The 72,089-nt window shown below is 33.3% G+C and overlaps 4 protein-coding genes, 1 non-coding gene and 2 pseudogenes across 5 annotated transcripts; 4 read left to right on the plus strand and 3 right to left on the minus strand.

The window, feature by feature from the left end:
- LOC143396961 (olfactory receptor 6C75-like) overlaps positions 1–90 on the plus strand; it is a 936-nt pseudogene extending 846 nt beyond the window's left edge.
- Positions 91–13,578: 13,488 nt separating this feature from the next.
- LOC143396962 (olfactory receptor 6C74-like) lies at positions 13,579–14,514 on the minus strand. The gene has a single exon (XM_076852966.1). It carries the CDS (start codon positions 14,512–14,514, stop codon positions 13,579–13,581), a length of 936 nt encoding a protein of 311 aa, XP_076709081.1.
- Positions 14,515–20,568: 6,054 nt separating this feature from the next.
- Positions 20,569–21,390, plus strand: LOC143398474 (olfactory receptor 6C76-like). The gene has a single exon (XM_076855386.1). The coding sequence runs from the start codon at positions 20,599–20,601 to the stop codon at positions 21,388–21,390; it is 792 nt and encodes a 263-aa protein (XP_076711501.1). The 5' UTR covers positions 20,569–20,598.
- Positions 21,391–29,832: 8,442 nt separating this feature from the next.
- On the plus strand, positions 29,833–30,768 carry LOC143396963 (olfactory receptor 6C76-like). The gene has a single exon (XM_076852967.1). It carries the CDS (start codon positions 29,833–29,835, stop codon positions 30,766–30,768), a length of 936 nt encoding a protein of 311 aa, XP_076709082.1.
- A 6,172-nt stretch (positions 30,769–36,940) lies between these two features.
- LOC143398673 (U6 spliceosomal RNA) lies at positions 36,941–37,045 on the minus strand. Its single transcript, XR_013091283.1, has one exon. It is a non-coding gene; the product is annotated as a U6 spliceosomal RNA (small nuclear RNA).
- Positions 37,046–49,383: 12,338 nt separating this feature from the next.
- Positions 49,384–50,325, plus strand: LOC143396964 (olfactory receptor 6C2-like; annotated as a pseudogene).
- Positions 50,326–55,124: 4,799 nt separating this feature from the next.
- LOC143396965 (olfactory receptor 6C70-like) lies at positions 55,125–56,066 on the minus strand. Its single transcript, XM_076852968.1, has one exon. It carries the CDS (start codon positions 56,061–56,063, stop codon positions 55,125–55,127), a length of 939 nt encoding a protein of 312 aa, XP_076709083.1. The 5' UTR covers positions 56,064–56,066.
- Between the last annotated feature and the right edge of the window lie 16,023 nt (positions 56,067–72,089).

Here is a 72,089-nt window from a genome sequence, read left to right on the forward strand (position 1 = left end):
CTGAAATCCTTCATATATACACTAAGAAATCAGCAAGTAAAGCAGGTCTTCAAGAGCATGGTCCAGAGGATGGTATTTTCTGCAAGTTAATGAATGTGATTATGTGGGAAAATGGACCTCTTGAGGCAAAACTGAATGAAAAATTACCTATAAATTCTTTCTGAACATCTCATTTTGCTTCTTTGCTTAGACATATTTATATATCACCAACACCTCTTGTCCCAGTTATCCTAAAAACAGAGTCTTAACTATTTAAGGTAATAGAGTACTTGATCTTGCACCTGTGTAATTAAATTTTAGGTAAATCAATAATCCCTATTGTTTCTCATATCAAATCAAGATAGATTGAGAATTTATTCATAAAATCATTTTCTTATGAGCAGTTTGTGTTGACTGTTCATGTCCTCAGTAAGGCCTCCAATTAGCAACAGGCTATCAATAACTAATCTTTCGAGAGTCAATGTTAAACATTAGTTTTAAACTGGGCAGGGATTCATCAACCCTAATCCCAGAATTGTTCAAAGGTCAGTGAAATATTATTCTAAAGTATTGTAAAACAATAAAATTCTGATTGCTGAGGTTTTATGAAAAATACATCAGACAAACATTGGTGGTCATTTTTATAGACTTTCAATAAATTATTTATAATAATTTTTATTATTTACACTGTAATATTTCATTAAAAAGACTTACTTCAAGCATACAAAAATTGTAGGTATGTAGCATTCACTGTCTCATACTGGTTTTGTAATCATGGGACAATGTCACATTATTGTTTGCATGATTTAAAAACACATACATAGTCAATTGATTTTCATTAGTGAATAATTATCTTGGAAGTTGATTCTAGCAAAGTTAAACAGTTGCTAAGGATGAAAATTTCTTAACATTATCTCACACTGGAACTTCCTTAATTCACATTTCCATGAAACATTGCTGATGTTCAAGTAATAAAAATACTCAACAAAGCAACATTCATCCACTGAACATTGAATCACTTGAAATTACAACAGGTGGTGATTGGCTAAAACAAAATTATAATATTAAGATCTGTCACTAGGGATCTCACTAGTAGAGTACTTGCCTAGCATGCCTGAGGACCTGGGTTTAATCACTCTTACTGCAAGAAAAAAAGTGAGAGAAAGATACAGAGAAAAAAACAAGAGATTATCACCCATGACATCTAAGTAAGAATTATACAACCAGACAATTTTGGAAGAGTTTTAGTTGTATGTGTGTCTGTATATGTACACTTACTTGGAAAGGTGAAACAAATATAGAGATAATTTAATTAGAATAGAAAAAGAGGATAGGAGTTATTTTAACCTTGCATGACATTTTCTGTCTTGTTTTCTACTTAATTAAATTCCTCTAAGTTAAGAATAAATGACTTAATGTTTTTCTTTCTTTTTTTTTTTCATTATTGCTTTACTGATACCAGGGATGAAACCCAAGGGCACTTAACCACTGAGCCACATCTCCAGTCCTTTTTATTTTTTATTTTGAGAAGGGTCTCACTAAGATTCTGAGTCTGACTGTGAACTTGTGATCCTCCTACTGCTGGGATTATAGGCCTGTGCCACCACAGCCATCAATATTTTTCTAAAATAATCTACTTATTTATGTGTCTATAAAAGTAAACCACATTTGTTGCCGTCGTCATTGTCATCGTCTTCTTCTTCATCTTCTTTTTCTTATTCTTTTAGAAGCAGCTTGATAACTCAGGAATGGTGGTGGTATTTTCCAGTTCTGTGTATCTACTTTCTATATTATATTTATGCTTTCATAAAAATTATTTTTCTTTATCTCTAATCCACACAATGATAAGGGAACTGTTTAGGTGCAGTCATTTAATAATGCTATCTTCAACATCTTTCAAAGTTAAAATAATTAACACCATTCAGTCTTTGAGGAGAGTGGCAGAAACGTGTGAATAATTGTAAAGACACTCAAAGAAAGGAGACACAGAGACAAAATGCAGGGCAGGGGAGGTGGCAGTGTGGCCCTTTGTCAGAGCAGCCACATTTTTTCATAACAATAGGTTACATTAGGTCATTTGTACCATAACCACATTATTGTTTAGAATATCAGTAAGGTTGCTTATTCTGCACTTACATTTCATAGTTACAATATGTAATGTTAAGAGGTTTGTGCAGTTTTCAACAAGGCCCATTGTCTGAAGTTACTTTTAGGCGGGCAGCTCCAGGAGAACCAGAGCATGGAAAAGCATTGTAGTTATCAAGCAAGCAAGTTCCTTTATTCCCAGGAGTTATGTACCTAAGATTAAGGTTGAAGCTGATAAGAATCTAGCATGGAGGGCATTACCATAGAAACTGGGCATCCTATGCCTTTGCACAGAAACTTTCCAAGGCACCAAGCATGCTACAGCCATCAGGGACCTCAATCTCAAAGACAGAACCCCTATGGCTCCCCTTTCTTGCTTTTGTTTATTTTTTAAGGACTTTTGGATGAATAATGTGTGTTTCCTTCTTAATGTTGGTGGAGGCAAAAAAAAAATAGGGTAGATATTGACAACATCAAGTACAACATAACAATTCCAGTATTAGTAAACATCCAGCTATGAATAAGTGCTTGACCTAAGCAAAGTTAGCCAATCCAATAAGTCGAAAACTTCATCACCTTGTTGGATCTTATCAATGATATCATTAAAGTAATTTAACTCCTTTGAAATAGAATTACCATTATCACTTAAGTTAAAGCAACACATATTATTAAACTCTTGATATCCCTTATGATGTAATAATAACAAATAATCAATTGCAGCCCAATTGTCAAATATGGTTTGATGATGTCATTTTTGTTCTTCATGAATCATATTAATAGCCATAGAGGTATAATTAATATTATTTGCCATAGCACAGCCCAGTTTTATGCTGGTTTTGAAATCCCCAACAGCTAGTCCAGGGATACCCACTAAGGACAATGTCAAAGTGTCAAATTTTGTCTTAGAGAGAAGGCTTACTGAATCATCACAGTTTTTATCAAGGGGAATAGCCCTTTTATGAATCCATTATGCAGGATGGTGGCCTGTTAAATCCTGTAGGGATGGTAAGAACTCAGTTAGCCTGTTAAGACAACAATGGGTACCATGAGGCATTTTTGTAGTTATATAACAATTTTAGCCAAGTGAACCCAGATAGTATAATGGGTTTTAAAAGTCAAGGAGTCTGACTGTACTGAATTTCCATAGCTGGGATACAACAACTGAACAACATTATTGTTAAGACCAAACCATTTACAAACTTCTGTGTGAGTTTAGCAGTCAAAGCAGTAACTAAGTTTTCTGGAGGACATTTTAATCCCATTTGAGCCAACAGCTGTTGAGCTGATGTTATTAATGATTTTGTATTTTCCCAAATCACTGAAAGTCTAGTAGCTCAGGATCCACTTTCAATGTATCTTCTTTTTAGATGATCTTTGTCCTTTTGTTTGGTGATATTCTCTTTATCTACAATCAAACAAAACTTGGGGATCAGATTGTGCAGTCCCTTATGTCCATTTATAATTGATGTCTCATGCATCTTGCTGAATCCAAACTGGACACCTTGGCATAGACGTGGCAATCTATTCTTTTCTCCATGTGATCAGAGGCATAGGGTCTTGTCCTCTTGAGTCTGGTGAAAAATTATAAATTATATAAACTTTTGGTAATGACTGGTGGGAATAAAATATCTATCCAAAGCAGATAACCAATTGTGAGTATAAAGTTTGTATTGTATGTTGAGTGTATTAACTGAAAATAAAACAATATTTAAAGCATTATTAATATGAGGGAGGCTAGATGCCCATGTGGATGTGTAACCGATGTGATTCTACAATCTGTATTGGGGGTAAAAATGGGAGTTCATAATCCACTTGAATCTATTATATGTAATATAAGATGTCAAGAGCTTTGTAATATTTTGAACAACCAATAAAACAAAAAACAAAAACAAAAACAAAAAAAGGCAAGTTTTAAGAGTATGATGTATTTGTTTAACCAAAGCATGTCCAGCAGGATATGAGAAATTTTATGATTTAAATATATATTTTATTGATTACAAAGTTGTGTAAAAGCATGAGATATATATGTAGGGGTATATCCATTTTTAAATGACTAGCTTGCTCATGGTGGCCAAACAATGAGAAATGTAAGTAGATACCTTATTAGACCTTTGGGTACTAGCCCAAACGAACTTAGAATGATTTATCAATAAGAAACATGAAGAAAGGAGTAAGGATGAAAAGAAGGGAAATGGGTAACCTCCATTTGTCAAAGTGTATTAGAAAGTGTAACTTGTGGATTTACAGATTTTTACATAGGGTCCTGAAAGGTAAGAACTGTTGTTGACTATAGCATGAGCCTGTTGAGAAGAGATGGAAAACAGCTCAGTTGGTAGAGCATGGCACCCTTAATCCCAGGGTCATGGGTTCATGCCCCATGTTGGGTGTCAGTTGTAAACAATCTCAAAGAAAGGAGACACAGAGACAAGGTGCAAGGGCAGGGAAGGTGGCAGAGTGGCCCTTTTGTCCAAGCAGCCCTATAACAATAGGTTACATTAGGTCATGAGTACCATAACCACATTATTGTTTAGAGTGTCAGTAAGGTTGCTTATTCTGCAGTCACATTTTGTAGTTAAAATATGCAATGTTAGGAGGTTTGTGCAGTTCTCAAGAAGGCCCATTGTCTGAAGTTACTGTTAAGTGGGCAGCTCCAGGAGAACCAGGGCTTGGTGAAACATTGTAGTTATCAAGCAAGCAAGTGTCTTTATTCCCAGGAGTTATGTGCCTAAGATTAAGGTCAAAGCTGATAAGACTCTAATATAGAGGGCATTACCATAGCAACCAGGCCACCTATGCCTTTGCACAGAAACTTTCCCAGGCATCACGCATGCCACAGCCATAATGTCATCAGTGACCCCAATCTCAAACACAGAATCCCTACAAATAACAAGGAGGGATTGCGGGGAAGCACAGAAAATACATCAATTTCTCTATGAACAAGGTTTATTGTTGGACAATAAATGAAACTAATTGCCTGTTAAAGTACTATTTATAGAACTAGACAAAGCATTGTCTGTTTATTAGACTTTAAGTGGCCAAAAATACTAATAAAAAAAGCTCTGTAAGAAAAGGATTACTATTAGGAACTATGCATAAGTTAGAAACTGTGTGAGTACATTTAATGGCATATTTAATTCCTTAAACTTTTCTCCTGTTATTTTACTCAGGATATTATTAAAAAGCATTACATGTATTTTTAAAGAAATTATTGTTTATAAAGTCCTCTGGTGTGTTGATTAAGTTTCTAATATTAAGTACTTTGCAATGAGTCATGTTTAGTCCAAATGAAGTAAAACTTTATATCATTAACCTGTGTGTGCCCACAGTCCACAAATTTAATGAAATATTTTTTATTCAATAAGGAAGTAGTTGGATGAATGAATGAAGGCTCAGAAAGCTGCTGTCTTTAGAAACAGTAAATACAGGCCATCCTCAGCACCAAGTCTTTCTTTACAGATGCCCATGTTATGCTGCTAACTGTTATTTGCTCTTAGTTTTCATCTTCCAGAACATAGAGATCCACAAGAGTATGTGTGTATGCCCTCTAAAGTTTCATGTGGCATGAAATGTGCATCCTCAATATTTAATAGTTGAAAGAAACAATGTACCAAGGCAAATTTCAAAATACCAATATTCTTATGACCATTAATCAATAAAGAAGGAGAAAAGAAAAAAAATCAAATTCTTCAGAGTTTCCAGACATAGACATACACTAGTTACAAACATAACATACACATCTATGCATTTGAATATATATAAATATGTGAATATTTGCATATAAGTATACACAATGATATTTATATATAAATACACATATACATATAAAATCTTAAACACAATAAACTCTAATTTAATCCTTTTATTTGTAATTTTTTATTTTTTTAAAAAAATATTTTACTGGTGAATTGCAATCACACATAATAGTAGTCCTCACTGTGATATATTTGTACATACAGTAAAATTTAGTCTATTTTATTCCCTCATGTATTCTCCAATCCTTCCTCTCCTTCTTCCCCCTAATCTTCCTCCTCTATACTACTGATCTCCCTTCTATTCTCATGAGATCCTTTTTCTCCTTTTTTCTCTCTAGCTTGCACATGTAAGAGAACATGGAACCCTTGACCTTCTGAATCTGGCTTATTTCAGATAAACATGATGTTCTTCAGTTCCATTCATTTTCTACAAATGACATAATTTTATTTTCTTTTATGGCTGAGTAAAACTCCATTGTGTATATATGACACATTTTCTCTAGGTAAAAGTTTGGGAGCAGCAAAAATATGTGCACACATTTTTTTAGATGAATGGAAGGTTTCAGTACAGTTTGTCTTTAGCTTGTGAAGGGAACAACTCATAGATATATTCTGTGAGTCCTACACTGGCATTACTAAATAACTACACAAATGCTATTCTCACCTCCATGCTAAAATCTAACACTAAAAATTGTTATTTTTTATTTAGAAATAATTGCTAAAATCACTTCTGAACACCAACTTTTGTTGTTTTTATTGTAATGAGCAGTCATTGACGTATGCTAAGCAGATAGAAAAAAATAACTCTAGTGGCAACGCACAGGACAATTAATAAAAGATCAGGGTTTTGCAATGATTCAAACAAGACCAGTAAGGTCCAGAACTAAGATAGTATGCAAGATGGAAAAACACCAAAATAAGAAATTATTTTCAAGACACTTGAATCTTCCTTGAGGTAATATTGGAATCAAATATAAGAGTCTGTGGTGGGATCCAGGAGATTTCAAGGACATGAAGGGATCTGACATAAGAGACGTAATTCTTCATGGGCTTCTGAATGGAGATAGGAGATGTCAGCAGAGGAGAAAATAAGTAGAACAGATAAGCAGTGAAAAAGGCCAATTTGTCACACTCCACTTTAGAATTAGTGACAAGAAATCTAAGGATCTCCTAAGCATTTTGAAAAATGACTTCAGGTGAGAAATATTGAGGAATAAATTTAAATACATAAAATTAATACTTCAAATACTGGCTCTTAGCCATAATAAAAGTTAAATTTATTATTCTCTAAAAACTAAGTTCCATGCTGCAATCTCTGCACATTTGGGGAATTCACTATATTCACATTTTTATTGACCTAAAAAAGAATGCTTTATATTAACATATGACTTGGTTCAAATGGCATGGGTATTTCAAAATTAATGGGGTTCAGTGGGTGTGGGAGACCGTCTTGCATGTGACTGAGTCCACTCCTCTGCTGAGCATGATGGCGTCCTGCATCGGCCACGCTACTAGGTAGCCCCAGTCTTCTAGGGTTCTAGTGTCTGTATTTTTTTGCATGGGCATGCCTTCCTACATTCCCATGGGTGGAGCTATGCTCACCTGTTCCTTTGTAATATTACCCCTTGCCCTGTTTAGGATAGAATGTTCCATGGAAATGCCTTTTGTGTGTCCCCTTCTCTTACTGTGCCCTTGGGTGTGGCCTACCTAGATGTCAGTCAACCTACTGACAGCAGACATCATGAAGCTAGACTCAGCCCCTTGAAACCTGACCCCTTGCCTCATTTGAATATCTTCTCCTCAATAAAAGGGGTCAGCACTTTCTCTTTCTGGGGACCCGTAAGGTCAGAGGAGCCATCACAGCACCCCGAAAGAAAAAAGTATTTCTGTCTCTTGTATGTTTATTTCACGCAGCCCAGTTAGCCCAGTTTCCCTGGAGTGACCCCTGAGTGTTTTAGTTGCAAGCAATTGGCGAGTGGGAAGTGGGGAAAAGGGGCTATCAGGAAGCAATGTCCTTTCTCAAGGACTGCTCCACTCACAGGAGTGTAGCTGCTTCTAGATCTCTTTAAAATACTAACCAAAGAATTAATCTCTTACATAATGTAAAAGAGTCACAAAATCATCTAAACCAGCATCTACCATGGAGATTACATGCAACATGCAAATTACATAATCTGAGTAAATTAACCTTGGAACAAAATTATGAGGTCAATTTCATACTACATAAAGGACAATATTATTCATTTCCAAAGTTTTGTTTTCAATTTGATTGCAATAAACTGAAGCTGAAATGTGAAGGTGAATCAGGAGGAAGATGATTCATGACGTACTAATCCAGACTCTTTCATTGAAATTAATACATATACTGCATACATATTATATCATTTAATCTTTATAAACACCTTTTTATCATCACTACAGTTCAGGTAATTAAAATCAGTCTTGCCTTTCCCATACATCTGCCCATCAAGCACCAACATGGTAGTAAAATGTTTCTGTGGTCACACAGCAACATATAGGCCTTAAGGACCTAAGAATTTAATCTGGAAGGATTAAATTCCAAAAGGCATTACACTCCCTAGAGAAGACCTGATCCCAAGGTGAACTTTCTACACACAAATAATGTGTTTATATCCCTAAGTGAAAAGCAGTAACTTTCCAATTTTCAATTAATCATATGTAAAAATAATTTGAAATTAAAATAACACATTACAGTTTAACTTTACACTTAATTGAGTATTATAAACATAAAACAAAAATTAGATAATTTGGATACGGTAGAAAATAAACATTTTAAAATAAAACTCATGTCACTATTTTTATTGTTAAATGAGTATTATAGAAAGTATACAAAATCAATAATGCAAATTTCTATATAATAAGGAAAACATATGCATAAATCTGGAGTAACATACAAACACCATCAGTAACTGGATTTTCAAGTTTATATATTACCAAATATATCTATCCCCAAAGACTCATCAAGTTTACTGATATTGCTATAGTTTTCTTGTTCACACTATCAAAATTACCTCTTTGTTTTAGCTTTATCTTTTATTTTTGCTCAGGTAATTGTACAAATTTCATCCTTACACAATTTTATGGAACATAAAAAATTTATGCAATTATGTATTCACCAGCATGATCGAAATAAAGAACTGTTGCAGAATCCAAATTAAAAATTAAAAAGGACTGGGGATGTGGCTCAGTGGCAAATAGTCCCTGGGTTCAATCCCCAGTATTCTTTCACTAAAAAAGAGAGAATTTCTGAGGAAAAAGCAATTTAAGTAATCTAAAATACACCAAATTTAAGTAAAAAGATTCAATTGGGTTAAAATTAAAGGAATGCAAAAGTTAATATTATTCTAAAACTAGTCAAAAAAAGATGGTGTAGCACTATAAAATTTAGGAAAATTATATTTATTTATAAAATATTGCCAGAAGAGGACTTTTAAGGCAAAAACAAGAAGAATTAAGTAACAGAAAGAAAGCAGACATTAATGAAATTTATACTTAGGAAAAGAAGGGTAAATTGATAATATTGATAAATACTAATTAAATTGAACAAAATATGCCAAAGAAGGAAGATAAAAATTGATGAAATAAGAAATCAGTGGTCATCACTACTTATTCAGTAAATATTAAAAGCTTTTCAAAACAAAAAACTAGGTCCAAAGGATTTTATTGGTGAATTCAATTGGCATAAAGATGAAAACATTTGAATTGCCTACAATTTTTCAGAATATATAAGAACGCATATGTCTTATTATTCTATAATACCAGCATTAATCTGATACAAAAACCATGTGAAGTCATTGAAAGGAAGGAAGGCTACAAATATCTCTCATGAACACAGTGACAGAATTTCTCAGCAAAATATTAGTAAATCATATCTAACAATATGTAAAGATAATTAAATGCTAAGAATGGATGGAATTTATTCTAGACATTCAAGTCTAGTTCAATTTTTAATGTCAACTTTAAATAATTTATCACCAGGTTAAAAAATATCACCAGGTTAAAAGACAGTATTGTTACTGGATACCAAGTGATTTAGAAAGACAATTCTTAAAAAAAGAGAGAGAGAGAGAGAAAACCAGATTCATCTCAAAGTCTTAGTGATAGGAGGAAATCTTTCATAACTTAATAAGAATATTCACCTAATAAACAGAAAACTAACATTATACTTAATGTGGATAAACTTGACACTTTTCCCCGAAATGCAGGACCATGATATTCTTTCTCTCATCTCCTATTCAACATCATCAGCAAAGTATTTAATCAAATAAGGCAAAAAAGAAAAATAAATCACAAGTGTGCCAATTAGAATGCCCTTGACATTTATTGGGGTTATGTTTTAATAAATCTTTTGAAAGTTAAAAATATCATGTCAAAAATTCATTTAATACAAATAACAAATTGAACATCACAGCCTTGTCTTGCCTACTTCAAAAGTACTCAGAACAATTACATTAGCTTACAGTTAGGTAACGAAGCCTCTTTTACACATGGTGACCCTGTGATTTTTGTCGCTGACAGGGAGCTATACCTGGCTGTCACTGCCAGAGTCATAAGAGTATCATATTAATTTTGTTATGTTCTAGAGAATGCATATCACTTTTATGCCTTCATAAAGGTAAAACATCACAAGTCAGGAATCATCTGTATTTCCATTTGTCCTTTTCTTCTTTTTCTGTTATTCTGCCTTCTCTTGGTTTTAGTGGACACATTATTTTTCTATTACGTACACTCTGTTTATATAATTTATATCATGACATAATTTTTATTTATAAAGATTTCTTCACAGTGTACGATATACATTTTAACTAATCAGCATTTAACATCAAACACAGGAGGATCATGAGTTTAACGTCAGCCTCAGCAATGGAAAGGCACTATGCAACTCAGTGAGACCATCTGTAGTGAAATATAAAATAGGGCTGGGGATGTGGCCCAGTGGTTGAGTTCCCCTGAGTTCAATCTCTAGTACCCAAAATAATAATAATAATAATAATAATAATAACAACAACAACAATAAACTATTTCTAGTGTACTGTGAGATTCTTATAACAATATATTACCAAATCCTGTCTTTTATTCACTTTTAAATGTGTTTAAACATGTCACACAGCTTTACAAGTTATACTTTTAAAAGACAGTTTTCTTTTAGAATAATTAAAATTCAAAACAGTTAATTTTATCTTCATATAGTTCAATTACAACTATTTCTTTATAGAGATCCAAATTCTTACTAGTGTCAAGTTCCTTCTAGCTGGAGGGCTTTCCTTAACATTTCTTATAGATTAAATATTTTGGTCAATAAAAACTTTAGTTTGTATTTGCATGACAAATTATTTTTTTTCCGCTTTAATGAGTATTTTTGCTGTGTATAGAAAATATCTAAGTCAACTTGCCTTTTTTCTTTTGGAACTTAAAGATGTCATGACATTATCTTTTATATTTCAGGATTTCACAGGAGCATCTGCCATGATTCTTATCCTTGTTCCTTTGAAACAACTTCTGTCTGGCAACCTGGTGCTTCTTCCTTTTGTCTTAGTTGTTGAGCAGCTTTCATGTAATATGCCTAGGTCTGTTTTGCTCCACAGTTTTCTCATTCTTGGTATTCTCTGAACATTTTAGGTCTGTTATTTTGTGTGTGCCATCAATTTTGGAAAATTATCAGCCATTAATTATTTGAATATTTCTTGAAGACATTTGCATAATCCAGCCAGGAGATGGTCTCTGCTTCAAGCTTGCTATTACTGTAGTTAACTTCAGTAACCACAAGAAAGGCATTGCTTAGTAATACTTATATATGGAGGACAGAATATTTCATCAAAGTTATGTTGGAGGGTGGGTGCAGATATATTCCTCCATTTGGGTTCCTTCTTCTCATTTGACTTTGGCTCTTCTCTTTGCATTGTTTCCAAAATGAATTTGTCTTTTTGTAGCTCTGTTGGCTGTATTTTACTATTATAACTACTCAAAGGATGCTACTATGCATGGGGTGGGGAGTCGAGAAAGGGGCACTCTGTGGTGTTCTGATTCTCAGCCTTTACAAAGGAATGTGAACCTCCATTTTAGCATTTGTTCTTCACAAGTGCTTCTGTCCCCATCCAGGTATAATGTGGTCCTAGCATGTATTTCAATCTCTTTTCCATAGACTCGGATACTTACTTCTCCAAATCTTCTTTCAAAATTACAGAGATTGCTATTGAAACAATCAGCCTTACTGAAACAATCATTCATTTCAATCATGAATGAAAAAGATTGTGTGTGTGTGTGTGTGTGTGTGTGTGTGTGTGTGTATTTTTAACAGCAAAAGATAATGAAAGGACATGATGTGATAAGCTGGAAAATGGACAGAATGAGAGAGTCATATCATGTGAAATAAGCCAAATACAAAAATCAAGGATCTCATGATTTCCTCTCATATGTGGAAGCTAGAGAGAAAAAAAGAAAAAATGGAGATCTCATGAAAATATAAGGAAAACTAGTAGGGTAGAAGAAGGACATTGGGTGGAGAGAGGACTGGAGGGTAAATGCAGGTACTGGGGAATGAAATTGATCAAATTATGTTATGTGCATGTATGAATATGCCTCAATACACTATTATTCCATAATATGGCATAATATACTATTATGTATAATTATTATGCACCAATAGAAAAATTTTAATATAATCAGTAAACAATCTACAAGAAAATTAGTTCAAAAAAGTAGGTCTATTTAAAAATGATAAACATTTCAAAATTCCTCCTTTGTTCTCAAATAGGAGAATATATATTTTTTTGTTAATGAAAAAATGTACAGCCAATTTTTTATCCCCATCTATTTTAATGTGAATCAGTGGTATTTTAGAACCTGATCACATATCTTCAAAACATACAGACACACTCATGAAGAGATGAATAAAATTGCACATAATTGATGAGTACTGGTGGTGATTCATTGGATTCTCATAGATACAATACACACATACACAGGATGGGGGCTGGGGGGCACACACCGTGTTGATGATTCTCTTGTTTATTGTTTTCCTTAGTTGTGCAGATCAAATGCATAAAGACATGGGATACCAGTGTATAGTATGAAAAAGTTGTAGCGGGAGCTATATAAAATACTCACCATTACAAGAATATACCTTTAGATATTTAACTGAGATAAAAGAAACAAAGAAAAAACGTTTTAAAAAGGTGATAAAAAACGTACAAAAAGTGAGAAGAAAGAAAGTATATGGAAATATCGGTCATCCTAAATGCTCAAAAAATAAGAAAGGAAGAACACAAACAGAAGGCAAGAGGGAAGAGAAACAGGAAGAGAAGGTGGAAGGCAGGTTATCTTCCTGCAACATCACATATTTTAATAAAATATTAACATTGTGTTGCAGTCTTTCTTAGATATTGATAAAATGAAATAAGATAATATTTACAGAGTTACAAGTGAGCTTGTCTATTGTAGAAAACTATGTGTGATATTTCTAATAAGGATTCATAGTGGAATATTTTGATGAACAAAAAATCAAACAATTACATTTAAGTAATAAAGTGATTTGAGCAATTCCAGAAAGAATGCCATGGGGATTCATCAAGTTATTAAAAAGAAGAATACCCAGAAAGACATCAAAGTCTCCTTATGGGTGATTTTCATGACTGCCATAATATAAAACAAACAAATTAAAGGGATGTGTTATAAAGATAGCTGGTACAGGCTGTAGTTTTCACTAATTTTCAGTCGTATGCATTTACAAAGGCCAAAGCTGTTATTTCAAAGTTGTAAAGGTACATCTCTTTACTAGGTCCCTCAGGACTTGTATCACTTGCTTATTTCTTAGAGAATAAATGAAAGGATTTAGTACAGGTGCAATGGAAACAGTGAGCATTGACACCCCCTTGTTTAAAGATATCCTTTCCTCTGCAGAAGGTTTGATATACATAAAAATACAACTGTCATAAGAGATGCAGACCACAATCAGGTGGGAGGAACAGGTGGAAAAAGCCTTCTTTCTCTCTTGGGCAGAAGGGATCTTCAGAACTGTTGTGATTTTAATATAAGAGAACAATACTAGAGTCAGTGTATTCAAGAGGGTGATAATGGCTAAAATAAAATTTGACAATTGTAAGTCATGTGTGTCTGTGCAGGAGAGTTTCAGGATAGGAGAATAGTCACAGAAAATGTGTTCAATAACATTGCCATCACAGAACTCCAGCGTCAAACTCACAATAATTCCAGGGGTGATCGCTACCCCAGCAGCTATCCAACAGGCAGCAACCAGCAGGTGGCTCACTCTGCTGCTCATAATGGTTGCATAATGAAGGGGTTTGCAGATGGTCACATAGCGGTCATAGGACATGGCTGCCAACAGGAAAAACTGTGTTATACCTATAAGAAGAGTAAAATGTCCCTGTGCCAAACAAGCATCAAGGGAAATACTCTTTTCCTTAGTGACTATGCTGACCAGGTATCTAGGGATGCAGGCAGTTGTCAGTGTGATTTCTAAGAAGGAAAAATTTCTTAGGAAGAAATACATGGGTGTTTTGAGGTGGGGATCCAGCAAGGTCAGAAGGATGATGGTAAGATTTCCTGTAATACTCAAAAGATATGTTAAAAATAGAAAAAGGAAAACTACAATTTCCAATTTTGGGTCCTCTGTCAGTCCTACAATAATGAAGTTTGTCACTAATGTGTGGTTCCTCATAATTCAATTCTGTTAAAATGCCATCTGAACTGCAAGAGGATGAAGGTGATAAATAATTAAGCAATATTAAGGATACATCAAGTGCAGATTTTGAACTGATAATGAAGAACCCAGCAACTTAGTAGATGTGTATGTGCTTTGTTTTCCTTCGAGAGTTTTCACATTTTATGTAGCAGTGAGAACCACAGGCTAACCCCTCTTACTCTTATCTACTTTCTGGATACTCATTTTTCTAATTCTCTTTTAGGATATATATATATCCTAAAAGATATATATATATAAAGATTTATGTATCTTTACAAATATATATATATATATATATATATATATATATATATATCCTAAAAGATATATATATAAAGATATATATATATCTTTACAAATGTATGGCTTTCTAATTTCCTGCTAGAAATATCTGCACACTTTATCTAATTTTCCTAATATATGCAGACCTAACTCCTACAATCTCACCCATTAAACAGGAAAACATTTTTTAGGTTAATAAGGTTAATCCCCCTATTGTTAAAATAATCTTCTGCTTAGTTTCTTTCAGAAAGATGTATATTCTCTGGATATATCTGCATTCCAAAATGTGTAGCTAATAAAAACTGACATTTTGCAATCAATCTTTTCTAAAGGATTATTTCCTGATGATATATGTATGGTTAGTTTTGAGGGTTTTACTAGTGGCCACTAGAACTTTTTCAAAAAAATAATAACTTTCATGAATTTTAAGACTAAATACAATATGATTTGCCAAAGTGGTAAATAAATGTACAGTTGAAAATTTACATGGAATTTGCAATATTTTTTCCCAATTCTTCAATAAGTTTCAAAGCATCATTGGTTTTATCTATATAATAAATAATTTACATTCAGTATATTAAAATATATCAGTAACATTTTGAATATACATTTTTGAGAATTATTGCTCATGGTGCTACTCTAATAGAAAAATACAACTCTTTCAAATATGTTCTTTGAATCTTTCATCATGAGTTACAGAAATATTTTTTTTGTATCTCTAAATCTGAGTTTAACTGACTCAATCTTGTAGTCACATATTCAGAATAAATTGGTTTATATGAAAACTCTTTTGTGCACAAAACAACAAAATAGAAGAAATACTTACTTTCAACAAATTCCCCAGGGGTTTTCTTTGCTGATGCATTGTGAAAATTTCTTTTTACTATGATCAAATATATATTAGGCATGTTTTTTTAAAGTCTTATAAAAATTCATTTCTAACCCATACTTTTTTTTGCCTCCCTATCAACAGAGACTGTGTTCACATTAAAATCCAGAGATATTTAGAAACATACATAAACATTTGTATTTCTCTCTCCAGTCAGCATATGTGCCTCATTTTCAAACACATTATTCTGACTTCTCTAGAAATCAAATGATTAACCTCCAGTTTCAGCCTTACCTAAAACCTAGAAATCTAAGATGTTTGTTCTTATCAAAACTGTACTATTTTCTTATTGATGCTTATTTTTATGTTCTTTTTAAAAAGTAGCTACAGTTTCTTATTCTGATTTGAATGAAGCAATTTTCTCTTCACATTGATATACATTATATTTCCACTTTTTATATAAAGAGCATATTTACTCAGAACTTGTATAGTTTCTTGGGGATTCTTATGGGAAACATACTAATAACTATTTTCATCATTAGCTCTAGAAACAAAATATCAAAGTTAATTAATAGCCTTGTTGCAGAGTGTCTATAGGGGAAACTGAAATGTTGACTTTAAAATGGTATTCAAATGATGTATGGAAAACTAAGTTGTGCCAAGTGTATGGGCTATGGGGAGCCTTCTCACTCTGCCTTCCAAAAGAAGAATTCAGAGATGAATGTGTAGCTAGAATGTTGTTCACAATCTTTAATCACTGAAAATTCTAAAATTAACTCATAGTATGTGATTTGCGGTGTCAAACATATTTATCTCTTATAATATCCCTCCAAACTCGAAGTCTAAATTATTTACATGTGAATATGATAGCCAGAAATTAATGGCATAACCAAAATTTTAGGAAGTAACTTAAAATAGAAATATAATTAAGCAAGATTTTTTAGTGTACATCCAGATATTTGTATAAATGTCCTTTAAATCATGAAGATTTATTCTTTTTTTAATTAATTTTTTATTTATATATAACAGCCCAATGCATTACATATAACATAAGTTTAAGGTCAACCTGAGTTATATAGCAAGACCCCATATCATAAAAAATATTAATCACAAAAAATGAAATAAAAGGTGTCAATCAAAGACTCAAAGCCCAATGAACCTCAAGGGAAAACCATGCTTGGTTTCTCTTCAATGAAGCCAGGTGAAATATAGATCAGGTAAAATTATTGTAAGTTCAAAACCTTCAATATGAGTTTGAGTATATCTTTGGCTAGTAAGTAAATATAGTTAGTTTACATCTGGATCAATGTTAAAGAGGAGATGTAGTACCTAATGGGGAGATTATGCATTAATACCACACATGGTATTAATTATATTAATATTAATTAATATTATATTTTTAAATAAGTTAGGGTCTAGAAAGGAAAAGAGGAATATTGCTGGAACAAATTTTACACAGGGGATTTTTTTTCAGGTTAGAAAAGGGAAAAGAGAGAGAGAGAGAGAGAGAGAGAGAGAATAGGAACATGGAGGTAACTCCAAGTTAATAAATATCTGTTCATGGAGGAAGTTTGAAAAAAGGAATGTACACGTGCATGGACATGATAACATGGCACAATGTACATGATAACATGGCACTCATGCTTTTGCCTTTGTCTCTGGGATTACCTATTCTGGGGAAAGAGGTGGATTCTCAGAACACAGGAGTTGGGAGTAGTTGATAGATGAAATTGGTGCTTTTGAAGTGTGATACTCTATGAATTCTTTCAGTTCTTGGGAACTTAGTGCAGGGACCCCACAGAGTTAGCACTCTTATCTGGGAAGATGGAACACTGTCTATTGTTGCTTACACAGCTAAGTCCTGTGATAATGCTAGCTCTATGAAAGAGAACATAAGATGAAGCCTGAGACCAATTCCTCCATGAAGTAATGTGCTTTTTCTAGGGCCAAGAGACAGACACTCAGAATAAACAAAAAATGGATAAAATTAATCCCTATGTTGTCTTACACTTTCTAATTATTCTGTAGTGCTTCTCATTGTCAATGTCTATCAGGGACTTATTGCAAAGGAGATTGGGTAATACAGTTTACAGTGTGTCATCCCCAAGATCACAAAGCTAAATAAATGCTGGCTTTGGTGCTGCAATATGATCCATAAAAATTAGGATGTTTTGTTTTCCAATTTTGGAATTTTTTTCATATTAATTACTATAGATATATATCTATGACCCTTTTGACTGTGAAATATAGAAGACTGTTGTATCATGAGTGAAAACATGTAAGAGCCTTTGATTATGCTTCACCATGCTTTCCTTCTTGTAGTTACTCACTTAAACAATCTTAAACGGGTCCTGGATGAGCAAGATATGGAACCACCTTTAGCCATTATATATTTGACATGTCAGGAGAGCAATACTTTTAAGTCCTTGAAATCCTGATAGTAATAAAAAAAAAGAACACCATCTGTTTTAGTCAACTTTTTCACCACTGTAAACAAAAGACTGATATGAATAATATCAGTAGAAGAAGAGTTTATTTGGGAGCTGAGGGTTTTAGAGGTCTCAGTCCTTAGATAATGTATGTGACAAAGAATGAAAAAAATAGATACAAACTGATAAGCTCACGAGGGTTTACCTCAAAAGGAAACATTAAGAGGAAAAATAAGGAACTTAGTGCTCTAGGTTTCCAAGTACTAAAGAGCCAAAAGGAAATTGATGTCAAGTTTGCTGGATCTTAATGCTATTCCTTACAAAGTTTCCATTTGGGAGGTACAGTCAGGGATCTTCTGTAGTAATATCCAATGCCATGTAACTAAGTTCTACAAATTCAGCACTTCAAAAGGACACACAGTAGAAATCTCACAATGTCTGTGAATAAAAAACCTGGAAGTTCTACAACACTGCTGCCAAAGCCACCTGTGGCCTGGGTCCCTATGCTGAGGCTCAGCTGGGGATCATGAGTTCATTCCAGGATTACTCAGGCTGTTGCCAGCACATTTATCATAGCTTTGGAATTTCTGAAAGCTTGTTTCTCCAGAGACAACGATGGAAAGATGCTGGAGAGCAACCAAGCTGGCAAGAATTATATATAAACAACATAATCAAAACAGGGACAACAACAACAAAAAAAGCTTTGTCATATTATTCTACTGGTGGAGAAGAGATTCTGAAAGAGCATGACCCCAGGAGGTTCCAGTCTTGGATCCTTCAGTAGAGCCCATATGCCAAGTCTTCTTCAAAAGCATATATTCTCCTACAAGCCCGGTGGAAATGAGGGAAAGAGAAAAGTTCTGAAATATACTAAACCAAACATTTACAAAATATTAGAAAACAAAGGAAGGGCACTTCTATTCTCTTTTTTTTTGGTTAAAAAGAAAGAAAAAGAGCCTGTCCCTTTTTGAAGTTTCTCTTAAAATAAGATGATCAACCTAAATTACCAATGCTTCTCCCCCATTATCTGCCATGGCAAATCCTGGTAAGCCAAAAACAATCAGAAGAACAAAAAAATTCAAATGAAAAATGTATGCCAAACATACTGCAATCAAACAATTCAGTAGTTGAAATAATGTGAGAGACCCCAAATTTTCCAAGAGAAATAAGACAGAAAATAAAAAGTGTGCATAAACTTTGCTTGCTTTACTTGTATTGTGAAAGGAGCAATACTTGGTGACTTTTTTTTTCAATTCATCAGCTCTATGTTCATATTACTCTCAATTGTCATTTTATCTTGCTGATGTGCCTATCTACTTTCTCCTGTCTAAAATAGACACTCAATATGTTTTTATTAATGCATAAAACATTTGAATTGCAAATTAAATATCACAAGACCTTTCCTCTTATTTCCTCAGTTTTTGTTTTTACATTTCCCATGCCATTGGGTTATATGACTTTGTCAGACATTTGTTTCAGATTGAAAGAAAATGAGATTGACAATAGGAAGTTCAAAATAACTCAAGACTGTCATGTCCTCATTTTTTTTAATATTTATTTTTTTTTGTTGTAGTTGGACACAATAGCTTTATTTTATTTATTTATTTTCACGTAGTGTTGAGGATAGAACCGAGGGCCTTGCACTTGCTGAGCAAGCTCTCTCCCGCTGAACCACAACCCCAGCCACTGTCATATTGACCTCACTGTTGATGCTGGCATTGCAAATCTCTGGCATTTATTGTTGAAGAAACATAATTTCTAAAAGAAGCCTAATTAAAATTACTCTCTTTACTTTAGGGGGCTCTCATTAGTACCATGTTCTCCAGAGACATTTTAATCCTGCTTTCTTTGTTTTTTAAATCAAGAATTAAGTTAGAGTTTCAAAAATTTCCAGTCATATCTAGAAATAGAATGTATTTGGACTAGAGAAAGTGGGATACTATTTACAAAGACCATGTTTAAAAGTTCAAAACATTAGTTAGAATCAATTATCCAGTTTTTTTTTTTTTGTTTTTTGTTTGTGTGTGTGTATGTGTGTGTGTGTATGTATGTGTATGTATGTCAATAAAAAAGTACTACTGAAGTTAGCAGTGGCTATTTCTCAAGAAAGATGTTTAGAATTTTCCTTAGAAAGTTCCGTTGAGCACATGTTGCATGATCAAATAAGAATTTTTATTCCTAGAAAAGATAATGTAAGAAAAGCATAGTACCCCTTATATATTAGCTAAATAATGAAGCATTTGACAATTTGTGTCCAATAAATTTATTTCTCAACAATAAATGTAAATGTAGAGACAGAATAAAATATAGCACAGTCATATTAAAAATAAAGATAAACATTATGTTTGAATTATAGAAAGTGTGAAACACACACACACAAAGTTCAAAGTGATTCATATCAAAATGCAAAAAATATTACTTCAAAAAACATATGCAAACATGTGACTCATCTGACTCATATTTTACTGTTTTCCAGATACATTTTTATCAGGAAAATGTATCTTAAACCACCCGTTGGAAATGAAAAATAAAACATCAGTAACAGACTTCACCCTCCTGGGTCTAACAGATGATCCAGAGCTCCAGGTTGTGACTTTCTTCTTTATATTTCTCACCTATGTGCTGAGTGTTACTGGAAATCTAACTATCATCACCCTTACCCTGCTGGATTCCTACCTGAAGACCCCCATGTATTTCTTCCTCAGGAATTTCTCCTTCCTAGAAATTTTATTTACTTCTGTCTGTAACGCTAGGTTTTTGATCAGCATCCTAACTTGGGACAAGTCGATTTCCTACAATGCTTGTGCAGCTCAGCTATTTTTCTTTCTCTTCCTGGGCTCAACAGAATTTTTCCTCCTGGCCTCTATGTCCTATGATTGCTACGTGGCTATCTGCAAGCCTCTACATTACACAACCATCATGAGTAACAAGATCTGTTACCAGCTCATCATCATCTCTTGGCTGGCTAGTCTCTTGGTCATTTTTCCACCACTGACCATGGGCTTGCAGTTAGATTTCTGTGATTCCAATGTCATTGACCACTTCACCTGTGACTCTGCTCCTTTGCTGCAAATCTCTTGCACAGACACCAGTACTCTAGAGCACTTGAGTTTTGTTTTAGCTTTGTTCACTTTCCTGACCACGTTGACACTAATAATTCTCTCCTACACTTACATCCTCAGAACAATTCTAAGAATTCCCTCAGCTCAACAAAGAACAAAGGCCTTCTCAACCTGTTCCTCACACATGATTGTTGTCTCCATCTCCTATGGAAGCTGCATCTTCATGTACATGAAAATACCCCAGACCTGAAAACTTTCATTACTTTCTGAGTTTGACTATTTTCAGGATGTAGATGGAGCCAAGGCATTATTTGTCATTCTATGACTGGCTTTTATCTTAGTATGTCTTCCAAGTCCAAGTATGTTACTGCATATGGAAAAATCTCATTATTAATTAGGACTGAATAATATCCTAATGTGTATATATATAAAACACATTTTCTTTGTTTACTAATCTGTAAATGTATATTTAAAGGATTGATTTCATATCCTCGGTATTGTGAATAACGATGTAGTAAACATAAGTATTTGAAAATCTCTCGAAGATTCTGGTTTCAATTCTTTTGGGTACATATAAAAAAATTTTGGATTTCTATATCATGTGGTAGTTCTATTTGTGATTGTTTTGAGGAACAATAGTACCATTCTCTGTATGGGAGATGCCATTTTACATCCCCATCAACAGTGTACATGAGTCTCAATTTCTTCTCTTCTGGCCAACACTTGTTACTTTTAGTTTGGAGGATTGTTGTTTTTATTTTTATTTATATAATAGCCATCATAAAAGATGTGATGCTTCACTGTGGTTTTAACTTGCACTTCACTGATATAAGTGATGTTGATAACCTTATACATTTGTATATCATCTTTGGGAAAATAACTATTCAAGTCTTTTTCTAATTTTTTTTTCAATTGCATTAGTTCTTTTTTCTGTCAAGTCTATGGAGTTCCTTATATTTTGAATATTAATCCCTAACCATGTTTATGTTTTATAATGTCTTATAATTTTTTTCCATTCCATTGGATGCTTTTTCATTCTGTTGTTTTCTTAGCTGTTTAGAAGCTTCTAAATTTGATGTGCTGCCACTTGTCTATTTGGGGTTTTTCACCTGAAGTTTTGGTGTCATTGCTAAGACTAATGTCATGAAGCTTTCCACATATATTTCTTCCTAGGAGTTTTACTGTCTCAGATGTGTGTTTGTATATATCTGTGTGTATCTCTGTGTGTGTGTGTGTGTGTGTGTGTGTGTTGTCTCAGATCTTATGTTTAGTCATTAGTATTTTTCCAGTTCATTTTTGTGTATAATGTAAGATAAGGCTCCAGTTTCGTTCTTTTACATGAGAATATATCATTTTTAAAATTCTATTTATTGTATGTACTGTCCTTTCCTATTGTGAATTCTTAGCACCTTATAAATATCAATTTTCTGTAGATGCATGAGATTTTTACTGAGCTCTGTATTCTGCTCAATTAGTTTTTCATGCCTCTCTCTATATAAATGCCATACTGTTTAATTATTGTAGTTTTGTTAGATATTTAGAAATCAGCAAGTGTTACATGTCCAGCTCCATTCTTTTTCTCATGACTTATTTGGCTATTCAAACTCTTAAGGCATTCCATTCGAATTTTAGACATTTTTTTTCTTTCAGTAAAAAAACTGCTATTGAAATCTTGATACAGATGACATTGAATGTGTAGATAACTTTGTGTAAAGAACAATTGAACAAAATTAAAACTTCCAATTCAAACACAAGGTATCCTTTTATTAATTTTGTCCTTTATATCATTTCTCAGGTTTTAGAGTTTTTACTATGGAAGTCTTTTCTCTATTTAAGTTTATTTTAAGTATTTTATTCCCTGTTATTGCAAATTAAAATGTTTTCTTACTAATTTTTCAAACATATGTTGTTAGTGTGGAGATGAAGCTAATTTTTGTATGTTGGTTTGGTATCTTGCAACTTTACTTGTTCATTGGTTCTTACAGTGTGTGTCTGTGTATGTGAGTGTGTATTTTTCAATGCTTTTCTCATAGAAAATCATGTCATCAATACAGAAAGATAATATGACTTCTTTTCCAATTGAATGCCTTTCATTTCTTATTTTTATCTAATTGCTCTAGCTATAACTTTCAGTTCCATATTGAATAAAAAACATGGTGAATATGGGAATATTTGTCTTGAATTTGTTCTTTACGGATCAAGTTTTCTATCACTGAATAAACATCACTGATGTTTGTGGTGGGCTTTTTATACACTGTCTTATTACCTTGGGATTAATTCCTTCTAAAGTGTTTTGAGAATTTTTAATCATAAAATAGTAATTTATCCCCGGAATGCTCAACATGGGAAAAATCAATTTATTAGATAAACTATATTAACAAAATGAAGGATAAAATCACATGACCATCTCAATAGATACAGAAAAAAGTATCAAAATTCAATACTATTTTATTAGAAAAATACAATTCCTTTTTTTTATTCCTTATAGAAAGGCAAGAGATTCATCACCATTGATTTAAATTAAAGGGTTGATTGGATAGTGTTGATTCACAATCCTTTGAATAGGTGCAATTCTCTGAATTATCTCTTTGATCCAAGAGGATCAGCTATATGTTCATAGCAACAGTGTGCTGCTTAAGTGTATGAGTGCTGGAATTAGGTTGCCTGGCTTTGTATGCTGACCTTGTCATTTACAACCTTGACACTTTGAACAAACCATTACCTTCTCTGGAATTCAGATTTGTTCATTTGTTGTTAAGGAGGAAAAATAATTGTATTGAATGCATAGATTACTTTGTTCTGATTTTATGTAGTTAGACATTTAAAATAATGCAAGTAAACAAGTTCTCAGTAATGTTAACAATTATCATTGTATTTGGTCCATCTCAGTGTAGCACTGGTCCCAGCAGACTGTGGGATCAAAGCACTATAGATTGAAACCACTAAAACCAAGCCATTTTATTCTGACTGACACTGAATTTATGCTGATCAACACAAGCTGCAGAATTGGGGCAAACCTACACAAGGATCACCCTCTAGTACTGAAACAATGAACATGTCAATAACAAGAGTGCAGTAAACCTGGACTTAGGAAACTATCTAGTGTTGAAATGACAGAAATGACTAAAGACTCAAAAAATAAGCACTTAAAATTCCTAGAAAGAAAGGCCTAAACAAAGACATATTATGAAGATTGGAATAAACACTCAGTTTTTCAATTATGTTGAACAACAATAAGCATCAAGAACTTTCCAGAAAATACTAATTGTCACAATAAGATACAGGAAGCCAAGCAGATAGTAACCAATATAGATGAATTCATATATATAAAGAGAGAGAGAGAGAGAGTTAGTTTAGGTAGACACAATACCTTTATTTTATATATTTTTATGTGGTGCTGAAAATTGAACTCAGTGCCTCACGTATACCAGGTAAACCCTCTACCACTGAAGAGGAGAGCAAGTACAGGATGCTTCTTGGCAATCACAGCCCTAGCCCAGAGCCCAGCATCTTGAACTCGTGCACACAATAAAAACAACCAACAGACATAACATGACACCTCCTGTCAGTCAGTCACAGGCTCCTGAGCCAACAAACCAGAATCCGCTGGTGGGAGATCCATAGCAACTTAGAGAGTGTCTCCTGTGACCCAGCTCCTCTGGAGGGGTCCAAAACCAAGAATGATGGACATCTTCTAAATGTTCCAAATACTAATAAAATCCAAGCCATTTTCAATGTTTTCTTCACCTTGCAGTGTTTACTATAAATAACACTAACTTCAACTTAATCATATATATTAATACATATTACTCTCTGTCTGGAGAGTTTGTTGTTACCCTAATAGCTGACATTGTATCTTCAACACATTTCCATGTATTTTTTCTAATCACTTAAAGCATTAATTAGAATTGTTCTGTGCTTTCCCACCTCTGGTTTATTCTTGCTCCTCTTACTCCTAGTCTCCCTCCAACATTATCTACTATCATCTATTATATTACTGCATCAATCTCATGCCATCTATATTTTTCTTCTTTTCAACTTGGTGTGTATTCTTCTTTCCCACTTTTTTTCTCTTTTTTTTCTCTCATTTGCCCAGTCTTTCTCTTTTCCCCTTTCAACCCCTGTATAATGCTTTAGAAAATTTTCTATATTTAAAAAATAATGTAAAATCAGCATTATGTAAAAATGCAGCAAATACAATGTTTGTAGCACCACAATTAACAATAACAAGCTGTGGAACCAACCTGGGTGCCCTTCAACAGATAAAAGGGTAATGAAAATGTCGTACACATATACATTGGTGTATTACTCAGGTATAAAGAAGAATGAAATGATGCCATTTGCTGATCAGTGGAAGCTCAATAGAGACAATCATGCTAAGTGAAATAAGCCAGACCCAGAAAGTCAAAGGTCAAACGTTTTCTCTGATATGTAGAAACCAGTCCAAAATAAGGGGAAAAAGAAAAAGCAAAGAAAATGAGGGGTTCCATCCCAATAGAAGAAAGATCAATCAATTAGAAGACAGAATTGAGGAAGAGAGGAAGAACAGGTAAGGGAAGAACAGTGGGACAAACTGACCTATTTTTCTTATGAACGTAAGGGAATGTACCAGAGTGAATCTCACCATTATGCATATCCACAAGACAATAATTTATAAGCAAAAACTATAAGTAAATGGCAGAAAACTCAGTAGAGGAAAGGGAACAGGGGGAGTGAGGAGAAGAGGGAAAGGGGATATAGTGGGGATTGAATTAGAGCAAATTATATTCCATGCTTTCATACATGCCAAAGTGAATCCTAGTGTTATGTATAACTAAGGGAATCCAATTAAAACACACAAGAAAGGGGAAAGATACTTTTTTTTTTTGGTTAGAAAAATTCTGTCCTTCATTGACCATTCTCTGAAAATCAGAGAGTCAACCTAAGTCACCAGTATTTCTCCCCCATTTCCATAGTTTCATCTGCCATAGTACATCCAGATAGATACAACACAATTCTAAGGACAAAAACAATTCAAATTCAGCATATATATTATACATACTGTACTCAAAGAATTCAGCATCTGAAATGATGAACCAGACCCTAAATTGTCCAATGGAAAAATCACACATAAGAAAATGAAATCAGGATATAAACTATGCTTGCTTGGTTTATAATGTGAAAGGAACTATATTTTTATTTTTATTTTTTTCTTTTGGATACATATGTCAGTAGAGTATATTTTGCATTATTTATGCAAACATGGAGTATAGAAGTAAATGAGGGCTGGGGCTAAGAGGGTGGCGCACCTGCCTTGCATGTGTGAGGCACTGGGGTTGATCCTCAGTACCACATAAAAATAAATAAATAAAGATATTGTGTTCATCTATAACTAAAAAAAATTAAGGAAAAGAAGTAAATGATATATGAGGAATTTTTTCAGATATATATATTTCATGAGTTTTATGTTTATATTGTACTCTCAATTTTATTGTAACTTGCTGATGTGATTATGTACTAACTTTATCTTTCCTGAAATATGTATAAATATTCTTCCTATCAAAAAATAAGAATATAAATAGCACAGTTAATATGTTATGGTTTGGATATGGAGTGTCCCTCTAAAGCTCCTGAATCAATTACAAAAATATTCAGAGATAAAGTGATGAGCTTATGAGAATAGTGACCTAACCAAGCCATCTTTAATTGAATGTATTAACTTTGTACTTACTATATAAGTGGGAGGGGTATGGTTGGAGAAAGTGGGTCACTGGAGGCATGACTTTGGAGTTTATATTTTGTCCTCAATGCCTGGGGATGATAGATAGATAGATAGATAGATAGATAGATAGATAGATAGATAGATAGATCAATCTATTGGTCTTCTTGTTTGCCATGAGGTTATCAGCACACCCCCCCCCCACTTTCTGCCATGATGCTCCATCTCAGCTCAGACCCACTGCAATGGAATCAACTGTCCATGGTCTGAACCTATCAAACAGTCATCCAAAATAAATATCCTATCTTCAAATTGTTTTGGACAGAACAATGAAATCATAACTAACAATATTCTATGGCCTCTCCTCTTTCTATTTCCTGCTTTTTTACATGTTCCCATGAAGTGGTATTATATCACAATATCTTTTACTTATTTATAATAAATAAATAACTATTACTTTGGCAAGTATTTGTTTCAGGTTGAAAGAAAATAATATTAACAATATGAAGTCCAAGGTAAGACAAAACTGTCATTTCTTCCTTGATGGGGCTAGAATTGTACATTTTTCTGTTATTTCATATTGAGGAAAAACCCACAATTTCTAAAAGTGCCTAATTAAAATTACTCAGCTTTTCTTTAGGGTGCTGTCATCAGTACCATGCTCTCCAGAGACAGTTTAATTCTTCTCTCCAAAAAGAATCCCCTGTGTCTGTTTGCAGGAGGGAAAAAAGCAGATAAGACTAGCTTGTTTACTTAAAAAAGAATATTTATAAAGCCAAGTTTTCTAAAAGGAAGGTGAGAAAAGCAATAAAAAATTATAGCCCATCTTTATTTAAACCATAGTTACTGAGAGCCAAGTAAAATGTATTTCAGGGTTCTTAGCACCTAGGGTCAGGACTTTGTTCTTTTTAAAGAAATTTTGGGACACCAGGTATGTCTTGGATCATACAACCTTGGATATTCCTTTACTATTAATCATCTCAACAATTTTATTTCATATGCATAATAGCTTACCTCTTCTCCATTGTTATTGCTCCTTGATTTTTATTCATGAAATGAGCCTTCTTTTGATTAGTTTCAATTGATTCACAAATAAAATATACACCTTTATGTAGTCTATTTATCTGTAAGTATTACCACCAAACACCTAAAGAATTCCATTATATTCTTTCCTGCTTTCTCACCTACCCTTTTTCTTCCTCTCTCTCTCCCCTTATACCTTCCTATATTCCTTCCTTCCTTCTTTCCTTTCTTCCTTCTCTCTCTCTCTCTCTCTCTCTCTCTCTCTCTCTCTCTCTCTCTCTCTCTCTCCTCTCTCTCTCTTTTTTTTTTCTAGTAGCTTTTCTACATTGCATGAAAGTATGATCTCTGGCTCTGAAATCCTTCCCTGTAACCAGTTCTAAACTGTCCATTTTTCTCCTGCCATCTCCATTTCCAGACTCATACATCTACTCCTAAATAATAAGTCGATACCAGAAACACTTTTACTCAACGACAATTTTGAAAAGCTACCTGAGGAACTCACTTTCAGACTGAACATGAATTGATTACTTGGGACTGCCCTTAGAGCTTCTGCCACCGCCCAGAACACCAGATTTCTCAAGAGGTCACAAGCTTGTTCCCAGACTAAAAACAGCAGAACTTCTTGGATTCTTTGCTCAGGTCTGGTTATAGGACCTTCTGCCAATACTTGAGACCATGTCCCAATCCCATAAGGGCCTCTGTGATGCTAGCAATATGTTTTTAGTGGAGCATTCCTACAAGCAGGTTCACTATATATAGCAAACATCATCAGCCCAAATGCCATCAATATGCTACATAAGTTTGTCATTATGCAAGAAAACCAGAGGTAGGCACAGACTGAGAAGTGTATATAAAGATCTGAAAGCAGAGCATCCAACATTGTCACTCAAGGAAAAGTAACCTAGCATTTGGGTTTCAGCATTAAACTGCTACCATGTGAGGTTATCTCAAATAAGTGCATTTTTAAATTTCTTGCTTCATTTATTTTTTTCTCCTTTCTAATTATTGTCTAATCTACATCACTTAACTTTGGCCCTCAGAAACTTATCTATACAGTGATAAATTATTATTGAATTCAAAAAGGAAAAAAATTTTTTTTAAAGAGAGAGAGAGAGAGGAGAGAGAGAGAATTTTTTTAATATTTATTTTTTTTTAGTTATCGGCGGACACAACATCTTTGTTTGTTTGTGGTGCTGAGAATCAAACCCGGGCCGCACGCATGCCAGGCAAGCGCGCTACCACTTGAACCACATCCCCAGCCCCAGGAAGAATTTTAATACATTGTAAAATTCTGAGTTTGCTTCTTTAGAATTATGTAATAATACTTTTTATTGTCCTGATTCGTGTGAAATTATTAATTCTCCATGCCAGTAAGAATGAAACTGAGTATCATGAAAAATTAAGAAACACACTTCAAAAGGTTTCACATTCAGAAATTCAGAACATGTGCTCATTGCAACAGTATTTTAACAAAAATATTTTATATTTTAAGATTATCTACTTAGTTTTTACACACACATGGTCAGATATTTAAAGGAAAGTAGGGCACATTTGGCAATATAATTTTCTTATGCAGATGCACTTATTAAACCTATGAAGAGACTAACTTGATATTAAATGGATGGAGATGTACACTGCAGGTAAGTGACATCGATTATTTTGGTGTAGTTTATGTATACTTTCCAAATTTAGTACATCTTTTTTTTTTTCAAATATCTGTTTGGTGGTGGATGAACACAGTACCTTTGTTTATTTATTTTTCTGTGGTGCTGATGATCCAACCCAGTGTTCTACCACTGAGCTACAACCCCAGTCCCCAAATTTAGTATATCCTGATGGTTAATTTATTGTTTACTTACAGGCCTTTTATGTTTTCTGACTCAGATAATGTGATGAAAAGTCTGTCTTAAACTTATTAAAGAATTGATTTTTATTTTCATCTTTAGACCTGGAAGAAAGGAACAATAGGAAATGAAAAATCATACATCTGCAACTGAGTTCATTCTTCTGGGATTAACAGATGACCCAAAGCTCAATATTTTCATTTTTCTCTTTCTACTTTTCACCTGCATACTGAGCATTACTGGAAACTTAACAATTATCACCCTCACTCTGGTAGACTTGCACCTAAAAACACCCATGTATTTCTTCCTCAGGAATTTCTCTTTCCTAGAAATCTCATTCACCACAGTTTCTATTCCTAGATACCTCGTCAGCATAACAACAGGGGATAAGACCATTTCCTACAATTCTTGCATGGCCCAGGTGTTTTTCTTCATATTGCTTGGCTCAACAGAATTTTTCCTTTTGACTGCCATGTCCTATGACCGTTATGTGGCTATCTGCAAGCCTCTGCACTACACAACAATAATGAATAGCAGGGTCTGCACCCTGCTTGTCCTTGGTTCTTGGCTGGCCGGCTTTCTCATCATCTTTCCACCTGTGATCATGGGACTACAACTGGATTTCTGTGATTCCAACATCATTGACCACTTCACCTGTGACTCCTCTCCTATGCTTCTAATCTCTTGCACAGACACGTCCTTACTAGAGCTCTTGGCATTTATCCTGGCAATATTAACTCTCATTACTACCTTAACATTAGTGATTCTGTCCTATGTGTTCATCATTAAGACAATTCTGAGAATCCCCTCTGCTGAGCAAAGGAAAAAGGCCTTTTCCACTTGCTCCTCACACATGATTGTTGTCTCCATTTCTTATGGAAGCTGCATTTTCATGTATGTCAAAACTTCAGCCAAAGAAGGGGAAGCCTTGACCAAGGGCATAGCCATGCTCAATACCTCTGTTGCCCCCATGTTAAATCCTTTTATTTACTCCTTAAGGAACCAGCAGGTAAAACAATCTTTTAAGAACTTTCTCAAAAAATGCTGGTCAAGTAAATTTTAATGATAAAGAAATGTGTTGCCTGAGTATAAATAGAACCTGATATCTAATGCAGTACTAGTATTCTTCCATTTGTCCATTGTCTTCCAAAATCAACTTCTTTTTCCAGAATGTTTTGTTCATCAGGTTTCTCATTTTGATCTTCATTGCCACAGCTACCATTTTACATTTATGTGTGCTGAAAATCCTCAGCATGTGTTAATGTCACAAAAATAAGAATAAGAGAACAATGATATTTAGTATTAGTTCTATAATTCTGATTTAAGTGTCCTTGAAGAACTTTCTTTGAGAGTACCATGCCAAAGCAAAATAAATGTTATTTCAAGCAACCTTGAAAATTATTTTTCCAAGTGCGTTAAGTATTTAAATAAGCAATTTTTTTTTGGTGAGGTAGTGTCTTTGTGCACTTTTATATTTCTCCTTTTGTCTTCTATTGTTTTTGCATCATAAATATCGTTCCTAGTGTATCAATATACAGGTGTTATATCTTCATGATGCATTCCATCTTTCATTGTTATAATGCATGTTGCTTCATGTTTTCTGAGTTTCATTTCAAGATTATCAAAGGATTATCTTGGTATTTCTGGAAGACTCCTGCTATCTCAACATTAACAAACTTTTATGATGATTGGTTCTTCACTCATTTTTCCTTTTAATTTGCTAACATTGAGCCTTGACTTCATCTTAGACTTCTTTGGAAAGATCCTGTCTTGCCTTTAGTTTCATTGGATCCAATGCCTTATTTGTCTATTTTTTTTTTTTGGCAGTTTATATATATCAAATGTGCCCTTTCTCTCACCTTGTTCTCAAAATATCTGGTTCAATCATCATATACTGAATTATTTTCCAAGTTCTGTATGGTTTTACTCTTTTAAAAGATAGGGGTGTCTTTGGAGACTTAGGAGTGTGTGGGGGGTTAAGATTATTTAAAATATCTACACTTCTGTAACAGTAAAGTCTAGCTCCTTCAATGCATTTGGAAAGAGGAAAATAGTGTTCTGGTAATTGTTTAACAACTAGTTTCTAATAAAAAAATGTTCAGACATAAATTTTACAAATGCAACTTATAAATAATAATAATAAAACATACCTTCATCTTCATTGCAAATTTTATACACCCAATTCATTTTCACAGAATGTTTTTATCGAATACCAATCTATGAGGAGAAAATGTTGCAGTTCAACATCAGTTTGACAAAGTCAAATTAAATTATATTTAATCCACTTTTTCCTATAGATTTATCGACATTAAGTCTGAGAAGCAATGTCTTATTTAATTAATTTTAAATATAATTTAATTACATTGTATAATTAATTTTAAAATTCATGGCATTATTTAATAACTTCATCTCAAGATTTTTAAAATCTTGACATGGTGGCATTATTTCCTTTTTCCAAATTAAGGACAAAAAGTCTATGTTAGGGTATTCATTACAATTGCATTTGCCATACACCTCTAGTATTTTCATTATGCACATTGTTACAATTTCCCACCTGTCTTTATATTTTTCCATTATATAGCTTTATTTTTATTTTTTTGTTTTATTAGTACATTATGTTTGTATATGATAGTGGAGTTCAGAATAACATATTCATAAACGCATGTAACATAATTTTTTTCATTGCTTGACTTTAGTACCTACTATTGACTACCTTTTTTTACTCTAGTGGTCTTTTTTCTATTTTTATTTTTTTATTGTTGTTACATTGGTTTTATTTTTGTTTTCATACGGATTATTGAACCCAGGAGGACTTTATCAATAAGCTACATTCTCAGCCCTTTTTATTCTTTATTTTGAGACAAGGTCTAAATTGCTTAGGCTCTCTCTAAATTGTTGAGGCTAACTTTGAACTTGTGCTCCTCCTGCATCAGCCTCCCCATTTGATGGGATTAGAGGCACGTGCTTCCAAGTGTCTTTGCTTTTTAATTGGTGAAAAATAGTAATTCATAAAACTGGAATTCATTGTGATATATTCATACATGTACTCAGCACAATTTGGTCAGTTTCATTACACAGTTTCTCCTCTTCCCCACCCCTCCTGCCTTCTTCTCAATTCACTTTCTCTATTCAACTGTTCTCACCCCCACCACTTTTCTTATCCTCTTTTTCTCTCTTCCACTCACATATGAAAGAAATCATAACACTTTTGACTTTGAGTCTGGCTTATTTAACATAATAGCATGATTTCAATTCTGTCCATTTATCAGAAAATGACATAACTCCAGAATTCTCTATGTCTGAGTAAAACCCCAGTGTATACACATCACATTTTCTTTATCCATTTATCTGTTGGAAGATACCTGGGCTGTTTCCACCACTTGATGATTATGAACTGTGCTGCTATAAACATTGTAATGCAATTATCACTAAAATATGCTTATTTTAGGTATTTTGGGTAAATGTCAAGGATTGGAACAGCTAGGTCATATGATGAGTCTATTTCTGGTCTTCTGAGGAATCTCCATACTGCTTTCCAAAGAGTCTGAATTAATTTGCAGTGCCACAAACTGTGTATAAGTGTACCTTATTGTCTACATTCTCCTTAGCATTTATTATTATTTATGTTATTGAATCTTGCCATTCTACCCAGAGTGAGATTAAATCTCAGTGTACTTTTGATTTGCATGATGCTAATGATGTTGAACATTTCTTCATGTATTTGTTGTCCATTTGCATTTTTTTCTTTTTAGAAATGTCTGTTGAGTTTATTTGTGCATTTACTGAGTAGGTATTTGTTCTGTGTTAAGTTTTTTTTCTTTATATATTTTGGATATTAATCCTTTGTCAGAAGAATAGCTGTCATTGATTCTCCCCCATTCTATAGGCTACCCTTTCACACTCTTAATTGTTTCCTTTTCGGTGCAGAAGATTTAAAATTTGATTTCATCCCACTTATTAATTGTTGATTTTATTTATTGAGCTTAGGGATCTTATTAAGGAAGTCAGTGTCTGTATGTATATGTTGGCATGTTAACCATACATTTTATTCTAAGACTTGCAAAGTTCTTCCTCTATATTGTATATCTTTAGTCCATTTTGAGTTGACTTTTAAGCCAGGTGAGAGAGCGGGATCGGGTTTTATTCTTCTGATACAGATATCCAGTTTTCCCAGCACCATTTCTTTAAAAGTTTGTTTTTCCTCCAATGTATGCTTTTGGTGCTTCTCTGTATCTGTGTAGTATTGTCTCTGTGTTTCTATTTTACTCCATTGGTCTTCATGTCTGTTTTGATGTCAGTGCCATGCAGTTTTTGGTACCATTGCTCTTCAGTAGAATTGAGACTCCGTACTGTGATGCCACCAGCCTTATTCTTACTGGTCAGGATTACTTTGGCTCTTCAAGGTCACTTATTCTTCCTTATGAATTTTAAAACTGTGTTTTTCAAGTTCCATGAAAAATGTCATTGGTATTTTCATGGAATTGCATTAGATCTCTGTATTACTTTTGGTACTATGGCCCATTTTGACAACATTAATTCTGCCTATCCAAGAACAGTGGAGGCTTTTCCATCTTCTAATGCCCTCTTCAATTTCTTTCTTCAGTGATCCACAGTCATTGCACAGGTCTTTTGCTTCTTTGGTTAGATTTATTTTCAGTATTTTTTGTTTGGGTATTTGTTTTTGTTTGTTTGTTTGTTTAGGGTGTTGTGAATGGAATTGTTTTCCTGATTTGTTTCTCAGCAGATTCATTAGTGGATTAGTGAAATATAGGAAAGCTATTGACTTTTGGATTCTGATCTTGTGTCCTGCTACTTTGCTGCTACTTTATCAGCCCTAGAAGAAACCTGGTGAATTTTCTGTATGTGTATAGGATCATATCATTTGCAAATAAAGATAATTTGATGTTTTTTTTCCTATTTGTATCCCTTTAATTTCCTTTTCTTAAATGATTGCTCTGGCCAAAATTTCTAGAACTATGTTTATAGGTTTGGTGAGACTGGACACCTTCATGCTCTTCTTGATTTTAGAGGAAATGCTTTCAGATTTTCCTCATTCTTTATGATGTTTGTTTTAGGATTGTCATACATGTGCTTTATGATGATGAGGTAAGTATCTTCTATCCAAACTTTTTTCAGTGTTTTTTTAAACATTTATTTTTTAGTTGTAGGTGGACACAATACCTTCATTTTATTTTTATGTGGTCAAACCTAGTGCCTCATGCATGCTAGGCAGGCATTCTACCTCTGAGTCACAACCCCTAATGGAAACCAATGCTAAGTTGTGTCAAAATATTTTTATGTATCTATTTAGATGATCATGTGGCTTTCATTTTTATTTCTATTTCTGTTATGAATTATAGTTACTGATATATATATCAGTAACTATAATATATCTCCAAACTTGCATCTCTTGGATGAAGCCAACTAGAACATCGTCTACAGTCTTCTTAATGTATTTTTAAATGTGAACTGCTGATATTTTACTAAGGACTCCAGGGTCTACATTAATCAGTGATATTTTTCTGTAATTTTTTCTCTTAATGTGTCTTTATCTCAATTTGGTATCAGAGTGATACTAACTTTATGAATGAATTTGGGAGTGTTCCTTCTTTGTGTTTCACAAAATAATTTGAATATATTAGCATTTATTTCTTCTTTAAGATCTGGTAAAACCCAGCTGAGAATTCATCTTATCCAAGGCTTTTCTTTGTTGAAAGTCTTTTTATTACTGCTTTAATATTATTCCTTGATACTGGTCTGTTTAGGTTTTCTGTATTCTCTTGTTTTAATTTGGGTAGGCCATAGTATCTAGAAATTTGTCTATATCTTCTAGATTTTCTCATTTATTTGAAAATATGTTTTCAAATAGTTTCTTTTTCTTTCTTTCCTCCTCCTCCTCCTCCTCCTCCTCCTCCTCCTCCTCCTCCTCCTCCTTCTTCCTTCTTCTTCTCCTCCTTCTCCTCCTTCTCCTTCTTCTCCTCCTCCTTCTTCTTCTTTTTTTTTGGAACAGGGATTGAACTTAGGGACCTTTAACCACTGAGCCACATCCCCAGACTTTTTTGTATTTTATTTAGAAACAGGGTCTCAAAGAGTTGCTTAAGCCCTTGATAAATTGTTAAGGCTGGCTCTGGATGTGTAATCCTACTGCCTCAGCCACTATAGCTGCTGGGATTAAAAGAATGAGCTACCTTGCTCAGCTCAAAATACTTGTTTATACCTCTGGATTTCATCCATGTCTATACCTTTTTTTTTTTTTTTTTAAATCTTTAGTGCTTTTGGTTGGGATCTTCTCTTTCTTTTGCTTAGTTTGACTAAGATTTGATCTTGTTTATCTTTTCAAATAATTAACTTTTTGTTGCATTGGTTTTTTGAATTTTTTTTTATTCTAAATTCCATTAATTTGATCTCTGATTTAATGATTTCCTGGTGTTTATGGGTTTTAGAATTGGTATTTTTAAATTTCTCACATGACCCATTCCTCATCAAAAGGGTATTATTCAGTCTCGACATGTCAAAATGATTTGTTTTTTATTGTTTTATCAATTTAAAATTCATCCTATTATTAGATATTGAATAGAAGGAATTATCTCTACTTTTTTGTATTTTATAAGACTTGATTTGTGCCCCTAAATATATTCTATTTTTGAGAAGATTCCATGTACAGCTGAGAAAAAAAGTAAATTCAGTTTTTGAGGGATAAAATAGTCTATAGAAGTCTCTTAGATTCATTTTGTTTATATCATTTTAAATGTCTATAGTGTCATTAGTTTTTGCCTGGATAATCTATCTGTTAGAGAGAGAGGTATATGAAAAAATCACCTAGTATTATTGTATTAGAGTATATCTGAGTCTTTAAGTAGTATTTTATTTATGTAATTATGTTTGGGCATAAGTTTTTAAAATTGTTATATGCCATCATTGGATAGTTCCCTTTACCAATGTAAAGTGACCTTTCTTGACTCTTCTGATTAATTTTGGCTTGATGCATGATTTTTTGGACAAGAGAGTAGTTACTCTAGCTTACTTTGATTCTCCTTTTCATGGCATATCTTTTTTTACCCTTTCAATTTCAACCTGTAGCTGTCTTTTACTATAAGGCATATATCTCATGAACAATATATGATTGAGGCCAGTTTTAATGCAATCTGCCTGTCTATCTTTTAATGGGAGAGTTGAGACCATTGATATTTAGTGTTTTTATAAAAATGATCATTTCCTCGCATTTGATTTCTTAAAAAAGTATGGAACACTTTATGAATTTATATGCCATCCTTTCACAAGGGCTATATTAAACTTCTCTGTGTTTTTGAAAATTTAATATACGTGCTGCCAAAGTGAACATCCACCCATCTTTCTTTAATAATATAGTCTTCCCAATAAACATTTTCAATGGTTTCTGACCTATAGATAACAACCTCACAATTTAACAGACATTTTCTTAAAACAGCAAATTGACTATTGATAATTTAATCCACTATACATTATACTAGTACAAATCTATAAACCTATCATTATTTTGTCTATGAATTTCCAATTATTGCACACAACTCACAAAGATATGAAACAAGACATTTTGTAAGACATTCAAGCAAAAAAGCAAAAGAGAAAATGAGAGATGTGGATAAAACATGTTATTATGGTTTGGATGTGAGGTGTCCCCCAAAAGCTCATGTGTGAGACAATGAAATGTTTGGAGGAGAAATGATTGAGCTATAGACTTAATCTAATCACTGAATTAATCAGTGATATGCTTAATTGAATGATAATTGGAGGCAGGTGGGGTGTGGCAGGAAAAAGTGGCTAATTGGGGGCATGGTTCTGGGGTATATATTTTTATGTGGCATGTGGAGACACTCCCTCTGCTTACTGATTACCATGAGAGTTGGTTCCCTCTGTGACACTCTTACACCATAATATTCTACCTCACTTTGAGCTCTGAGGAATGGAACTGGCCTTCTATGGACTAAGACCTCTGAAACCACAAGCCCTCAAATAACATTTTATTCCTCTACAATTGTCCTGGTTGGGTCATTTTAGTCACAGTGGTGAAAAGCTGACTAAAACACATGTAAATGTTAAATTATAGGATAAATGTTAACTTTATACGATCATATATAATTAATACAGATACATAGATACATAGAGGGTAATGGTAGATATTGAAGGTAAATAAAGCAAAATTATAAAATATTATTCAAAATTTATCTGAAGATGGTTGTTCTAAAAGTCAAAAATTGGAAATAATTGAAAATCAATGTAAACCTTTCCTGAGTAAAATTGTAAGAAAATACATTTATTTATAAGTACTGCTCTATTGAGAACCAGAAATTGGGTGGCTCTAGACATTGGATTTTAACCTATTCTTTGCAGTTTTTTGAGTTTTTCCTAACTGGAGTTTATTGAATCTCTTACATATGTAAATCCATGTCCTTCCTTAAATTGGGGAATTTTAACAAGTTATTTCTTCAAATAGTCTCTTTGCCCTTTTCTTTCATCCTTCTGGTTTTCCCAAAATGTATACACTGCAAGTCCTATAGGCTCAAATACTTTTTCTCTGTTTTTTATTTCTGTATCCTCTAACTACATAATTTCAATTTTCCTACCTACATTCAAGATTTTCCCTTTCTCATGGGCACTAAAAGCTGCTCTTGAAGTCCTTTGCAAGATTTTTGTTAGCTCTGTACTTTGCAGGTTGAAATTTCTGTTTGATTTGCTGTTGTAATCTGTCACTTTGTTGATATTTTTCATTTATTTATTTATTTATTTTTTGTTTGTAATAGTTCATACTTCCCATTCTATCCTACCTTTTATTGGTGAGCAGGGAAGTTGAGAGCCATTTCAGCCAACTTTGATTTCAGGCCATTCCAGTCTTTGATCCCAGGACACCAAAGGAGGAAATGTTAAATACATTATTTATTTATTTTCATTTATTTATTTTTCATTTTACTGCTTCCTTTATTTGTCCACAGTTACATTCAGCTCTTTGAATACATTGGATATGAAGTACCTGTGGAATATGTCCATTGTCTGCATGTTCTGAGGATCTTTTCTTGAAAATTTTTCTTGTGTCTTCCCCATTTCCAAACCCCATTCATTGACTAGGCCATACTTTTTTAATTTTTTGGTAAGCCGTTAATGTTTTTTTTTAAACTGGACATTTTTAATATTTTAATTTGGTTATTCTGGGAATTAAATCCTTTTTCCTTGCCGAGTTTTCCTGCTGTTGTTTGTTGAGGACTGCAGTCATATTGATTTAGAAACTTTACTATTTTTTATAAGATTCCTTCCATTATCAGGTGCAATCACAGTGGTCTCTATTTTTTTTTTTTTTATCTCGGTATTCAGAGAATGACTCCTTAGAATTTTTTTTTAAACATCTGTAGTGTTCCAGCCCCCTAAAAAATAAAAAAAAATAAAAAGGAAAAAGTAAGTAGAAATCTTCTGGTCTTGTGACCTGACTCAAAGAAAGGGGACGCCTTCGATGTAAGTCGGGCTGTTTACAACTCTGCCTTAGTCTTCAACTGCTGCTTTCATGAAGCTCACACAACTGCCACAAGTAAAAGCCTATGGTATTCTAAAGGCTTTTCCAACAAATTCCTGACCCTGGGAAGGTATATTTCAGTCTGGCTTCCATGATATATGAGACGGCCCTTATGAGGTGATTTTGCCCAAGAAAAGTTTGTCAACTTAAGTCAACTTTAGTCAAAGAAGAGCTAATAGGGTCAATTTAACATAATGGCAAGAGAAGAAGGATTTCACTGAATTTCCCCAAAATATAGCATTTTTATTTGATGTTTTTTTTTCTGTAACTGTAGATCAAGAATCATTTTTAAAATTGTTGACTTGCAGCTAAACAATGTTTCCCAATAAGACATTGAACTTATGTTTTATGGTCATTAACTTTTCAAAGTTGTTACTTCTTTTGATGACTTGTTTCATTTTCTTCAAGCACAATAAAGCCAAGCAGTTGTAATTATTACTCATTTTATTACTATTTATTTAAAAAACTCCATTCTGTATATTAACTAAGTAACCAAAAACATGAGAGAGAATTATCAAAACTGAGGTTTTAAAGTAATTGGACATAGATTAATCCTTTCCCTCACTAACACATTTCAATATGAGCTTTACTTTTGAGGGACCGCTGTTTTGCTACTTCTTATTGAATGTGTCTAGTGATGATCTTTATGCAGAATAAGAGCACCAAAAATGTATAAGAAATTGTATTATGAGTTGACATTCACTTTTGCTTTTACCTGTAGATGTTTCAGAATTCAGAGCATAGCCATGCCAAATGAAATATTAGTTGGAGAATTTATTCTTCTGGACTTACAAATGACTTAGAGTTACAAGTTGTAATATTCTCTTTTAATAACAATACCAGCTATACACCCTACATCCAAGGCAGCTGGTCATCTGCCAATAAATAGATTTCTTGATGGGGGTGGTGTCCCGAGATTCAGATGCCCATCAGATAATTGCATCTCCCTGGCCTCAGGTATATGTTGATATCTCTCTAAAATAGGTACCACCCAACAAATTCCCAAAGTTGCCATCAGAGCTTGACCTCAGTCATAGGAACTTCCCATTTAGAACTCTGTATCAGCCCTACTTTGGAAATGCTTTGATCTACTCTTTCTAGAAAAAGTTTTCAATAGTTCATACTTCCCATCCTATCTTACCTTTATTGGTGAGCAGGGAAGCTGAGAGCCATTTCAACCAACTTTGATTCCAAGCCACTCCAGTCTTTGATCCCAAGACACCAAAGGAGAAAATGTTAAGTAATTTGCAGGTCTTGTCATCTCTAAGGGGCACACAATCCAATAAAAATGGAAATAAGAGCAGTAAGGCATGTATAACAAATATCTCTCCTTGTCCATACTTTTGGCCACCTCATTGTACACAATTCTTTCATTTTTCATTAAGAATTTTTTGTTCATTCCTATTGCATTTGCAGATTAGTTCATGCATATGCAAATACATGCATGTTTGTTCTTTTTAGTTTCATCTTTCTTTTTTGTTTTTAGTATCCTTTTGTTATTTTGTTCCCTGATAGCTGATGAGTTTTCACTTTTGCTTTTCCTTTAACTGTTGTTTGTTTGGGTTTGGTTTGTTATACTTTCTTTCCTTTTCTCTTCAACAGTCAAAATGTCTTGTTCCTTCTTTCTGTTTCTTTCTCTTTCTCACTTTCTCTCTCTCTGTGTATTATTTATAAATGTATTTTTATTATTATTTTTTCTTTTCTCTATGGGCTTCAGTATCTTCCCCTCTCCTACTTTTTCTCATTTCACATTATCAATATTCTAAATTTTCTTTGCCTTCTTTCCCAATTTTCTTATCTCCTGTGTTTTCACCATTTAAACTATTTAGTTTATATAATTTCTAACCCACCTTTCTTGTTTTTTTTTTGTTATTAGTATAATGGATGTTGTTGACAACTGATGTTTATATTAATACATTATCTTGTTCACAACTCTTTGTTGTTTGACCTGGTGTCAATTTCTGACCCTGCCATTCCTGTTTTTGTAGTTATTAGTGTAATAAAAGTCATAACATATAAGTAGTGTTCACTGTAATGCTGTATATTGTTCACTGCTATTGTTACTATAGTTTATCTCCCCTTTTTATAAGGGACTGAGAATTCAGTTCGATGATAAGCTCACATTATGGACACTCTGCTGCTGAGATACACTTCAACCCAGTAAAGAGACATTGAACCTTGGTACTCACACAACATAACCAAATTCAAACTTCAGCAATACTTCAACACAAAGAATTCAGGAAACAAAAATCCCAAAGCAATGACAAGACCTATGTAAAAATGGCTACAGGGGGACATAGGTCCAACTCATAGAATTTTGCTCCTATACCAACAACAGGAAATCACAATACCTTATTTCATATATTTTTATGTGTTGCTGAGAATTGAACTCAGTGCCTCACATGTGTAGGGTGAGTGCTCTATCACTGAGCTCCAGCCCCAGCCCTCATGGATGAATTTAAAAGAATCAGTTGATAGCTTATTAGAAGAGATAAAAGCAATAAGGGAATACACAAACCAATAAGGGACAAATATCCATATATAGGAAACTTATTGGTCACCACACAGACTTAGCTTGACCAAGTCTATTCCAAGATATACTTAAATGAAGTTATCAAATGTGAAAGATAAAGAGAAAAGAAGACTCTTAAGGTGGCAGGAGAAAAGAAACAACACATAAGTGTGTCTCAATTAACCTGACAACAGACTTTTAGCAGAAATATTATGGGTTGGAGAGAATGGCATCAGATTTTTAAAACAGTTAAGGGAAAATAAATTATCAATAAAAAAATACTGTACCAATCAAAGCTATTCTTTGAAATGAAAAAGAAGAAAAGGTGTGCTTAGCTAAATGCTGGGAGGATTAGTCACCACCAGAACTGAATGCCAAGAAATGCTAGAGGGAGTTCTTTAAAATGAAAGAAAGTGATGTTTAAGAGTAAGAAGGAAAAATGGAAAGATTTAAAACTCAATAGTGAGAGTAACCATACAGATAAATTCACAATGCCTTAGTGTTGTACAGTAGTATGTATGAAGATGGTGAACAAAACAAGACAAATAAGAACATTATATGTTTACATGAAAGATGTGAGGTGAGGTATTAAAAATTCAAAATATGAGGAGGCGTGGAATACAAATGTAGTGTTTTTATTGTTATAGCTTCTTTTTTTCTTAGCTTTATAATCATGCTACGTTGTAATCATTTTTAAATAACTTGTTATACTCAAAGATGTCTTTGTACCATCAGAGTAAAAACAAAAAAAATCTGTGAACAAAAAATAATAAGCAAGAAATCAAAACACTGTCACAAATGAAGTAAATCACTTAATCAGAAAAGGAGACTGTAAGAAAGTAGAAAGGATAGGAAGGAATTACATTAAAACCAGAAAAGAAGTTACAAAATGGCTGTAGTAAGTATTTGCATATTGAGACCTCTGCAGGGCCAAGGCACACAGCAGGTCTGGTATACCCCTTCCCAGGCTGGGCAGACACTTGCCAGAGCCTAGTCTCTGGTGCGGGACCACCCCTTCTGACCAGTGGATTATCGCAGGAGCTGAGATCCTGGCCAGAGTGCCCACACCAGCCCACCCAGGATCCAGGCTCTCAGTAGACCCAGTTCACCTCTCCCCTGGTGGGGCAGACACTCACCAGAGCCTAGCCAAGGTGCAGGACCACCCTTTCCTACCAGCAGACTACTGCAGTAGGTCAAGTCCAGCAGCCCAGATCCACCCACTTCAACTTAAGCAGGACCCAGACCCAGGATGCAGTAGCATTCATTGAGAGACACCGGCATGGTCTGGAAGTCCATCATCAAGGTGAGGTACAGACAATCTGCATGGGTACTACAAGAATATAGTAAAGAAACTGTAATATCTTAGACCCACACTGCAAAAAAAAAGGAAGACACATTACAACATGAAAAAACAAGGGAGGAAAGAGCCCCAAACAAACCAGGACACTATAATAACAGAACTTATGGACAGCAAAGTTGATGAACTGTCAGAGAAGGGGCTCAGAAGGTTCATAAATAAAATGATCTATTAATTAAAGAATGACCTAAATTAGCAAATATAAGCAAAGATTGATCACTTCAACAATGAGATAAGAGAGCAAATATAGGCAGCAAAAGATTGCTTCAAGAGAGAAAAAGAGACTCTGGAAAAAAAAAAAACCTGGAAATCCTTGAAATGAAAAATAAATGAAATAAAAAACTCAATAGAAAGCATAACAAACAGACTAGCTCACTTGGAAGAAAGAATGTCAGAAAGTGAAGACAAAGCATATAATCTGTAAAATATAGTTGATCACAAAGTGAAGATAGCTAGACACCATGAACAGAAAATCCAAGAATTATGGGACAGCATCAAAAGACCAAATATAAGAGTTATTGGGATAGAGAAAGACACAGAGTTTCAAATCAAAGCAATGCACAATCTCATAATACCAGAAAATTTCCCAAGCATGAAGAATGAATTGGAAAACCAAATACAAGAGGCTTATAGGACAAAATGTACAAAATTACAACAGATCTACAGCAAAACATATTATAGTGAAAATGCCTAGCATTCAGAATAAGGACAGAATCTTAAAAGCTGCAACAGAGCATAATCAGATCACATATAGGGGGAGACTACATTGAATCTCTGCAGATTTTTCAACCCAGGCCCTCAAAGCCGGCAGATCATAGAACAACATATACCAAGCTCTGAAAGAAAATGGATGACAACCAAGAATCTTATATCCAGTAAAACTAAGTTTTAAATTTGATGATGAAATAAAAACCTTCTATGATAAACAAAAGTCAAAATAATTTACAACTAGAAAGCCTGCACTACAGAACATCCTCAGCAAAATATTCAAGAATAGGAAATGAAATACAATGATGAAAATCAGGAGAGGGAGGGATTACACTAAAGGAAAATCTAATCAGAGGAGAAACCAAGTCATGTTAAATACCAAAAATAAACAAAAATGGTTGGGACTGCATATTATTTCTCAATAATAACCATGAATGTTAATAGCCTAAACTCACCAATCAAAAGACACAGACTAGAAAACTGGATATTTTTTAAAAACACTCAACAATATGCTGCCTCCAAGAGACCATCTCATAGAAAAAGACATTTACAGACTGAAGGTGAAGTGTTGGGAAAAATCATACCAATCACATGGACTGTGGAAGCAAGGAGGGATTTCCATCCTCATATCAAATAAAGTAGACTTCAAATTAAAGTCAATCAAAAAGGATAAAGAAGGACACTACATACTGCTAAAGGGAACCATATACCAACAAGACTTAGCAATTATAAATATATATGCCCCAAACAATGAGCAGCTATATTCATTAAACAAACTCTTCTCAAGTTCAAGAGTCAAATAGACCACAACACAATAATTTTGGGTGACTTTAACACACCTCTTTTATTACTAGATAAATCTTCCAAACAAATGGTGACCAAAGAAAAGATAGAAGTCAATAATATAATCAATAATTTAGACTTAACTGACACATAGAGAATATTTCATCCTTTAATGAGAGAATATACTCTCTTCTCGGCAACACAGCGATCCTTCTCTAAAATAGACCATATTCTATGTCACAAAGCAACTCTTAGCAAATACAAAAAAGTAGAGATACTGTCCTGCATTCTATCAGATCATAATGGAATGATATTAGAAATCAATCATAAAATAAGAAATAAAATCCACTCCAACACATGGAGACTAAATAATATGCTACTGAATGAACAATTGGTTACATAAGACATCAAGAAGGATATTTAAAAATTTTAGAGGTGAATGAGAATATAGATACAACATATCAAAATCTCTGGGACACTATGAAAGCAATTATAAGAGGAAATTTCACTGCATGGAGTTCATTCCTTAAAAGAAGAAAAAGTAAACAAATAAATGACTTAACACTACATCTCAAAGCCCTATGAAAAGAAGAACAAATCAACACTAAAAGAAGCAGAAGACAAGAAATAATTAAAAGCAGAGTGGAAATCAATGAAATTGAAACAAAATAAACAATTGAAAAAATTGACAGAACAAAAAGTTGCTTCTTTGAATTAATAAATAAAATTGACAGACCGTTAGCCATGCAAATGAAGAGAAGGAGAGAGAAAATTCAGATCACTGGCATACATGATGAAAAAGGAAATATCACAACAGACATTACAGAAATACAGAAGATAATTAGAAATTATTATGAAAACATGTACTTCAATAAAATGGAAGATATCAAAGGCATTGACAAATTTCTAGAGTCATATAATTTGCCCAATTTGAATCAGGTTAATATACACAATTTAAATAAATCGATTTAAAGTAATGAAATAGCAGATGCCATCAAAAGTCTACCAACCAAGAAAAGCCCAGGACTGGACACTTACACAGCTGAGTTCTACAAGACCTTTGAAGAAGAACTAATAGCAATACTCTCCAAATTATTTCAGGAAACAGAAAGAGAAGCAGCACTTCCAAACTCATTCTATGAGGCCAATATCACTCTGATGCCAAAACCAGGCATAGACACATCAAAAAAGAAAAAAAAAAAAAAAGGAAGAACACTTCAGACCAATATTTCTAATGAACTTAGATGCAAAAATTCTCAATAAAATTCTGGCAAATCAAATACAAAAACATTTCAAAAAGATTGTGCCTCATGGTCAGGTGGAATTCATCCCAGGGATGCAAGATTGGTTCAACATACAGAAATCAATAAATGTAATTCATCATATCAATAGACTCAAAGATAAAAATCATATATGTGATCATCTCAGTAGATGCAGAAAAAGCATTTGACAAAATACAGTACCCCTTTATGTTCAAAACACTATAAAAAGTAGGGATGACAGGAACATATCTCAACATCATAAAGACTATCTATGCTAAGCCCCAAGCCAACATCATTCTCAATGGAGAAAAATTGAAGGCATTCCCTCTAACCACTGGAACAAGACAGGGGTTCTCTCTTTCACCACTTCTATTTAACACAGTTCTTAAAAAACACTGGTCAGAGCAAATAGACCAATGAAAGAAATTAAAGGGATACACATAGGCAAAGAAGAACTCAAATTGGCATTATTTGCTGATGATATAATTCTATATCTGGAAGAACCTAAAAGTTACACCAGAAAACTCCTAGAACTAGTAAATGAATTTATCAAAGTAGCAGGATATAAAATTAACACCCATAAATCAAAGGCATTTCTGTATATCAGTGACAAATCCTCAGAAAGGGAAAGTAGGGAAAAAAGATTTTCAATAGACTATAAAAAGAAAATACTTGGGAATCAACCTAACAAAAGAGTTGAAAAAAATCTATATAATACAAATTACAGAACCTTAAATAAAGAAATTAAAGAAGACCTTTAAAGATGAAAAAGATCTACCTTACTTTTGGATAGGCAGAATTAATATTATCAAAATGACCATACTTCCAAAAGCACTATACATATTTAATGCAATTCTGATCAAAATTCCAATGACATTCCTCATAGAAATAGAAAAAGCAATTATAAACTTCATCTGGAAAAATAAGAGACCCAGAAGAGCTAAAGCAATTCTTATCAGGAAGAGTGAAGCACTGGATGGCGCCTGGCATTTTGCCAGAGGGAGTGGTTTGTGAAGTAACTCCACCGAGTCATTAAGTGTGGAGATTCCTTATTGGTTGACTGATGTATCTAGTTTATGCTAATTAAGATAAGCTGTGTGGAATGTATAAATACCACTCCTGTCCTACAATAAAGGGCTCCTACTCCTGCTGTATCAATGTACACAAGTTGTTCGTGTTGGTCCCCCCCCCCCCCCGGTTATTTTGCTGCAGCCAGCCTGACTGCGGCAGTTGTTGTTTATTTCTTTGTTTTGGTAAAAACATATACCTTCTTAAATTTTTTTCAGTGCCCAAATTATCAGTGCTAATAATGGCACCACGTTGCACAGCAGATCTCTAGACTTACTTAACTTCCATACTGAAATTTCTTTTTTTTTTTTTTAAAGAGAGAGTGGGAGAGAGAGAGAGTGGGGGAGGGAGAAAGAGAGAGAGAGAATTTTTTTATATTTATTTTTTAGTTCTCGGCGGACACAACATCTTTGATTTTGTATGTGGTGCAGAGGCTCGAACCCGGGCCGCACGCATGCCAGGCGAGCGCACTACCACTTGAGCCACATCCCCAGCCCCATTCTGAAATTTCATAGCCACAGAAAACTCTCCATTTACCTTTCCTTTGCTCCTGGCAACCACCCTTCTGAATCAATGTTTGTTTCAGTCTGACTATGTTAAATACTTCATGGAAGTGGAATCACGGAACATTTGCCCTTCTAAAACCCATTTCACTTTGATAATATCGTTCAGGATATTCATGATGTTGCATATTGCAGGGCTTCTTTCTTTTTATAGTTAAATAATATTCCATTGTGTGTCTGTATGTGTGTGCTCGTGTGCACCACATTTTCTTTTTATCCATTTTGACATCTGGGTTGTTTCCAAAGCTTTGCTATTTTTTTCTCTGCAATGAACACAGGAATGCAGATTTTTCTTTTGGATACTGTTATCTATTCTTTTGGAAGCATGACAAAAAGTGGGATTGCTAGATTATACAGCCAGTCTATTGCTAGTTTTCTGAGGAAACTTCATAATGTTTTCTACAGTAACTATACCAGGTTACTTTCCCACCAAAAGGTGCACAGATTTCAATTTCTCCACATCCTTCTCAAATCACATATTTGTTGCTGTTAATAGATAACATAAAAGATATAAAGTAACAACTTGATATGAGCTGTTAGAAAGCTGAATAGTCAATTTTTTTAACTGTAGACTCCAAACACCCAGGATTTCCAGTGTAACAAACATTGTAAGCCATGAGCATACCTCCTGGGGGATAGCAAGATCACCAGCAAAGAGAAGTTAAAAACAAACAAACAAACAAACAACTTGAATTTTCCTCCTTACTCAGTCTTGTCTTCATCCTGTACCTGGTTTCTGTTCACTGCAAAAGAAAAAATCACTGCTATTGTGTTCCTTACCTCAAAACTGTTGGATCCTAAGAAATTTATAATTTAATAATATTTTAGGTGAATCAATAGATTAGCAGACTAGAGAAAAGAGAAGGAATCCTGGCCAGGCCAAAAAAAAAAAAAAAAAAGTGGAATAACAGTTTTTCAGACTGTGTCTGTTCTGGGCCATAGAATTGTAATGACATTATTTTTCCCTTACAAAAGGTAGGTTTATTTATTTATATCTATGACAAGCATTTTCCTCTAGAAACACTACCACTGAATTTGCTTATGAAAAATACAGAAAACTGGATGGCTAAATAAAAATTCTAATATGGATATGAAGAGATGAGTAGAATTAATATTACAAAGATGAAAAGGCTTTATCACTAATTACATTTGTTTATATCACCGTGTGACAAAAATTTATATCACCCAGTGTCCGTGTGACAGAAATAGTTTTGGGATACAAATAGGAAAGTAAATTAAACAAAGAAGAAAACATAAAATACTACCTTGGTTACAATCAGGATTTCACAGCAGTTCTTCTCTTCCAGACATTGCAGTAAAAGCCTTTTAGCTATGAGTATTATCTGAAACATTCTCTACTTTGTTAAATATCGAAATATAAGTTACAATTATATAAAGGTACATTAAATCATTTCTTCAAAAATTAGTGAACATGTGTTATGTATTAGACACTGTTTTGTGGCCACAAAGGATATAACAGAAAAAGAACAAATTCCTCGTTTTTAGAGTACTTTTTCTGTCCACTCTAACAATCTAATAATCTTGAGATTTCACAGAAATGGAAATCCAGTCCACATAATGATTCCTATGTGACAAATCAACTACATTTGCAAATTCTGAGGGCAACAAAAGATCAAAGAAACAGTTGGATTGTTTTACAATAACATGATCCCTTAAGGAAATCTCCACTACTTGTAGACACAAAATTCAATAAGGATACTGGAATACTACAAATATTGATTATGAAGTAAAAGGAGAAGATAAACGTAGTCTAATTTGCTGATCTTCTATATGCACACCTTTTTGTTGTAGAATTTGAATATGTTTTTTCTTCAAATATCTTTTTTTTTTAAACAAGGATTAGGTAAATATCAAAGTTCAATGATGAGGAACCACACAGCAGTAACCATTTTCATCCTGCTGGGACTGATGGATGACCCAAAACTGCAAATTGTGCTTTTTATCTTCCTGCTGCTCACAACATGTTGAGTGTAACAGGGAACCTGACTATTATCACCCTCACACTGGTGGATCCCCATCTTAAGACATCTATGTACTTGTTCCTCAGAAACTTTTCCTTCTTAGAAGTTTCATTTACTACTGTCTGTATCCCTCGATTCCTGTACAGTTTATCAACTGGAGACAATACTGTTACCTACAATGCTTGTGCAAGTTAAGTATTTTTTTTTCCCTCTTTGGAGCATCAGAATTTTTTCTCCTGGCAGCCATGTCCTATGATCGCTATGTGGCCATCTGTAAACCCCTTCATTATATGACCATCATGAACAACAGAGTGTGCACCGCACCTTATTAGTCCTCTCCTGCTGGGTAGCTGGCTTGATGATTATTGTCCCACCCCTATATGTAGGTCTCCAGCTTGAATTCTGTGATTCTAATGCCATTGATCATTTTACCTGTGATGCAACTCACCTCCTAAAGATCGCATGCTCAGACACATGGATATTAGAACAGATGGTTATCATTGTGGCTGTATTTGCCCTCATTATTACCCTAGTCTGTGTGGTTCTGTCCTACACGTATATCATCAGGACCATTCTGAGATTCCCCTCTGTTCAGCAAAGGAAAAAGGCCTTTTCCACCTGCTCCTCCCACATGATTGTGGTTTCCATCACCTATGGCAGCTGCATCTTCATCTACATCAAGCCTTCAGCAAAGGAAGAGGTGGCCATAAATAAAGGAGTTTCAGTTCTCACCACTTCTGTAGCGCCCTTGCTGAACCCTTTCATTTACATCTTGAGAAACAAGCAAGTGAAACATGCTTTCAATGACTCCATAAAGAAGATTGTGTTTCTCTCAAAGAAGTAGAAGTTTTGATGAATCAAAGGAAAATAAAACATTCCGTGACTGTTTTATTGCTGCTTCTCACTTCATTGTTTTCTGTCTACATTTAGTCCAATTAGCCTTCTCAATGACATTTAACATTTCATCCTGATCTCCCTTTTATTAAACCTTTATTCCTTCAAATAAAATTCATGCATTGTGCTTTCCTTCAGTGAGAAACTAAAAAAAATATAATTTCCAATAAATTAAGTTTTTCTCCACTTCTGATTTAGGGAAATGGAGAAAATAATATTGCTCTTGGGAAAGAAATACAATAATATTTTAAATTGTGTAAATTATCTATGTGTTAAATTATATGACAATAGTGCTAGCTAGTTTTTTACTGTAACACAAATTATAAAATGAATAGAATAAATGCAACAATGAAAATTAAAAAAAAAAAGAAAGAATCCCAAAACTGCAGAGACATGCTAAAATATATTAAACCAAATAAGGAATTCCAAGCTTATTACAATTTTGTGAAAGGAAATATCAACAGGAGTTTATGATTCATCAGAATTGAGGATATCTTCACAATCTTTGGTAAGATTTAGTTGCTATTTTCTTATATAGCAGACCAACACCACGTAAAAGATATATACTTAATTTAAAGCAATATAAACATTAAATCCCTTATTATGCATTACTAATTCAGAATAGATGCGTGAACCCTTAATTGGAACACCAAATTCTAAGTTCCCACAAATAGGAAAACTAGTTAAATCACACAAAAATATATAATTTTTTAAAAGTTATCAATGATATATAATGAGCAAAATAGAAATAAATAAGTAAATAGAAATGGTAATATAGATTTAAATTAAGATCAAGGGAATAATGCTTACAATACTAAAAAATTAAAGTGGTTAGAATTTGAAGCTATCAATAGTGTGCTTGTCATTGAAAGAAAAAGGAAAGAAAACCCCAACTATATGCTGTGTACAAAAGGCACACTTCTGAGGCAAAGCCTTCCACAGGCTGAAAGTAAAAGGACGGAAAATTATATTCTGTGGAAATGGCACCTGAAAACAAGCAGGAGTAGCTTCTCTCATATTCAGCAAAGCAGACTTGTAGCCAAAATTAATCAGAAGAGACAAAGAAGTTCCCTTCACAATGTAAACAGAGCAATTCAAAAAGAAGATATCATAATATATCCCAGAAGTTTTCAAAAATAGTAACTAAAGAGACTCTGAATTCCACTGATATATGTGGTGATTTGTACTTTTTCATCTATAATTGTATGTTTTCTCTCATCTCTCATTTTATCTCATCTCTCCTTTTTTAGTTAGTTTGGCTAAGGGTCTATCAATATTGTTTATCTTTATAAAGAAACAAATATTTATTAAATCTTATTGTGCTTTTTAAATTTTCTATTTCATTAATTTTATCTCAGACCTTTTTTATTTCCTTACTTCATTAGTTTTATAATTCGTTTGTTTTTGTATTTCTAGGAGCTTGAGATACATCGTGAGATTGTTTATTTGGGATCTTTCTGAATTTTAGGTTTGTTTATGTGGTTGTTGTTTTTATTTTATATAGGCACTCAAAGTTATAAACTTTTCTCTTCAAATAACTTTGAAATGTCCCAGAGATTCCATTATGTTATATATCTGTTCACATTTGATTCTAAGAATTTATTGATTTATTTAGTGAAAGAACATTTGAATAGCAATCTGCATGGTACCTTTATCTTCTTGCTCCTTATTCATCCTGGAAACTTCTATTCATGATTCAATTCTCGGTGTAATGTATATGCATATGTGTTTGTCAATAGCAAGGAACAAGAGCAGGTTTTGCTTGTTTACCATCTGTGTTTCAAAACAGATTTTTGATATCCAGGTTGCTGGAATCATGGGAAATTATCTACCCATACAAGTACAGAACTTTGCTGCTAATTTTCTCTAGAGTTTGTTGAAATGATTCCAAACTCTCCAGGTAATTGCCTTGAAAACAATAACTTATGAAAAAAGAAAGTTGGGCCAGAGTTGTAAGTATGGTTACTAGAAATACTAGTTACTAGAAATAGTATGGTTACTAGAGTTTGAAGATCCATGTACAAATACAATTACATGTCAAATCTTGCTAGAGAGAATACATGCTGGTCTTTGGGGTATTGACATCTTTGCAATAAAATGTGTATTAACAAAAAGTCCATACTGGTGATACAAGTTAATTGAATTATTATGTTGTGATAAGATATTGCAATTAGCACCCCTCACTGTTCAGAGATCTCAGTTTGGGTATCCAGCTAACTCAGGTCTCCAGACTCCTTGCTTGCATAGGATGAGGTTTCAGTCTGCTTCCAAATTGACTTCATTCACAGTTACCTATCTCATTTAGTTTTTGTAGTCCCCCTCCTTTGGGAAGCCAGAATAGAAGAATTCTTTTTTTGTGTGCTGGGGATTAAACACAAGCACCCTAACAACTGAGCTATATCCCCAGCCCTAGAAGAAATCTTAAATATGAATTTTATACACTGGTTCTCAGAATTCCCCAGTAGGATTAATCTACCTGTACTCAAAGGGGTATTTCATTATAAACTCAGCTGCCTTGTCTTCCCTGTTTCACTGTCTTGAGATCATTATCTTTCTTGCATTGTGTGAGAGAAACCTGGAGATTCATTATGAGTTTGTAAGTTAGAATTCACAGTTTCATAGTTTGAAGTCTTTTGTTTTGTGACTCTATAGACCTGTAATTTGGAAGTTCAAGGCCTTGCCTAACCTTTACTTCTTTTTTCCTCCTTATTTCTTTGGTCCAAGTGGCTGTTTTCCTCCTGAATTCCTGGATTCTTCTTCAGAACACTGCTATTCCTGTAATGTGCTTCTGAGCCTAATAAGTTTTTAAAAATATTTTTTCTGATGTTTTTATGATTCATTCATCATTCAAAAGTATATTGCTCAATCTCTAGGTGTTTATGCAGTTCTGTAAGATTTTTTTCCTGTTCACTTATACTTTTGTAAGAGTAAAAGAAATTGAAGTTAAAGTGTAAAAGACTGGGCATTGTAAAGTTTCTAAGCTGCAAGACCTGAGTTAAAAAGTAAAGGACCAGGTATTGTTAAGTTCCTCTGCCACACCCGAAAACCTGAAATTCCTGTAGCTGTTAGGACAATACCCGAACTGCCCAGTAAATATTCCCACTGACCCTCTGGTTGTTTAATAATCTGGGACCCTGTGTAGCTTGTCACGTAGGCATACAGGGCCCGAACCAATCAGTTTGAATGTGTACCCCACTTAGGAGTGACCAATCACCCCGCCGCCCAACCTGTTCCCGCCAATGAGTGTACTAATCAAGTCTACGAATTGTTGTTTGGTTTTCCCGCGGTGTATGATGATTTGTTAAAGGAGACTGTGATGTATGCAAAGCCCCCGCCCTCCCCAAAGAGTGTACTTAAACACTGCTCAAGCCCTGCCTGGGGCTCTGGGCTGCTCTCCCTTCTTGAGTGAGCACGGAGCCCCAGCGCGCTGGATTGGATCCTCAATAAATCCCCTTCTGCAATTGCATGGTCTCTTCCTCTGACGTTTCGCCGGACCCTTACACTTTCAGACCACTATGATCTGATAAGCTTCAAGAGATTATATCTTCTTATGTTAAAATTTTTATTTATTTATTTACATTTTGTAAGACTTGTTTTGTGACCCAACTTATGGTCTATTTTGGAGAAAGTTTCATAAGTACCTAAGAAGTGTAAGCATCTGTTTTGGGATGAAGTATTCTATAAACATCTGTTAAGTTCATTGATTTGTTATAACCATCTTAGGCAGTAAGCATCTTTGCTAATTTTATGTCTGGATCACCTATTGGTGACTTCACTTAGTGAGAGAACAAGACAAATAACAGAGGTCAAAATAAGTAAACTTATTTAAATAAACTGCACAGATTTCTATTCTCCTATTGAGGAAGTCCAAATGGAGACTTTAAGCTGTCAACACCTCCTCATTTTCACTGAAGAGTGTTGGAACTTTCCTCCAAACCAGCTCAGCTCATCATATCTGCTCTTGTTTTCTGCTCAGATTATGATTTTGTTGAACACCACTACCTGTTTGTCTTAAACTCAGTGAAAGAATTTCTTTTGACTCCTTGAAGAGGAGCTTCTCTTTCTCCACTTAACCACTATGTGCCCAGGACTGCTGCAATCTGTTCATGTTATTAATTCTCTTTCTTTTCTAGAAACTGCTATTTCTGGTTTCTAGCTCTCTAAGTTGTCTGGCATCATTACCCCCATAGAGTTAATACATAAATATCTTAGAGCACTGTTGTTTTAATTCAGTTTCAAGGAGTTGTTATGTTCTTGGGGAGGTTCCTCTAATTCACCATTTCTTCATATTGTGCATGATTTTTAAAAAGAGTATATATATATATATATATTTTTAAGTTTCCCATATGCCATTCTAAGAAATCTTAATAATAATGCAAATTTTTGATTGTCTCAGATTTTTAAAGAGAGTGGCTTTTAAGCAAAACAAAACATATTTTAAAAATTACTCAAGAAGTCCAGTTTAATTCAAAATATTTTACATGGTATTATACAACCAAAGATACTCATATATTTTATTTTAATATGATTTTAAAGAAAATCAATTTTGAAATTTATATTTCTAACACCACAATACAGTTTTCTTAATGAAGAACACAAAATTAAATTCAGAAAGAAATAGTTCCAAATTTCTAGTCAGCTTAAGTACATAAATAATTATATATTAGCTACTAATTCTTAAACTAGATGGATCAAATTTATTTTTGACCAAAGGTTCATTATATTCTCTTGTTATTTCAATAAATTGTATTATTTTTCTAAAGCAGTAAGTATCTTTTTAAATCCTGTTCTGAAGGCTTGTTTCACTTGCTGATTCCTTAGAGTGTAAATGAATGGATTCAACATAGGGGCAACTGAAGTGTTAAGCACAGCTATCCATTTGCATAAAGTAACTCTTTCATTTGATGATGGCTTTATGTAGATGAATATGCAGCTGCAATAAGTGATGGAGACAACAATAATGTGAGAAGAGCAAGTGGAAAAGGCTTTTTTCTTTTGCTGAGCTGAAGGGAATTTGAGAATTGTCTTGATGATGTGAGCATAGGAAAGAATCACTAATAATAATGTGACAATGAGTGTTACCATAGCTATGAAAAAAGCTATCAGTTCTAGTAAATGTGTGTCTGAGCAAGAAAGCTGTAATACAGGAGAAATGTCACAAAGGAAATGATCAATAATATTTGAAGAACAGAAATCCAAGTCAAGACCCAAAATCGGAGGAGGAAAAACAACCAGGAATCCTGTTGCCCAAGAACCCAGGACAAGCTGAAGGCAAACTTTGTTGTTCATGATGGATGTATAATGCAAGGGTTTGCAGATGGCAACGTAGCGGTCATAGGACATGGTAGCCAGAAGAAAAAATTCTGTAGTCCCCAAGAATATGTAAAAAAACAACTGAGATATGCAATCATTATAAGAAATAGTCTTTTCTCTAGTTACAATGGTGATTAGGAATTTGGGGATGCATGTAGTTGTGAATGAAATTTCCAGGAAAGAGAAATTACGGAGGAAAAAGTACATTGGAGTCTTGAGATGGGAATCTAGCAGAGTGAGAACAGTGATGGTCAAGTTTCCCATTATACTCAACATGTAATTTAAAAGTAGAAATAAAAAAATCACAATCTGTAACTGTGAATTATCTGTCAATCCTAGGAGGATGAATTCTATCTGTCTTGAATGGTTCTTCATTTCTCTTTTGTGATTTTTAATCAATTTTAGAAATAAAAAAATATGACACCCAAAAAAATGAAAAGTTGTTCTCCATTTCTATACAGTGAATTGAAATGCATTCTGCTATCATGTATAACTAATTAGAACAAATTAAAAAAAGAATAGAAACTACCCGAATAGCTATATATCCAGAAGAAGATCCATGAAAGATCCATATTCCCACTGAAGGGCCAATATTCCATAGGTGTTAAAGGCATAATCTGAAACTAGAAAACACAAACTGTTCATTTGGATTTTAAAAACATTGTAGAAGTCAACTTTCTTTTGGAAATTGATCTGCAAAACACATAATATCTGATTTTTTTTTCACTCTTCCATTCAAGCTCAGTTAACTGTAACAAATTACAAATATATCCAGTTGATAAAATAATTTCATAAAAATATTTCTTCAAGAATCAAAAGCATTTAATTATTTTTTAATTTCATCTGAAAACAATGATTTCAGTATAGTGAATGAAGATCTACAGTTAAATTCTGAAACTTTAAATTTTATATTAAAGTGATATTTCTAAAATCTTTATTAGTACCTCTTGCAACTTCTCTATGACTGATGAAAACATGGAAATTTCCCAAGAAAAAAATGTATTATTTTATATTATAAGAAAATAAATATAAGTAGAATCTAAGAAAATTTAAAAAATATTAAGTATATATAATCCTAAAGGTGTGATAGGGGCTCTATGACTCTGAAATCTGCTGAGAAATATGAAGCCTATGGATAAAATAAAATGTCCCACTTTTATTATGAAATCAATTACATAACGAGCCCAGGTCCAATCCTCAGCAACACATAAAAATAATAAATAAAATAAAGGTATTGTATCCAACTACAACTAAAAAGTAAATATTAAAAAAAGTTAAAATGCAATGAAAGAAAAATACAAGGGAGAATTGTAAGAAATTCTATTTGCAGCACCTTTGTTTAGTGATACACTGTTAATAAGCTGATGTTACTAAATATAGCATTAGATTTTTTCAGTAGCATAATTGCTCTATCTACAAATTTTCTAACTCTAAGTGAAGGACTAATTATGATGATTTATTTTAGTATCCAAATTCAGATATAACATTGACACATTAAATAATTTTTTTGTTATTAAAATTTTACAAGCCTGATTTCAACTCCTACAAAATTCATAGTTATTCACTGGGATGCAACTGTGATTGATTTGATTTAAAATGAATATATTCTTTAGAAAAATACTAATAATGACACTTTATGTAGTAAGATCAATATCCTAGCATTTTAAAAGTTTGTTTGTATTATTTGAAAAAAAATCAATAGTAAAGTCAAATATCTGATAATCCTGGGGAAAGAATGAAAAAATACATCTTTTTGTAGCAAAAAGACAATTTTAGAAGTGAAAGTAGACAATAAATTTTTAAATTTAAAATAAAATTATAAGGACATCTCCTAGCCATCTTTATGAAAATGAAATTAGAAGTTGAAAGGTAGAGTAAAAAATTTCTGAGGAAATAGCCAAGTATAATTTGGCAAACTATGAAAATAACCAGGAAATAACTACAATGAAAACTAAAACTTTAAATAAAAATCTATTTTCTATCTTTGATAAATTCTAAACATTTTATTTGCCTATTAATCAATTATAGAATATATTCTAAGAAGAAATATTTTTCATTTTATTGAAATATTTCTAATAAATACAGAAAAAAATAATGGGTGCTAGCAATGTCCAAATAACTAAGAATTAGAAAAGGGACACAAAAATCTTCTTTTGCATGGATGCAATGCAAAACTACTAGATAAAACTATCAAATGAAGAATAAATAAAATGTAGTATGTTCATTTTCAATGGAACATTTTGCTGTAAATAAAATGTTGAAAATATAGTTATATATAAAATATTTATAAGCTTTAGAATTATAATATTAAGTTCAAAAAAGAGATAACATACATTTGATGCTTTATATACAATACTATTCCATACACAATACAATATGATCGATTGATACATAGATACAGAGATATGTAAAGGTAGACTCAGAGAGAGAGAATGTACTCACAAGTTTGCATCTGTGTGTCAAAATACATTAAGGTTGTTGCAAAAAAATTTCTCTGTTCTCCCCAATGATTTTTGCCAGCAGGAATGCCTAAATACTCTTAATAGCTGTATGTACCAGGAAAAAAAATTATTAAATCATAGTTGAAAATATTTTTGGTTCAATAATATATGAGAAGCTGTAATGCTGCCAGTACTGCCAGCACTATGAAAAATATGTTATTTCATACTAGGTAGTTTATTTTCAGCTTAAATGATATAATGATAATTCAAAAGTTAGTAATTACTAATCTTCATTTTACTGTATACATTAGTATAAAGGTCTAAAGAAATAAATTAGAGAATGTCCTTTTGAATTTTATCTTGTAAAATAGATTCTTTTATTAAAACAATATTAAGCTTTTAAAGCACAGCCAGACCGAGAAAAAAGGCATTAAGAATTGATTAACTAAGTCTTAGAAGTATTTTTTAACAAAACTCAAAATTCTACAGCAAAACTGATGCTCACCACTACAATTCAGTGCTATTCTGAAATCTATAACTAATTAAAATTTTAAAGAGAATTATATACTATATAATTCAAATAAATACTTGATTGGGACATATAATATATTTACTCTTTATGAAACATTTATAAAATATCTAATCTGATTTGGTTCTTATAATATGCACAATAAAAAAACAAATTATTACAACAATAAAACAGTTCAGGTAATATGATCATATTTTTTAAATCCTAAAAGGGAAAACCTATCTTAGAATAAACAATATAAAACTTCTCTTTCTCAAAAAATTATCAAACTCTCATAATATGTATAAACTCAATGTTGTGGTATGGTTTTAAAGTGGAAAAATATCATGATAAATCCTGCACATACATTAATCATAATGTAATAATAATAATAATAATAATTAGAATGGAGACCAGAGAGAGGAAGTTACTAGGGAAGATAATAAGGAATAAGATTGATCAAATATGCTATGTGCATGTATGAATAGAACATAATAAATCCCACTATTTTGTATAATTATTATTAACCAATAAAAATGGAAAAAAAAGTAAAACATAGAACACAACATATTTGAAAATAAGCAATTATTTGAATAAATTTACTCATGTGGATACTAACACATTTTGAAGTGGATATATATTCTTATAAAAGTATTCCAGTATATTTTTGATACAAAATTACAAAGTTTTTATAAGAATCCTGTGTTTTATAAAAACCTACATATAGTATTCATACCTATAATTATGAAAAGTTATACAAAAGTAATAGCACTTTAAAAATAAATTATTTTGTAGGGAGGTATTATATTACAATGCACTTATATTTTTTAAAACATGCAGTTATTAGTAACTCTTCTATCAAAGGGAATGATAAAATACAATGTAAACGTTTTCAAGCTTACTTATTTAATAATAGCAAGAAGCAACTATAAGTAAATTCAGAAACTAACTGTATAAAGTCATGTTTTCAATTTTTAAAAAAAGGTACACTTCATTTTCCTCTTTACCTGAGCAAATTTTTGCAGTTGATTTGTAAAATGATATTTACAAATGAGCTTAGAACATCAACACTGAAATAGGAAAAAAAAACATTTTATAATATAAAGTGTTTTCTTTTAAATCAAAATATTCAAAGTAAATTTCTTCCCATCAAATTTTGTAAATCAGTATCTTTGCCTATTCTGAAGACTTTTTTAAAAAAATTATTGCTGAATATAGAATATATTCCTTCTACACGATTTAGTTTATTGTTTATATGAATTCAAGAAGCCAACTTTACATCATTTACCATTTTCATTTTTTTAGTAACTTTTTTTTCAGTTTGTTTTACTCTGATTTTTCTCTCTTGTATTAATTTTCCAATTTACAAGCTTGTGATGGAAATGGTGGATCATAGAGAGAGACACACACTAATCTTTGACTTTCTTCTTTGATTTCATTTCATTTGGTATTTTTAACTTTGCTACTGTGCCTGTGTTCTAAGATCTGCTTTTTCTGAAAAACATATTGAGCGTTTCTGAAGGTTAAATGGGAGTATCAGAGTAATTTCAAAACCAGGAAAAACAAATTTTTCAACAAGAGAAAATTATTCAATTAGCATTTAGTAATTAACTTTCAAAAGAGTTATTTTTTCCTATTTTAAAAAATGTATTAAAATTAAACATGTGAAGTCATACTTTAGGAAAAAATATCTTTCAACTTTGTTATGTTTAGTTGACTTCTAAAATTTCTTAGATTTTCTTTATCTAGACAGTAAATAAATAATTACCATTTCCTTCATAGTTCTCCAGTGCAATGTTTGGTTTGAACCACCAAAGCATTAGAAATGCAGGGGCAAATACATAAGTGAAACTTCTTGTACTTGCATTCATGGATTCATTAATATAGCAAATAAAGAATTATTTATGTTTTATAAAAAATAGAAGTGATAAAATACCATGTTTGAATAACTATTTCTGATTTCTGTGTAATTTACATTGTATGTGTAGTCGTTCCTAAATATTTGAAAAAGAAAATCACTATTTTACATACCTTTATCAGTATATATTGATATATATTTTTTCTCTATAATACTTGAGTAGCCACAATGAAAGGCAAATATACTTATTGAAAACAATATTTAATTTTGTTGGCAAAAATTAACATAAAATAATATCTCAGGTTAACTCAAATAAGAGCTAAGTTTTTTTATATTTTATTAATGTAGTTTTTCTTCACTAACTCCTGTATATGAACAGATAAAAGTATCTATGGAATGGAAAATAGATATTTCTAATAAAATCTTCTTTTTAACACCAGACAAATTATAAGATTATATATAGTTCCAATTAATCCCCCCTCAAAATCCTTCATAAAGATTATCATAACTGAGATGGTTCTCTGGAAATTAGCAAATACTAGTTTCCAATTATTTAAAAGGCATTAATGCTTCTCTGTGGGGAGTCTAAGGGGACAGGGTCCCTAAGGAAAAGCAGGAAAGATTTAACAACATTCAAAACAACCTACAAAACACCAGTAGTTCTTTTATTTTTATTATTTAATAAAAGTAGGTTTACTGTTCCAAGCATGATGATATAACATATTATTATGTTTCTCACATTAAAAATAATCATATCAATACAATCATGGAGCTATTGAAAACTAGCAAGTTTTTTTGGATAGATAATACATATGTTCCAAGATATCAAAATAAGTCTTTCAAGGTATAATTCCTTTAGGGATGTATTCATATTCCCAACATATGACTATATCCCTAAGAGAAAGGCATCCAAGTACCTACCATAAATATTAAATCTACTTAATTTTTAAAGGTGATTGTTCAACATTATAAAAAAAGTAAAATGTCTGCATAGTGTTGCCATGTGAGAATGAGTGCAACAGTATTTTCCTCAGTGATTTGAAGATTAACAGCTAAATTCAACCTTTTTGAAGTATCACTAATTATGGTGTATTAATCTATGATGTGTGAACATTTAATATACCTGAAACACCATGCTAATTATTAATAAAATATATTTAATTTAATCATCATAATAGAAAAGAGAAGCATGATTATGAACAGTTTACTGTTGAAAAATAAAATTTAGGGAAATTATTTATGTACACCCATGACCATTTAGAAATTATAGAGACCAGATTGCAAGTATACTTGATTGACTATTATACCATACTTCCAACAAAACAACTGCTGCCAGTCCAGCTGCTCACTACATAAGTGCCAACACTCAGGAAATGAGAGTTGGTGGGAGGCTGGTTGGGGGCTATTCCCATCTCTGAATAAAGAATGGCTACTATCCCAACCATGCCTCACATCCTCATTCAGTTGCTAGAGCCCTGAACCTCTGAACTTTGCTTCCTGGGCCTGAGCCTCAGCACAACAGATGAGAAAGACAGTGGGGGTGGGGGATGGGGAGGGAAATTATCCCATAAAAACATGAAACAAATTGAATCAGGTGGATGGGGATATTGTTCCAAAAACAAGACTATCTTAGGGGGCTCTAAATTATGACAATCAAGAAACATTCCCATAAGGATTATTATTAGAGAGAAATTTGAATATAGAATATAATTTTTCCAATTGTATTATTTAAGCCACAGGGATATGAAACTGTTCAGTAAATATTCATTGAAAGGTAACACCTCACTTTGCTTAAAATCATTACACCAGAGTGTAAACAATGAAGGCAAATTGGTTATTATTTGGAAGAGATCACTCTTTGCTTTAAGTAGGGAGATTTGTGTAGAGTTTTCACAAAAATTAAAATATTTTATTAATATGTCTCTTATTAATAAAATATTAATACAATATATGCTATTGGTTCTAACTTGGTACACCACCCTTCTTACTGTCTTATAAAACTATGTTTTATATATTTATAATCTTGGGCTCCTATTCTATGAGAAAAAATACTGGAAATTAAAGGAAAAATGCATAGAAAGTCAAGCTTTAAAAAAGAACTGAAATTGGTACTTTGAATAAAGAAGTCTTCATGGACATCAGTATTTTGTATAGTTCCTTTGGTACCCTTAGGATTTCATACTGTGGGTCCTGTGTTATAGTAATAGAGCAAGGCTGAGGATGAGTGACACATTATGTCTTTCATATGTGGGAAAAGAACAATTGTGAAGACAAATTAAGAAAGAAGAACAGTCAACCACTACTGAATCCTTATGCATTTTTAAAAAGAGAATATAGAGAGGTAGAATAGCCAGAAGTTGTATAGTGACTTCTCTCCTTTTTTTTTATTGGTTGTTCAAAACATTACAAAGCTCTTGACATATTTCATACATTAGATTCAAATGGGTTATGAACTCCCATTTTTACCCCAAATACAGATTGCAGAATCACATCGGTTACACATCCACATTTTTACATAATGCCCTATTAGTAACTGTTGTATTCTGCTACCTTTCCTATCCTCTACTATCCCCCCTCCCCTCCCCTCCCATCTTCTCTCTCTACCCCATTTACTGTAATTCATTTCTCTCCTTGTTTATTTTCCCATTCCCCTCACAATCTCTTATATGTAATTTTGTATAACAATGAGGGTCTCCCTCCATTTCCATGCAATTTCCCTTTTCTCTCCCTTTCCCTCCCACCTCATGTCTCTGATTAATGTTAATCTTTTCTTCCTGCTCTTCCTCCCTGCTCTGTTCTTAGTTGCTCTCATTATTATCAAAGAAGACATTTGGTATTTGTTTTTTAGGGATTGGCTAGCTTCACTAAGCATAATCTGCTCTAGTGTCATCCATTTCCCTGCAAATTCCATGATTTTGTCATTTTTTAGTGCTGCATAATACTCCATGATGTATAAATGCCACATTTTTTTATCCATTCATCTATTGAAGGGCACCTGGGTTGGTTCCACAGTCTAGCTATTGTGACTGTGCTGCTATAAACATCGATGTGGCAGTATCCCTGTAGTACGCTCTTTTAAGGTCTTCGTGACTGTGCTGCTATAAACATCGATGTGGCAGTATCCCTGTAGTACGCTCTTTTAAGGTCTTCAGGGAATAGTCCGAGAAGGGCAATAGCTGGGTCAAATGGTGGTTCCATTCCCAACTTTTCCAGGAATCTCCATACTGCTTTCCATATTGGCCGCACCAATTTGCAGTCCCACCAGCAAAGTACAAGAGTACCCTTTTCCCCACATCCTCGCCAGCACTTGTTGTTGTTTGACTTCATAATGGCTGTCAAACTTTGGAGTGAGATGATATCTTAGGGTGGTTTTGATTTGCATTTCTCTGACTGCTAGAGATGGTGAGCATTGTTTCATGTACTTGTTGATTGATTGTATGTCCTCCTCTGATAAGTGTCTGTTCAGGTCCTTGCCCCTTTTGTTGATTGGGTTATTTGTTATCTTATTGTCTAATTTTTTGAGTTCTTTGTATACTCTGGATATTAGGGCTCTATCTGAAGTGTGGGGAGTAAAAATTTGTTCCCAGGATGTAGGCTCCCTATTTACCTCTCTTATTGTTTCTCTTGCTGAGAAAAAACTTTTCAGTTTAAGTAAGTCCCATTTGTTGATTCTTGTTATTAACTCTTGTGCTATGGGGGTCCTATTAAGGAATTTGGAGCCCGACCCCACAATATGTAGATCAGAGCCAACTTTTTCTTCTATCAGATGCAGAGTCTCTGATTTGATATCAAGCTCCTTGATCCACTTTGAGTTAACTTTTGTGCATGGCGAGAGGAGGGGATTCAGTTTCATTTTGTTGCATATGGATTTCCAGTTTTCCCAGCACCATTTGTTGAAGATGCTATCCTTCCTCCATTGCATGCTTTTAGCCCCTTTATCAAATATAAGAGAGTTGTAACTTTGTGGATTAGTCTCTGTGTCCTCTATTCTGTACCATTGGTCCATCCGCCTGTTTTGTATGCATAGTAAGGTAGCAGGTAATTCAAACATTGAGAGACAGTGTTGATTTTTTTTTATTTCTGGGGAGCAGGAGGGAATACGTTTTATGTTTCTATGAGATATTCTCTCTCTCTCTGTCTCTCTCTCTCACTCTCTGTCTCTCATCTGTTGTGCTGAGGCTCAGGCCCAGGAAGCAGGGTTCAGGGGTTCATGGCTCTAGCGGTTAAAAGAAGCTGTGAGGCATGATTGGGATAGTAGCCTTTCTTTATTCAGAGGTGGCAATACCCGCTAGCCAGCCTCCCAAGCCATTTCCACAGCACTTTTTACATGCAGGCCAGACAAAGGAAAAGCTCAATGCTAACAGGTTACGTAAGTGGGCACATGATCACAAGAAGATATTTATGACCTTGAGTACATACACAGAATTAGAATTTGTATGGCTTTGACTACACACTGAAAACACAGCCCTCCACAAGTTTGGTAAGGGAGCCAGGCTACAGCCATTTTGAGCTTCTCCCTCTCTCTCCTCTCTCTCATTTTCTCTTTCCACCAGAAATCTAAAAACATGAGAAGTCTACCTGACTGAAGTCCTTTCTTCATTTGATTTCCATGATAACCACAGTCACCGGGTATTCCTCCCACCCACCTCTCTATGTGCTTTTCCTACTTATTTTCTCATTTCTCCTTATTCTGATTTTGCATATTACATTGGATCTTTGGATTCAAACTCTTGTCTTCCTATACTTAGTCCCACATGTCCTCATTCTGGATCATGTCTTAAAGCCACCGTAGAGTCTTATAAATTCCCAATTCTAATCTCTAATTCATACTTCTCCATAACACTCCAGACCTGTCTGTATAACAAACTGTGTAGCTGACTAAACAAATCCAACTGCTCCAAAAGGAACAATTTATAATAACCAATCTTGTTTACTTTTAACTCTCTTCTCACAAGGTACTAGAGCCAAACACCTTAATTTTATCCTTAATTTCTTTCTTTAGCACTAGAGTGTATTTTGTTAGAAAGTAGTGTTAAGATCTTTCTTCAAAATATTTCTGGAATTCAACCACACCTCATCTTTCTCACTGCCACTCTTCTGTTTATTACCACTCTTCTTTTTTGCAAATTTAAGAAAAAATTCAGTAGGCAAAGAGGTTGCTATTGAACTCATATCATAATAAACTAGAATTCTCACTAGGATGGGGGAGAAGAGAGCATGTCTTTCATAATGTGAGAAAAGAACAATTGTGAAGACAAATTAAGAAAGAAGAATAATCAACAATCACTGAATCCTTACGCATTTTTAAAAAGAGAATATAGAGAGGTAGAATATCAAAGGTATGATAATTATTTACTTTTTAACATGAGTTAATATACAAAAAATATCAGCATTTTAGGTGAGACTTGAAAACACATCACCACGGAATTTTCTTCTTAGAGTTTTATCTTTCTCAACCTCCAAAGAAAATAAGCCCATAGACTTGGTGGAGGTGAAAAAAGGGTGATGTGAAGAAATGAGAAGAGACCAATGAACAAAGTGTTGGATGCCAAAGGAGAAGAGGAGAAAAAAACATGACTATCAAGAATGTGCAGCACATGTGAAAAAATACCATTAAGAGTCTATTTAAGAGGTTTTATGAAATATCCCAGTAGATCATTAGTTACACTCCCACTGTTTTATTTCAAAAATTTAATCAGCTTTTAATATTAATACTAAATACATCTGTCTCTGAGATTTCTGTACTATATAAAGATGTCAGGGCAAAATTGATCCACATGTAACTTGACTTATACTTCAATTACATCTAATAAAAATTCAGTGTCTTCGTCCATTTCTGCTATTAGAACAAAATACCTGAGACTGGATAATTTACAGTGAGCACAAGTTTATCTTCTTACATTTCTGAAGGCAAGGAATTCTAAGACCAAGGTGCCAGCAGGTTCAGTTGTACAGTGAAGCCTGCTTTCTTCTTCCTCCAGGCACCTTGCGACTGCATCTTTCAGAGGGGAGGAATGTCAGCTCCTCACATGGCAGAAAGAGGAAGGTGAGAAAACCAAGCGCTGAATAAAGCCTCTTTCATGAGGACCTGAATCCTATTCACTGGAGCGGAGCCCTCATGACCTACTCACTTAAATGTCAGACTCTTTTTTTTATTATTATTTATTTTTTACTTGTAGTAGAATACAATACCTTTATTTTATTTATTTATTTTTATGTGGTGCTGAGGATTGAACCCAGGGCCTCACACGTGCTAGGTGAGTACTCCACTGCTGAGCTAAAACCCCAGCCCTTAAGTGTCACTGTTATTTCCACATTAACCATTAAGTGTCAATGACTGAATTTGGGAGAGAAAAAATTCAAGCCTTAGCAACTTATGTTTTTTTCTTTTTCAAAATTTAAATATTGTGTTCATTTACTGCAATATTCTATTAGCTGTGATTTAAAAAAAGTGTCTTAATTTTATCCTACACATATTTTAGATCTCAAAACTTTCTTTGATATGAAATGATGGGTATGTAGGAGCACCACAGTTTTTATTACTCTTCTTGAAGTATGAATGAATTGGAACTTTTAATAAATTAATCATTTTCACCTATTTGATATTTTTAGAAAGTCCAATTCTAGACTCATCCAATTTCCACTTCTGTTAACAGTCTTCTACTTATTACCCTTTTCATTTAACAGAGCATGTGGATTACAATTACTCAATCATCTCTTGCTTTCATCATGAGCCCCATTCTCTCTTTTGTTGTTTTATCATACTTCTTTGATGACACCTCCCTCCTCTATAAAGCAATTCAGTTCCACTGGCAAATTAACTTTTCATTCTTGTCCCTATTGCTTAATATTGGACAGGTAGTAATTCAACATTATGTGTCAGGAATCCTTTCTCTTTTCCCATCTAATGGATCTATTAATAAGATGATAAAAATATGGAGTGAAAATGAAGCAAGGAAAGATAGGAAAATTATAGACTGAAGATCACTCATTTTCTTCCTTTCCAAATGAAGAAATAGGGTAAGTTCTAAAAAAAATTGAAAGATGAGAAAAAAAATCAACACAATAGTTGATTATTTATTAAGTCATAAAATGACTAATCACTTGGGGGAATATTATATATCCTTTTACCTTACACCAAAATATAATTCAGATAAAATGCAGATGTAAATATAAACAAAGCAAATAATAAAATTATTGGAAGAAAATATAAGTAACATATATGTTAAGATCAGGGTTAAAAGAAAAGCTCAAATAATGGTAGTAAATTTAGAAATCATCAGTCAAAATCAAGAATATACTTTATAATACTTTTTAAAAGCTATTAGCTGTTATCTAACAAATTCTCCTAAATATCAATACTATCATTAGTACAAATATTAAATCATGAAATAATATTTCTAATATGTAAGGTTTGCAAAGACTTAATAGCAGCTAGATATTGAGGATGTGGAAATATCCTGGGAATGATAAGAATTCAGCAAATACTTTTAATCAAAAACAACTAGTGGGCAGTAGTATTGTATTAGTTAAGAATAAATTACCAGTACATATTGAAGAAATTTCTGTATTATTAGCAATAAACAAAATGTGAATAAAATAAACACAAAAAACAAAATATTATTTAGATTGTTATTTTTTGGCAAAGATATAATACACTGATGATGCAACTTGACTTTGGTACTATAATGCATTTTCATTCTCCAAGGACACTATCCTAATTCCTAGTTAGCATTAGTTAGCTTTTATCAATAACATAAATTACATTTTACTTTCATTAGTGACACTGAGGCAGGGACACCAAGGACACTTGTTGTTTTACACTTAGTTAATCCTTCCTGAAACAGGATGACCATATAAAAATTCTCCATCATGCCTGTGGTGAAACTCTTAAAGGACTCATTCTATTTCAATCTTGTTGAGATTGAACCCTTCAGTATTAAAAATCAAAGAGAAATTCTGGTTCTCCCCAGCCAATTTATTAATCTTTCCTTCTCTTAAGCCACACTGATTTGCAGAAATAGTTTCCTTTTAACATTTAATCTGAGATTGGGAATTGTGATAATTATTAGACATCAGGATATAAAATTTGAGGTAACCTGGCATATGCATATTTCTACTGCTCCCTTTGAGTGCCAGTTCAATAAGAAAACACAACTAGATTATATACACATCACTACTAATAAATTTTACTTAGTTGTAAATTGCACTAATGAGTCTGTGGATAAAATGAAACTAACGCCTGAGTGACAGACTAAACCATAAGTAGTTTTCATATTTCTTAAGTCAATTTTTCTTTTATAAATTTGGTTAAATAAAATATTTTCTGTCACTATTGGGTAAAGTAACATAAATATTAATATTAGTATGTGTGTATGTGTGTGTGTTGATTTAGTTTTTAAGGGTAGAGAAATTAATTTCATTTCTTGAATGTCATTTCTTTTTTGAGATTATTAACCACAGGCACAAATTAAGAAGACTTTAAGCTCATTTATGAATTGGGAAAATATATGGGCAGTAAAATGTTCATATAGAAAAAGTATCCCCACACAATTACGAGACTAAATAAATACAACACTGTGGAAAAGCCATTAGCTAATATCTGCAAATTTTTAAATAGCTCATTATCTTAATTTTATTATTTTTTTCATATGGTCCATATTAGAAATAATTTAAATCAAAATCTCTGTGACCAGTTGAGCTGATGAAATGCCTTGTCTGAGTAATGATGTCATAATGCTCAAAAATTGTACTGAAGTGTCAGGGAAACATAACACCTCTTCTTCTATTATAGGAACTATCTTCAGTATGAGTATAATAACTTCTGTGTGGACCACAGGAGTAAAGGACTTTTCTCAAGTAAAGAATATATCCTGGTGTTTGTCAGTATCTATGATATGATCATTCATAACCTGAGAAATGTATTCCAGGAAATAGATTAAGATACACATCATATTGTATAACATAGGGTCTGATCTCAAAAATATCAGAGTTTAAGGAGACAGATTATTAAATAAGCAATACAAAACAGCTCTGAAATAGGGATGATTGTAAGGATTCTGGCTGTGGAAATATACTAGGCAGCATTCCTTTGTTGTGCAAACTTCTGGGGGGTTTTCCACACTTGGAATATTCTGCAGTTTCTCCCAGCAATTAGTAAGATAACTAGTACATGTGCAATGCCTACCTGCTATGGTAATGTCTTTCAAGTGGAGGCTCTGTGGTAGGGTCTTATCAGCCTTGACTTTGATCTCAAACACGCAGCTCCTGGGAATAAAGGAACTCTCTTTTTAGACAATCACAATGTTTCACTGAGCCTAAACCTGATCACATAACAGTAACTTTATACAATAAACTTTCAAGAGAGCTACACAAAGCTTTGCACATTGCAACTTAGTTTGTAACTGAAGAATAAGCTGCATAATGTTGCTAAGTCTGTAACCTGCCTAGTAACACAATGAACAATATGTACTAATGATGCCAATGACCTAAAGTAACCTATTTATGTAAATAAAGCCAGCAACTCAGGCAAGCAGATTATGCTTTTCGGTTTGCCTCTGTACCTTGTTTCTGTCTCTTTTTACTTTCCTTACAAATGATGGCTCTAAAAATGCAGTGTAGTATATAGTTACTTCTACAGAAATTGAGATGGTATGTTATGGTATGTTAGAATGTAATCTGGATGCAGTATGAAAAATGGATTAAAATGATCAGAACAGGAGACATCAAGTCCAGTTAGAGAATTAATGTTTCCTTCCGAGTATAAGATCAAAATAATAGAAGTGAAGTAGAAGCATGAAATTGAACATATCAAGCATCTTAACGATGTAGAGCCTAAAGAAAATGGTCATTATTCAGATATGCACAATCAGGTTGAAGTTCTTTGGGGAGAAATCAAGACACTCTTGGCTTTGGCAAGATGAATGAAATTAATGAGTAGGCAAAAGTAGTTATTGTGGACTAGTAAATAAAAAAGCCATGTTTGTTTGTCTCAGCAAGTAACAGCCATCATAATTAAACACAGGAAAAATTGTAGAGAACTATAGACTGCACAGAAATTAAAAGGGTGTATATAGGGATAGAGATAGCCCAGTGGTAGAGCACATGCCATCAGGCACAGGCCCTGGATTTGACACCCAGCACTGAAAAAAAAAAAAAAAAAAAGAATATATACACACATTGACAAGGTGAATTCATGATCTGATTTGAAAGCTTTATATAAATACCATGTCCATTATATAAATACAGTGATTGAGTGCATGTAAACCTGGGCTACACTAAATCAATATAACTGTGCCAAGCATTTGAATTACTATTTTTCTGTTTTTTAAATTTATATACTGCAACAAAATATTTACATCTAAAAAGAGTTTTGTACATTAAATGTTACTAAAAAGTATATAAATAAGGAACTATTATGAAATATTAAAGGGCCATATGAAAAGACCAATTTCTAGAATTTGTATTTCCAGTTATTAAATTAAAAAATATATGTTTATTTTTTATTAACATATTAATTGTACAAATTAAGGAGGTTTTGTGTAATATTTGAATGATGTATACAGTATGCACTAATCATATCCAACCTCCTTTCATCTGCCCTTCCATCCACCCTTCCAATTTTCACTAATCACTATTCTATATTCTGGTTGACAATTTTTGGCTTCCGTGTGTTAAAACATTTAGCAATTGTTTTCCTGTGTCTGGCTTTTTTCACTTAACATTATGCTCATCCATATAGTTTGATTCATTTGGGACTCTATGCCTTCCTCTATCCCAGTAATTAGTAAATTTGGCTTCTTTATGTTATCCCATAATTCTTGAATGTTCTGCTCATGGTTTCTTACCATCTTTACTGTGGAACTTTATTTTCAAAATTATATATTTTGTCTTTATTGTCTGAGGTTCTGTCTTCCAAGTGATCTAATCTGTTGGTGATGCTTTCTACTTTCTATTTTTTTTAATTTGGTTTATTTTTCCCTTCATTTCAAGAATTTCTGTTCTTTTTTTTTTCAGAACCTCTATCTCCTTATTGAAGTAATCTTTTGTTTCCTTATTTGCTTATCTAGCTCTTTAAAGAAATGACCTTTTGCTGCCTGTATTTGCTCTTATATAATCCTTTACTTCACAGAATATTTTATTTATGTACATCCTGAACTCCTTCGCTGACATTTCTTCTGCTGTGTTGGCCGTGGATTGTAATAATGTGATGTCTTGTTTTGTTTGGGGCACTTTATTCCCTTGTTTTTTCATATTCATATATCTTCCTTTCTAGCACTGCAGATCCAAGCTGGTAGTTTTTACCCTATGGGCTTATTGTGTCCCTGCAGGGTTACAACACCTCTCCTTTAAGGGGGAGAACAAGTTTAGCAGATCCCAATACAAACAATATACAGTTTTAAACCAAATAGTTGCTATTAAGAGATTTACAGTATTTTCAGACTATACAGAAATGGTGAGCTAGGCTGCATGTTCAGAGATGCAGCTCTGTGGAGTGCAGTGTTGTGGCTGGTGGCTGTCTCCAGACTCTGTCCTGTGTCCCCAGGTGCAGCTACCATGTATAAGGGACTATTGCAGTGGTTGCAATATCCCAA

The sequence above is a fragment of the Callospermophilus lateralis genome, chromosome 4 (genome assembly GCF_048772815.1).
Source record: "Callospermophilus lateralis isolate mCalLat2 chromosome 4, mCalLat2.hap1, whole genome shotgun sequence".
Classification (NCBI taxonomy): Eukaryota; Metazoa; Chordata; class Mammalia; order Rodentia; family Sciuridae; genus Callospermophilus; species Callospermophilus lateralis.

Coding starts and splice junctions, on each gene's coding strand:
- LOC143396962 (XM_076852966.1), bottom strand. CDS start 14,514: ATGAGGAACCACACATTAGTGACAAACTTCATTATTGTAGGACTGACA.
- LOC143398474 (XM_076855386.1), top strand. CDS start 20,599: ATGAAAAATAAAACATCAGTAACAGACTTCACCCTCCTGGGTCTAACA.
- LOC143396963 (XM_076852967.1), top strand. CDS start 29,833: ATGAAAAATCATACATCTGCAACTGAGTTCATTCTTCTGGGATTAACA.
- LOC143396965 (XM_076852968.1), bottom strand. CDS start 56,063: ATGAAGAACCATTCAAGACAGATAGAATTCATCCTCCTAGGATTGACA.